Below are 72,089 nucleotides of genomic sequence, written 5' to 3'. Positions count from 1 at the left end.
AAACCATTTGCACTTGTCACCGGCGCTTTTACCTGTGACTTGTCAAATCACGGGATCGGACGTTAGCGCTCACATTTCCCAGAGGCACGCACACAGCTTCTTTCCGTGGCCCTGACGCTGGTGTCTCCTTGGCCTTTCCACCCTGCCCCTGCACTGCAGCTCTCCACCAGGAAGCGTGCGACTGGCCAAGCTCTGTCAGAATGCTCGGGCTTCCCAGGTGGCGCAGCAGGCGAAAAATCTCCCTAACAGTGCGGGAGACGCAAGAGACTCGGATCTGACCCCTGGGTCAGGAAGATCCCCTGGAGAAGGAAATGGCTCCCCACTCCAATATTCTTGCCTGGAGAATCCAATGGAGTCTGGCGGGCTACAGTCCAGGGGATCGCAAAGAGTCAGAAGTGACTTACTGGCTGAACAACAACAAATAGGAATGCTTGTGTTCCTTTTTATTTTTCTCTTGCCTCAGATTAGCTCCTTGTGGTAGCAATGAAAACCACCACAAAATAGTGAAATAATGAATTCCGGGCACTCAATATCTGCTAGGCACTGCTCTGGGGGCTTTCCATGCCTGGTCTAATTTAACTCTCACATCTATTTTCCCCATTTTACCGATAACGAAAGTAAAAATTAGATGCTTAGGAAACGAGTCCAGGATCGCACCAAGGACTCCACCGTAAGTCTCTCTGATGCCAGAATGGAGATTTTTCTCAGCACGCTGGATCTGCTCACGTGGCGTTGGTAGAGCGCAGAGGAGGAAGATATTCTGGCTGGTCGGGACGAACTGAAGTCAGTAGACTCAGCATCGGTAGCTCTAAGTTCAGCAACCATATGGCCAGTGAGGCTCCTGCGTCCTTGGGAAGCTGGGCTGGACAATTCTGACGCTGTGAGCCCAGAGAGACAGCTGTCACGGAGATCTGGAGGGGTTGTGTTCGTCTCCTGCCAGGAATGGAGCTCATTATCACTGGAGCAGTCCTTGAGCTTGCCAGGGTTTCCGCTGCTGCTCCCTCTGGGAGCCTCAGGAACCAGATGGGAGAGGAAGAGTCAGAGGTCGTGGCCCAGAGTGCAGTCAGTTCCGGGAGGCAGGAAGTGGTACCCCAGGGACGCTCTCAGAATCTCTGGGGTGCTAATTAGTCCCCAGGGTTTTCCCAGGGCCTAGCTTCTTACTCAAGCTTCACCCTACTACTCCCAGGCCATTTCAGGAGTTTCAAGAAACAATCCAATCCTGGTGAATACGAGGACCAGCTCAGAGCTTTGCCTAAACAATCCAATCCTGGTGAATACGAGGACCGACTCAGAGCTTCTCCTAAAAGTTATTGTGCCTTTAACTTCAGGAGAAACTTATTTGGTGTGCATTTTACTATTTATAGGCAACATATAAAACAGTTTCCCCCTCTCTTCTCTGCCTTTAAAAAGGCTGGTGATGGTGGTCTGGTCTCCAAGTCGAGTCCGGCTCTTTGTGATCCCATGGACGGCCGCCCACCCGTCTGCTCTGGCCGCGGGATTTCCCAGGAGAGAACAGTGGGGCGGGCTGGCATTTTTCCTCCACGGGGTCTTCCTGACCCAGGGATGGAACCCGCATCTCCTGCATTGCAGGCGGTTTCTTTACCATTGAGCCACCAGGGAAGCGCAAACTCTGCCCCTCTCTAAATCATGGCTCCAAATCAAGGGCTGCTATGAAATCCTTCCTGTTACCAGGATATAGGTCCACCTCAGTTCTCAAATGTCTCCGGCCCGTACTGGCTGCACCACCGTCTAGCACTGCTGACTCCCGCCCTGATCTGTATCCTCTGGCTACAACCCGTCTGAGTCATCACCTCCTAATTGCATTTGTGAGGCTTGGCAGTATCACGCAGCCTTTCTCCTGAGAGTTCAAGGTGGAACGAGCGCAGGCTCTGAGCTGGGGAAGCAGGGGCACATGCGGAGTCCACCTGAAGTTGACTGAGTGCTCTTCAGCACTAAAACACACCACCAAGGTGGCTACTTCTTCAATTCTCCCCAACCAAACTCATCAATTCAGACTGTGCTTGTGTATGCTATGAATTCTCTCAATTTAAAATGATGTCTCCCGATTTATATGAAAAACAAGCTGGTGAAGGCCAAATAAAACATCCACAACAATTCTGACTAAGGGCTTCTGTTGTGTCTAGAAGGCCAGATTATAAAATATAAGCTTTAAAGTTCATCAGTCAATTGGCAAATATTTACTGAGCACTTTGAATGTTCCGGGAACGGTGCTCCTTGCCTTAGCCACCCGGGCAAAATATTCAACATTTTTTCGGCTAGAATTTTCTCGTTTAGAAAGTAGAGATATTCATATAAACAAAGTCACGGAGTAAAAGTGAAGATTAAGCAAGGAAGATGCATATGGGTCTGGGTACCATAGACGGCATATGGGAAAAGCTAAGCAAGTGGCCACAGAAAGACAAATGCAGGCATATTTGTCGTTATTGCCGTGGCCACAGTAGAAATAATGATGGTCAGTCTCCACTGAACACACACTAATCCTTACAATAACTCTGAGGAGGCGATGTGGGTGACTGAGGAGGCAGCAAGGGAGGCACGGACAGAGAAGCCGTGTCTCTGGAGTCGGTGGCAGCAGCGGTGAGAGGAGCCAGCCGGGACCTGTTTGGTGACATTAGGGATGGTAGCAGCAGTTGGAAGTGCAGATGGCTCGTTTCTTGCACTTTTCCTGCCTCTCTCTCACCGCTGCGAGGAGACCATATGGTATTTCTGGGCACGCAGCGCGTGAACACATACCTGCTCGATCGGCGGTTCGCCGCTAGAAGCCCATCGGCGCCTAGCTCTCTCCTTTGCTGTTTGTTCACGTCCGGGGAGGATGTATGGTGTGTGGCCCCCGTCATGTGTGCTCTGAGCCGCCATCCAGCTACACCTTGAACTCCTCCCCGGGAAGCGGTGCTCTCGGCCCGCAAGAGCAGAGAGGTGCGGTCCCTCTTCACTTTACAGCAGGGGATGCTGTCTTGTTGGGAGAATAAGACCGCCAAGAGCCGAGCTGTTTCCTTTGGAAAAAATGCTGAGCAGAGCAAACTGTGTCTTCTGATGCCAGCAGCTGTCAAAGCGAGGCACCAGTGAAATCCTTCACGGGTTCTGTCCATGCAGCAAGATGGTTCTCTTGGCGGTCTCATCCCAGCTACGAGATCCCTCATTCCCATCCTGCTGGGGGCACCGCCAGATGGCAGGGGCAGTGCGCCACCCCTGTGACCTCACTGCCCAGAAAGTCACCAGCCATGTCCTACCCTTCTTGACGCCCCATGGAGGGGCTATTGACCTTGTCTTGATGGTCACAGGATTTGAGGCAAATCAATTTTTTTTTCTGGCCTTGCCACACAGCACATGGAATCTTAGTTGGGACTGAGCCCAGGCCACCCTCCTGCAACGGAAGCACAGAGTCTTAACCTCGAGACTGCCAGGGAAGTCCCAAGCCAAGCGTCTTCGAGCACAGGTATCCTTGGGGAGTCACCTCTTAGGTAGGAGTTGAATGGACGCGCCACCTTACTGGAAGCAGAAACCATGTGAAGAGCAGACCTCCAAACACTTCCCAACCCTGGTGAAGAATGGGTCACGTTTCAGTTTGCAAAGACGTTGGTGTCATCGGCAAATTCAACTTGACGAGTTACCCATGGAGGCCACTCTTGGTAAGGAAACGGCTTAAGAGACGTCTTTATAAACCCGATTGGGAATGTCAACAGTTGCCTCTCGTTCGGACCTTGCTCCATTTCTCCTCCAACTGAATGGTTTCTAAACCAAAACACACATTTTGTCCTTTCACAACTGTCTTCATTCTTTAATCATAACTCTTTTATACCCCCGACTGCCAAACAAGTATTCTGAGAACCATTATCACCCTTCCGTTCACGCTCCACATCCAGTCAATCAAGGAGTCTGTTGAATCCACTGAGCACAATGACTTACAAAAACACGAGTCCTGTAAAGCAGACACACCCTCGTTTCCGTTACACTTGCACACGCAACACACACACACGCACATGCCGGCACTTATTTGATCGCCACACCAATTCCCCAAAGTAGGTGCTGTTACTGTCCCCACAGATGGAGAAGATGGAAACTCGGAGGCACTGAGAACTTTGAAGTGATTTTCCCAACGACGTAAGGTTTAGATTAAATTTTAGAGCTGGAATTTGAAACAAGAGTTACACAAAGATTTCTGAAATCTGCCTTTCTCACCTTACATGACTTAAACCTGGATTTTTCCAAATACAAATTTGCAGATCTATTTCATTAAAAGAACTGCCTGCCAATCATGCTTATACTCTTGCTATTCAGAAAAACAATCCGTTTCCTCCATCTCTCTTGCCATGGCTTGTTTGGAAAAGGAACACCATCATTCCAGCAAGTGGCTGACAAACTTCTACCCAGTCTCAGCACACCATAGAACTATGGTATGGGTTCTAAAGAAAGGCATCTTTGTACCATATCCCATCACCCCACTCATATCTGTCAATTAAAAGCTTCCTGTGAAACTGCAGCGTGAGACACTAACAAGCCAGCCTGCAGTTAAGGTCAAAGCCAAACAGGGAGGAAAAAAAAGGAAACCCTCCCTGTGTTATCTGGCGGATCCACTAATGGCTTATACTATTAACAGTCTTTCCAGATAATTCCCAGTTAACAAAATCACCTGGTATAATGACCCAATAAGCTCTCAGAACTTTGAAAAGGTGCAGAAAAGTCATTAAGAGACCATTATCAACCTTGAAACAAGGTCATTTATGGTCAAACTTCCACAAACAATCTGGAGGAACACTGCTTGCCTGGATAGCCAGTATCAACAATGAATTGCTTAAAGGCTTACAATATTTGCAGAAGTAAAGGGAGCTTCCTTTTGGTGCTGCACAACTGAGTTTTTTTTTTTTTAATTGAAATTCTGCTTTTTTCTTTTTCAGAGAGCCATATTTGATTGATGTATTAACGTGATCTTCAGCTTGTAAGTTACTGAATATTTTTAATCCACTATTTGGAAAAAATAGAAACCTATATCTATGTGACACTTCTCACACTTAAACACTGTAGTGCAAGAACTCTCATACATGATACATGACCCATAGTTAGGTCAGATAATTTGCGAACACTTCAAAATCCCAGCAGGAAATGAGAGCAATGGTGAGTGCCTGACGTGATTCATCCCCCTGCTTCTCCAGCGTCAGGACCCACTGAATGGATCTTGGTCATTCAGTCAATCATCAGACACTTTATTCACTTAACAGATTGGATTAGATCCCTGTTTTCTACTGAGCCCTGTTTTGGTTGATTGGGGATAAGGTAATAAAAAGATGAATCTTTGCCTTCATGGAACTTATTGACTTTGTACTAAGAGAAACGGAAACAAACGACAACACAAAAGGAAAAGTCGACCAATATCCAGACGGGGATCCAAGCAAGCTGTCCCACAGGGGAAAGAGTAAGCGTTGAAGAGAGAGCGATAACGGAGGGCTGGGGGGCAGAGGCGGGCCAGGCAAGGGCTTCAGGCGAGGCAGCCCTGGGACAGAAGCCTGAACAACACAGAGGGGTGTCGGCTGCCCCGGGGGCTCAGCGGTAAAGAGTCTGCCTGCAACGCAGGAGACCTTGGTTCACTCCCTGGGTGGGGAAGACCCCCTAGAGAAGGAAATGGCAGCCCACTCCAGTGTTCTTGGAAATCCTGTGGACAGAGGAGCCTGGGGGCAACAGTCCATGCGTCGCAAGTGGGACAGCTGAGCAATTAAAATCACCGCTAAACACGCAGAGTGATATTGACGTGCATGATAAATAGCATGGAAAGCGAGGTGACTGGAGGAAAGAGATGCGATGGGAAGGGATGTGAGGAAGCAGCCATAATCCCTGCTTTCGATCCTGCCTTCCTCAGTGTGGACAGTAAAATCATTCAGCCGCTAGAATCCTAATTTTGCTATCTGTCGCCCAGCACATTAGTTTAAATTTACTGAGCAACTATCATGTACCGGATATCTTCATATGCTCCCCTGTTGCCAAGCTATTCTTATCCACGTTTCATAGATGAAAAATCTTAGGCTCAAAGAGTTTAGGCGACTTGACCGAGATTATAGACCTGGTAATTGGTCAGACCAGGACTCAAATTCATGGCTCATTGATATCAACGTCAGCGGCACACGAGTAGAGAGAAAGTGTAGAGTACTGTGATGGGTTATGGAGCAGGAACAAAATCTACAAGTCCAGCCTGCAGTTCTCTGCTGCTGCTGCTGCTGCTGCTGCTGAGTCGCTTCAGTCGTGTCCGACTCTGTGTGACCCCATAGACGGAAGCCCACCAGGCTCCCCCGTCCCTGGGGTTCTCCAGGCAAGAACACTGGAGTGGGTTGCCATTTCCTTCTCCAAAGCATGAAAGTGAAAAGTGAAACTGAAGTCGCTCAGTCGTGTCCGACTCTTAGCGACCCCATGGACTGTAGCCTACCAGGCTCCTCCACCCATGGGATTTTCCAGATGAGAGCACTGGAGTGGGTGCCATTGCCTTCTCCACCAGTTCTCTACTAAGCCTTCATAACTCGGTTCAGTTTCGGTTCAGTTGCTCAGTCGTGTCCGACTCTTTGCGACCCCATGAATCACAGCACGCCAGGCCTCCCTGTCCATCACCAACTCCCGGAGTTCACCCAAACCCATGTCCATCGAGTCAGTGATGCCATCCAGCCATCTCATTCTCTGTCGTCCCCTTCTCCTCCTGCCTCCAATCCCTCCCAGCATCAGAGTCTTTTCCAATGAGTCCACTCTTTGCACGAGGTGGCCAAAGTACTGGAGCTTCAGCTTTAGCATCATTCCCTCCAAAGAAATCCCAGGACTGTTCTCCTTTAGGATGGACTGGTTGGATCTCCTTGCAGTCCAAGGGACTCTCAAGAGTCTTCTCCAACACCACAGTTCAAAAGCATTAATTCTTCGGCACTCAGCCTTCTTCACAGTCCAACTCTCACATCCATACATGACCACAGGAAAAACCATAGCCTTGACTAGACGGACCTTAGTCGGCAAAGTAATGTCTCTGCTTTTGAATATGCTATCTAGGTTGGTCATAACTTTTTTTCCAAGGAGTAAGCGTCTTTTATAACTTTAGTTCAAGAGAAAAGAGATGGTGGTCTTGCCCTGTAAGTTTAACCTAACCTGGTTTCTTTAAACAGACCCTAATGGATCTGGTTAGACATGGGAGTACTAAGCAAAATAACTTACTGAAAAAAAAAATCCTATAAAATGGACACTCCCTATTTTCCATTATATATATATACACATATATAACCATTTTATATCCATGTTTATATATCTATATATATTACTGAATATTATATCATATATTAATAATATATTATGAACAGTAGTATATATAAGTTATATAGTAATTTATAAAGATATTTATACAATGGATATACAAATTTATGTATCACTGACTCAGTGGACAGGAATCTGAGCAAACTTAGAGAGACAGTGAAGGATAAGGAAGCTACAGTTCAGTTCAGTAGCTTAGTCATGTCTGACTCTTCGCAACCCCATGGACTGCAGCATGCCAGGCCTTCATGTCCATCACCAACTCCTGGAGTTCACTCAAACTCATGTCCATTGAGTCAGTGATGTCATCCGACCATCTCATCCTCTGTCATACCCTTGCCCTCCCATCTTCAATTTTTCCCAGCATCAGGGTATTTTCAAATGAATCAGTTCTTGGCATCAGGTGGCCAAAGTACTGAAGTTTCAGCTACAGCATCAGTCCTTCCAATGAATATTCAGGACTGATTTCCTTTAGGATGTGCTGGTTGAATCTCCTTGAAGTTCAAGGGACTCTCAAGAGTCTTCTCCAATACCACAGCTCAAAAGCATCAATTCTTTGGCGCTCAGCTTTCTTTATAGTCCAACTCTCACATCTATAAATGACTACTGGAAAAACAATAGCTTTGACTAGATGGACACTTTGTTGGCAAAGTAATGTCTCTGCTTTTTAATATTATGTCTACGTTGGTCATAACTTTACTTCCAAGGAGCAATCGTCTTTTAATTTCATGGCTGTAGTCACCATCTGTAATGATTTGGAGCCCCCAAAATAAAGTCTGTTTATTTTTTTCACTTGCTAAACAGTTTCCATTGTTTTCCCAACTATTTGCCATAAAGTGATGGGACCGGATGCCATGATCTTTGTTTTCTGAATGTTGAGCTTTAAGCCAACCTTTTCACTGTCCTCTTTCACTTTCATCAAGAGGCTTTTTAGTTCCTCTTCACTTTCTGCCATAAGGGCGGTGTCATCTGCATATCTGAGGTTATTCATATTTCTCCCAGCAATCTTGATTCCAGCTTGTGCTTCATCCAGCCCAGCATTTTTCATGATGTACTCTGCATAGAAGTTAAATAAGCAGGGTGACAATATACAGCCTTGACGTACTCCTTTTCCTCTTTGGAACCAGTCTGTTGTTCCATGTCCAGTTCTAAGTGTTGCTTCCTGACCTGCATACAGATTTCTCAAGAGGCAGGTCAGGTGGTCTGGTATTTTCATCTCTTTCAGAATTTTCCATAATTCACTGTGATCCACACAGTCAAAGGCTTTGGTGTAGTCGATAAAGCAGAAATAGATGTTTTTCTGGAACTCTCTTGCTTTTTTGATGTTCCAACAGATATTGGCAATCTGATCTCTGGTTCCTCAACAGAGAGTACAGCAAAATGCCACCAGGACTGCAGCAGAACACTGCTTCTCATGGTGAAACTTCAGGCACCAACAGAGGAGGAGAGCTGAATTAACATCTAGCCATTCCTAAAACGGAGAAGGCAATGGCACCCCACTCCAGTACTCCTGCCTGGAAAATCCAATGGATGGAGGAGCCTGGTGGGCTGCAGTCCATGGGGTCACTAAGAGTCGGACACGACTGAGCAACTTCCCTTTCACTTTTCACTTTCATGCACTGGAGAAGGAAACGGCAACCCACTCCAGTATTCTTGCCTGGAGAATCCCGGGGACGGGGGAGCCTGGTGGGCTTCCATCTATGGGGTCGCACAGAGTTGGACACGACTGAAGCGACTTAGCAGCAGCAGCAGCAGCGTTCCTAAAAATCTCATATTAATACCAACGTGCCTGTTGTGGTGACCATCAAGACTTTGCCCCAAGGGCCCTTTAAGAAAGTGAGGGATAAACAATATAGTGTCATCAGAAGAGGAGCCAGATTTGGACAGTCCAGAAAGATTCCTCTGTCCACAGGGCCTTGCATCTCAAACTCAAGTCACACTGAGACAGTAACCAGAGGTGAGCCAGGAGACTTTCAAAGTTATAAGAGCAACACGACATTTTTTGCTGGAGCTTTCATTTTACTTAAAATTGCATAACGATTTAGAAGAGAAAACATCTCTTTTTTTAATTATAAAAGGAATTCTAGACATCTTTTTATATTAAAGTAGGCAAAGATGCAAAACAATTCCTCTGTGGATTTTTAAACAAATCACATGCATCTAAATACATTTAGAGCTATGCCCTATCATCTCCGAGTTAATTTCTATAATTTAACAACTAACATTTGCTAAATATACGCCAGGCCTAATGTTATGTTAGGTATGACAATGACGATCAGTCTCAGACACTCCCTGGGGGACTGGTTAAGATCCAGATTTCTGGGCCCACCCCCTAGAGTTTCTGATGTATGAAATCTGTACTGGGACTTGGGAACTCGTTTCTCATAAGTTCCCAGGTAATGCTGCTGCCAGTGGTTCAGGGGCCACACTTTGAGAACCATTACTAGGAGGAAAATTTTAAGAAGCACTGGATTCCTAGGTAATTAACACATTTGCGTCACTTTATAGATACAAAAACTAAATCACAGGACTTCCCTCCTGGTGCAGTGGTTAAGAACGCGTCTGCTAAGGCAGGGGACACAGGTTCGCTCCCTGGTCCAGGAAGCGTCCACATGCCGGTGCGGTATAACCGCTGAGCCTGCGCTCTGCAACAAGAGGAGCCACCACAGCCAGAAGCCTACACGACTGCAACAGAGAGGAGCCGCCCACTCGCCGCAACCAGAGATCGCCTGAGCAACGCAGCAAAGCCTGCACGCACTGCAACGGAGAGGAGCCGCCAGCTCGCCGCAACCAGAGATCGCCTGAGCAACGCAGCAAAGATCCAGTGCAGTCTAAAAATAAGCAATTAGATAAATAAAATAAACAAAACCAAATCGCAGAGAGGAAAAATAATTTACCTACAATGCACAGCTCGTTAATGATCAAGAGTTATTATTTTGCTCCTATGCACCTTGCTTTGCTTTAAGATTCTCAGAACACCATACAGATGAGATTATCTAAAGTAATGGAAATTACAGACCACAAATGTTCTTCTCTCCTTGTGGTAGCACTCTAGCTGCTGAACTTTTATTCTTATATAAAACTTTTTAAAGCAGCCTTAAGTTCAATAAAACCAAAGCTGTGTTACACTGAACAACAAGCATTTCTTGACCCTTTATTCAGGCACCTCTCTGTAATAACTGTCAAGGCTAGAAGCAGAACCCAAAGACACACTTGTCAGAAACAAGCAACTTATGCCTCAAATGAGCAATGAAACAGCAACTACTGAAGACAAATGTAAACCCTAAAGTTTCTGTGCTGAACAAGCAGAATGTGAGACTGAATTTCAGAAGACGTGGAAATTTCACAAACAAGCCTCACGTCTCTGTCAGTTCTTATCACCCAAAACTGTTTGAGTGACATTTAAAAGTGGCCCTCCATCTGCAAATCATTAACACTATTATTAAAGAAAAACAGTTTCAAAAAGTGGATGGCTGATAGAAAGTTAAACTAGGCAGTTACACCTAATCATCAGTGTGGAAAAGGAGAACTCACTTATTCAAACATTCTTTAAAAAACTAAATATCAATTCCACTAAAAGAAGAATAAAAAGGACTGAAATATAGTAAAAAATTTTACGCAGGGAAAATGATGACAAAGGCATATTTGACTTAGTTTTCTGTTGTGTAAAAAAAAAATCACCACACATTTTGTGGCTTGAAACAATATCCAGTTATTATCTCATATCGCTACAGGTCAGAAGTCCCGGTGGCCTTGACGGGTCTCACAGGCCAAAATCAAGGTACTGGCAAAATTGTGCTCTTTTCTGCAGACTGTAGGGAAGACTCCGCCTCCAAGACCATCCAGGCTGTTGGCCATTCAGCTCTTTCTGTTTACAGGACTGGGAGCCCTGTTTTCTGCTGTTTATTGGTAGGGACCATTCTCAGAGCTCAGAGGCCACTCTCCAGCCCTGATTCCCTGGCCTCCTCCATCTCCATAGAGAATAACCATGTTGAATCCTCTCATATCCTGAATCTTTCTCTTCTGCTACCAGTTGGAGAAAATACTCCACGTTTACAAGGTTCATGTGATATAACTGAGCATTGATAATCTTCCTATCTCAAATTAAACTGATTAATTGCATTCACAAAAATCCCTTTCATCTATAAGATAATCATGAGAATAACATCAGAGAGCAAAGGTCATTGGCCCACCTCCAGGATTATGCCGACCACAGGTTCCAGTACCTACAAGCCGAAGTGTGAGCACACGTATACTTGTAGCCACATACATTGGTGTGTTTAGATTTCCATTATAAAGAACAAAAAATATAAAACCGGGGAAAAACGTATATTCTCAGTGTGAACCATGGGGAGATCAGTTAAATAAGTGAAAAAATTTGAAGACTTACAGCCATGCCTGGATTGAAAAAAAACCCAACATGACTTTGAAAAGCAAATCATGAGAATGAAGAGGCTTGTAATGTCCCCTCACTCACGGGGTCAACAGGGGTCACGGGTGGTGGTACAATCACATCGTCATGACCACTCTCACGGTCGTCTCCAGATCTCTGGAGTTGTTGGCTAAAGCAGGTGTTATCAGCTCAACTGAGTAGGAGGCGTGTGACAGTGCTGACTCTCAGAGTGGGCTGATGGGGAAATCCAGTGAGACACAGGCGAGGGAGCTCAGCTATAGCTGTGTCCCTCTGAGGTCACTAACCCCAAGCAAACAGCTGTTCCATCAACAAATATTTACACAGTTCTAGGCACTGAGAATGCAATCAAGAATGAGACATATGAGGCCCCTCATTTCATGGAGATTCCATTTCATGGTGGGCACAAGCACGGCCGAGGGGGGCATTTGCGTTGAGAAGTGAAGGCTAGAAGGGGGAGGGCAGAAAATCTGGGGCAGAGAGAGGGCGTTTTGAGAGAGGGCGTTTCTGGAGTACGGAGGTGAAAACAAGCCTGGCAAGAGGGCTGCTCTGTCCCAAGTTAAGGAAGCAGAAGACATCAACAGGTGATACGACGTCCAAGGTCATTTAGGGCCACACAGCAGAGAGCCTCACGAGCAACGAGGAGTTTGGATTTTATGCCAGATATACTGGGAAGCCAACAGGCGATTTAAGCTGGTGAGTAAAATAATCTCATTTATGTTAAGAGATCTCTTTACCTACTATGTGAATAGGGGCAGGGGGGCAAGAAGGAGTCTACTGCAAAGGTCTGATGAGAACTGTACTAGTCTATAGAGTTAGTACAAATTATTGAATGATATATTTAAAAGTCATTAGGCAAATGAAAAGTTACTAGTAATTCAGAAGGAAGTTCAAAGCAAAGTTGCTTGACTAAAAGGCACTTTGTAGACGGGGGCTTCTCCGGTGGCTCAGCAGGTAGAGAGCCCACCGCAGCGCAGGAGGCGCGGGCTTGGCCCCTGGGTCGGGAAGACCCCCTGGAGGAGGAAAGCGCAGCCCACGCGGCTCTTCTTACCGGAAAACTCCTGTGGGCAGGGGAGCCTGGCAGGCCACGGCCCAAAGCACTGACATGACCGAGAGACTGAGCATGGACTCTCACAAACCAGAGAAACTTTACACGGTGAGGAACTCACGTTTGAAACCCGTTTCAGGAGCCCACTGTCCTGATGTAACTGAAGACGAACTGTCGTTTTGTTCTTTAGCCACCCAGTCGTGTCTGACTCTTTGTGACCCCAGACTGTAGCCCGCCAGGTCCTCTGTCCAGGGATTTCCCAGGCAAGAATCCAGGAGTGGGCTGCCATTTCCTTTTCCAAAGGACAACTTACACAATGGAAACAGGAGTCAGAAAACATTCCATTAAAAAGATGAAATTAATGGCAAAAGTCCTTCTCTAGGTGAACAGATAAACACACTGGGATATATCCACATAGTACACTCCTATTCAGTAATAAGACTCTTTGCGACCCTGTGGAAGTAGTCCACCAGGCTTCTCCATCCATGGGAATTCTCCACGCAAGATCAGAAACAAGAGATTAAATGCTTAAAATAACTCAATTCTGTAACAGTAGAAGTTAGCTCAAAGAGATATCCTAAAATATATAGAAAAGAAAAGATTCTGAAATTAGGATAAAGATGATAGCAAAGGTTTCGAAGAAAGACTTTCAAAAAACATATGAATCAAGGTGGAAAAAAATGGAGCACACAAGTAGAAAAGCAATAGTTAACGAAGTTTTAGAAGAAAATTATATAAACTAATAGAGGTCACAGATATGGGTTTTGGGAGCTGCACTTACTTTAGAGGTATAGAAATTTTACACAATACATCTTTTCAATTTTCTTCAAAATCCTGAAGATTTGGAAAACCTGAGTAGATTTGTAATTTCTAGTATGTGCTTATAAGATAGAAGCTAGAGGAGAGGGGAGAAGCAAGGGACAAGAAGGGCTAAGAGCAAAAGGAACCAAAGACAAGGAAGCTGTCAGGAGCACTGCCCTCATTTAGGGGAAACAAACGACTTAGAGTGTTTACCATTCAGTCTTATTGTGATAATTGCAGCAAAATCTCTTATTTCCCTGAGAATCTCGGGATTCCCTGTGCATCTGTGTGTGCGCGTGCATCTGTGTGTGCGTGCATCTGTGTGTGTGTGCATCTGTGTGTGTGCATCTGTGTGTGTGTGCAGATGTGTGTGTGCATCTGCGTGTGTGTGCATCTGTGTGTGTGTGCATCTGCGTGTGTGTGCATCTGTGTGTGTGCATCTGTATGTGTGCATCTCTGTGTGTGCATCTGTGTGTGTGCATCTGTATGTGTGCATCTCTGTGTGTGCATCTGTGTGTGTGCATCTGTATGTGTGCATCTGTGTGTGTGTGCATCTCTGTGTGTGGGCATCTGTGTGTGTGCATCTGTGTGTGTGCAGATGTGTGTGTGCATCTCTCCATGTGTGCGTGTGTGTGCATCTGTGTGTGTGTGTGCATCTGTGTGTGCATCTGTGTGTGTGTGCATCTGTGTGTGTGTGCATCTGTGTGTGTGTGCAGATGTGTGTGTGCATCTGCGTGTGTGTGCATCTGTGTGTGTGCATCTCTGTGTGTGCATCTGTGTGTGTGCATCTGTGTGTGTGCATCTGTGTGTGTGCATCTGTGTGTGTGCAGATGTGTGTGTGCATCTGCGTGTGTGTGCATCTGCGTGTGTGTGCATCTGTGTGTGTGCATCTGTATGTGTGCATCTCTGTGTGTGCATCTGTGTGTGTGCATCTGTGTGTGTGTGCATCTGTGTGTGTGCATCTGTGTGTGTGCAGATGTGTGTGTGCAGATGTGTGTGTGCAGATGTGTGTGTGCATCTCTCCGTGTGTGCGTGTGTGTGCATCTGTGTGTGTCTGTGTGTGTCTGTGTGCATCTGCGTGTGTGTGCATCTGTGTGTGTGCATCTGTATGTGTGCATCTCTGTGTGTGCATCTGTGTGTGTGCATCTGTGTGTGTGCATCTGTATGTGTGCATCTCTGTGTGCATCTGTGTGTGTGCATCTGTGTGTGTGTGCATCTGTGTGTGTGCATCTCTGTGTGTGCATCTGTGTGTGTGCATCTGTGTGTGTGCATCTGTGTGTGTGCATCTGTGTGTGTGCAGATGTGTGTGTGTGCATCTGCGTGTGTGTGCATCTGCGTGTGTGTGCATCTGTGTGTGTGCATCTGTATGTGTGCATCTCTGTGTGTGCATCTGTGTGTGTGCATCTGTGTGTGTGTGCATCTGTGTGTGTGCATCTGTGTGTGTGCATCTGTGTGTGTGTGCATCTGTGTGTGTGCATCTGTGTGTGTGCAGATGTGTGTGTGCATCTCTCCGTGTGTGCGTGTGTGTGCATCTGTGTGTGTCTGTGTGTGTCTGTCTGTGTGCATCTGTGTGTGTGTGCATCTGTGTGTGCGCATCTGTGTGTGTGCATCTGTGTGTGTGCAGATGTGTGTGTGCATCTGTGTGTGTGTGCATCTCTGTGTGTGTGCATCTGTGTGTGTGCATCTGTGTGTGTGCAGATGTGTGTGTGCATCTCTCCATGTGTGCGTGTGTGTGCATCTGTGTGCGTGTGTGCATCTGTGTGTGTGTGTCTGTGTGTGTGCATCTGTGTGTGTGCGCATCTGTGCAATTTGGTGGCAGATGCAATGGATAATGGTAAACTTTGTTTAAAGACAAGCACTAGATGGTTCCTATGTTTAGATTACATACAAAACTGAGTAAAGCACTTTTTAAAGTAGTTAAGTCACAAGTCTGATATAATAATAATAATAATAACAAAGAGGCAATGTAGTTGTCTAGTTGCTAAGTCCCATCTGAGTCTTTGGCAACCCCATGGACTCTAGCCCACCAGGCTCCTCTGTCCAGGGATTTCCCAGGCGAGAATACTGGAGTGGGTTGTCACTTCCTGCTCCAGGGTCCCTTCCCGAACCAGGGATCAAACCTGCACTGGCCGGCAGGTTCTTTCCCGCTGAGCCGCAGGGAAGCCCTTAAATAGAAGGCTATATCTTTCATAGTTAGCTATTTATCAGAGACAGGAATGCAGAGGATGTTTGCTTTCTGTTTTAAATTCGATTCAGGACACAGTTAATCATTTATAGTTAGAAATGCCGATAGAAGCAGCTGACCTCAGAACGTTTCCTCCACGCCAGGACTATCAGAGAATTCCATCGAATTATTTCAAGCAGCAGAGTCTCTAGAAAGAAAACCAGCCTCCAGCAAGGCCGGTGAGAGCCACGATGCCAGCCCCCACGTTCAGAGCAGCAGACGCTGCCTTCAGTCTGGTGACGTGATCTGCGTGGTGGTCGCTTGGTTACTAAGCTGTGTCCACTCTGTGGTCCCAGGGCGTACAGCCTGCCAGGCTCTTCCACCCATGGGATGTCCCAGGCAGGAACACTGGATCGCCATTTCCTTCCCAGGGAATTTTCCTGACCCAGGAATTGAACCTGAGTCTCCTGCACTGCAGGCAGATTATTTCCTCATGGAAAATTAGGGTCTGCTAAACCATTCCTCCACGGGGAGCCACATGCTATGGGAACCCGCTTCCCGTGACTCTGAATGAGCGCTCTGCATTAACAGACATGCAGGAACTCTGCCGGTGCCTCTTGGCCTTCCTTTGTGACTGCCAAACACTTCCCACCACAGCATCTTCTGCCATTTTCGAGGATCTGGAGTCTCTCCCACCACCCTCTCCATCACTCTCCGAGGTCCTGGCACACGTGGCTGTCTCTCTGCTCTTTCTTCTTCAAACAGAGGTTCTTTGAGCCCTTCAAACACTGGTTCTTTCCTTCCTCAAAAAGGATTTCCTCCACCTGAATTGCTCTTAGCTTTGCTGACTTCCTTTCTTCTCTCAGCTCTCAGCTCAGATGTCACTTTCTGAAACATCCTTTCTTCAGGTGCCCAGAAATGTACACCTCACCCAGACATTCTTTATCTTCCACCCATTTTCTTTTTACTCCATCAAAAATGAGGGCAAAAGCCACAAGTTTCTAGTTCTATATTCTTGATACAAGCCTTGTAAAGTGTCAGGCACTTACTAGGACTCCAAAAAAAAAAAAAAAAAAAAAGAGAGAGAGAGAGAGCACTGCTTTCACATGTGGACTAAAACAAACAGGGCCACAGAGACAGCCTGTGCCTCACTTAGAGTGGGCTTTCAGCAAGTCGAGCTTCAAAATTACACCTGAGGAAGGCTGGGCTTGTCAAGCATATATTATCATCTGATAAAAAAGATGACCTGTAAACTTCTGCCAACAAAGGACAGGAACTGTTAACATTAATACATTTCCATCTGGCACCTAGGCAAGATGGTTGCGTGGAGTTATCTTTCTCTCTGTCTACCTACCGGTCCCCGCCCTATCCAGCTATCTGTGTTCACTAGGCAGAGCACACACACACATGTGAATATCTGTATTAACGGTAGCCTACTTTTCATACAGTTTTATAGACTTGTTAAGCCTAAGAATATGCTTTTTTTTAGTGAAGCATATTTTAGTGAAGACGTGTCATGTGTTGTTCCAGATTCTGAAAAGTAATGAGCAGAACAACTTCCCAGCCTCAAAGTGACTACATTCTGATAAGGAGAGAAAGGTTATAAAGCAGAAAGAAGGTGCAGTGAAACAGGAAAATGGGACAGAGGGTGACTGGGGCAGAGTTTCTGGCTTAGGGGATAAGGGACGGTATTTCAGAAGAGGTCACATTTGAGTTGAAAGTTGAATAATAATAAGGAGCCAGTCATTGAAAGAATGGAGGGAAAATAATGCCAGCTAGCAAGGGCGCAGGATGGTATCAGCCTTTCAACAACATGTCAATCAATATTCATCTATAAACAATCTATCAGTTCAGTTCAGTTCAGTCGCTCAGTCATCTCCGACTCTCTGCGACCCCATGAACCACAGCACACCAGGCCTCCCTGTCCACCACCGACTCCCGGAGTCCACCCAAACCCATGTCCATCGAGTAGATGATTCCATCCAACCATCTCATCCTCTGTCGTCCCCTTCTCCTCCTGCCCTCAATCTTTCCCAGCATCAGGGTCTTTTCAAATGAGTCAGCTCTTCGCATCAGGTGGCCAAAATATTGGAGTTTCAGCTTCAACATCAGTTCTTCCAATGAACACCCAGGATTTATCTCCTTTAGGATGGACTGGTTGGATCTCCTTGCAGTCCAAGGGACTCTCAAGAGTCTACATACTATTCAATGATATGGATGTCATAACCAGTTCAGTTCAGTCACTCAGTCGTATCTGACTCTTTGCGACCCCATGAGTCGCAGCACGCCAGGCCTCCCTGTCCATCAACAACTCCCGGAGTTCACTCAGACTCATGTCCGTCGAGTCTGTGATGCCATCCAGCCATTTCATCCTCTGTCGTCCCCTTTTCCTCCTGCCCCCTGTCCCTCCCAGCATCAGAGTCTTTTCCAATGAGTCAACTCTTCGCATCAGGTGGCCAAAGTACTGGAGTTTCAGCTTCAGCATCAGTCCTTCCAAAGAAATCGCAGGGCTGATCTCCTTCAGAATGGACTGGTTGGATCTCCTTGCAGTCCAAGGGACTCTCAAGAGGCTTATCCAACACCACAGTTCAAAAGCATCAATTCTTCAGCGTTCAGCCTTCTTCACAGTCCAGCTCTCACATCCATACATGACCACTGGAAAAACCATAGCCTTGACTAGACGGACATTTGTTGGCAAAGTAATGTCTCTATATTTAGGTTGCTCTAATTTTTTATAATTACTGATGTAAAAGGTGTTCACGCTTTATGTGCTAAAGAACATTTAAATCCTTATTCAAGCATTAAAATGACATAAAAGCTTTATTGATACAGAAAAATGCTTGTAATGGAATGTTAAATGAAAAAAATTACCAAGTAGCATGTAAATCTGACTGCAGATTTGTGGAAAGATATATAAAAATACATTCATTTATAATAAAAAGGTAACTTACGTATGGGATAAACAACAAAATAATAAACACTTCAGTATTGCTTATCTGTGGCCAGTGGCAATGCAATGCATTTTATCTTCTTTTATATTCTGAATTTTCTAGAATGAAAATGCATAACTTGTAACAGCATGTGACTGTTGTTAAGATAAAAAGCAGATTATAAATACTACCTGAGTTGTTCCTCTATTTTCAGACAGTATGTGTACTTGTTTTCTCCTTTCTAGGCACTAATGTGCATTTGTGCACAGATTGAAATTGTTGTCTCTAAAATGTGAACTGTAAATAATTTCCTTTTTCTTATTTTATAATACCATTTGTATTTTTCACATTGAATGATGTATAATATTATGATAGAAAACATTTGTCTAATTATTTTCTCGGTAGAAAAAGAAAATATCATATTTGCAGAACTGTTTTAAAATTTGGAATCTATAAGGATTCTATTAAAATTGTCTCTATCTCTAATAATGGTCAAAGCTAATATTAAAATATGGTAGCTCAGAAGGTAAGAAATCTGCCTGCAATGGAGGAGATGCCGGTTCGGTATATGGGGTTCTGAAGATACTCAGGAGAAAGGAATGGCTACTCACTCCACTATTCTTGTCTGGAAAATTCCATGGACAGAGGAGCCTGGTAGGGTTAGGCTACAGTCGATGAGTTTGCCAAGAGTCAGACACCACTGAGCCACTAACACTTTGTTTTCTTTCTTATTCTAATAGTGATTAAAAACTAATATTCAGTTCAGTCACTCAGCTGTGTCCAACCCTTTGTAATCCCTTGGACTCCTGGCAGCACACTGGGCTTCCCTGTCCATCACCAACTGCCAGAGCTTACTCAAACTCATGTCCATTGAGTCGGTGACACCATCCAACCATCTCATCCTCTGTCACCCCCTTCGCCTCACACCTTCAATCTTTCCCAGCATCAGGATCTGTTCAAATGAGTCAGTTCTTCGCATTAGGTGGCCAAAGTATTGGAGTTTCAGCTTAAGCATCAGTCCTTCCAATGAATATTCAGGACTGATTTCCTTTAGGATGGACTGGGTGGATCTCCTTGCAGTCCAAGGGACTCTCGAGAGTCTTCTCCAACACCACAGTTCAAAAGCATCAATTCTTCAGTGCTCAGCTTTCTTCACGGTCCAACTCTCACGTCCATACATGACCACTGGAAAAACCACAGCTTTTACTAGATGCTCTTTGTTGGCAAAGTCTCTGCTTTTGAATATGCTTTCTAGGTTGGTCATAACTTTTCTTCCAAGCAGCAAGCGTCTTTTAATTTCAATGCTGCAGTCACAATCTGGAGTGATTTCAGAGCCCCCCAAAATAAAGTCTGTCACTGTTTCCATTGGTTTTCCATCTATTTGCCATGAAGTGATGGAACCAGATGCCATGATCTTAGTTTTCTGAATGTTGAGTTTTAAGCCAACTTTTTCACTCTCCTCTTTCACTTTCATTAATAGGCTCTTTAGTTCTTCTTCACTTTCTGCCATAAGGTGGTATCATCTGCATATCTGAGGTGATTGATATCTTTCCCAGAAATCTTGATTCCAGTTTGTGTTGCATCCAGTCCAACATTTCTCATGATATACACCATGAACAGTATGAAAAGGCAAAATGATATGATACTGAAAGAAGAACTCTCCAGGTCAGTAGGTGCCCAATATGCCACTGGAGATCAGTGGAGAAATAACTACAGAAAGAATGAAGGGATGGAACCAAAGCAAACACAAGACTCTGATGCTGGGAGGGATTGGGGGCAGGAGGAAGAGGGGATGACAGAGGATGAGATGGCTGGATGGCATCACCGACTCAATGGACATGAGTTTGAGTGAAATCCGGGAGATGGTGATGGACAGGGAGGCCTGGCATGCTGTGATTCACGGGGTCAAAAAGAGTCAGACACGACTGAGCAACTGAACTGAACTGAACACCACATATAAGTTAAATAAGCTGGGCAACAATATATAGCCTTGCTGTACTCCTTTCCCAATTTGGAACCAGTCTGTTGCTCCAGGTCCAGTTCTAGCTATTGCTTCTTGACCTGCATACAGATTTCTTAGGAGTCAGAAAAGGTGGTCTTGTATTCCTGTTTCTTGAAGAATTTTCAACAGTTTGTTTTGATAACACAATCAAAGTCTTTGATGTAGTCAATGAACAGAAGTAGATGTTTTTCTGGAACTCTCTTGCTTTTCCAATGATCCAATGGACGTTGGCAATTTGATCTCTGCTTCCTCTGCCTTTTCTAAATCCAGCTTCAATATCTGGAAGTTCACAGTTCATGTCCTGTTGAAGCCTGGCTTGGAGAATTTTGAGCATTATGTTACTAGAATGTGAGATGAGTGCAACTGTGCGGTAGTCTGAGCATTCTTTGGCATTGTCTTTCTTTGGGATTGGAATGAAAACTGACCTTTTCCAGTCCTGTGACCACTGCTGAGTTTTCCTAATTTGCTGGCATACTGACTGCAGCACTTTCACAGCATCATCTTTTAGGATTTGAAATAGCTCAACTGGAATTCCATCACCTCCACTAGCTTTGTTCATAGTGATGCTGCCTAAGGCCCACTTGACTTTGCATTCCAGGATGTCTGGTTCTAGGTGAGTGATCACACCATTGTGATTATCTGAGTCATGAAGATCTTTTTTGTACAGTTCTTCTGTGTATTCTTGCCACCTCTTCTTAATATCGTCTGCTTCTGTTAGGTCCATACCATTTCTATCCTTTACTGTGCCCATCTTTGCATGAAACGTTCCCTTGGTATCTCTAATTTTCTTGAAGAGATCTCTGGTCTTTCCCATTCTATTTCTTTCCTCTATTTCTTTGCACTGAGCACTGAGGAGGGCTTTCCTATCTCTCTTTGCTATTCTCTGGAACTCTGCATTCAATATCTTTCCTTTTCTCCTTTGCCTTTCACATCTCTTCTTTTCACAGCTATTTGTAAGGCCTCTTCAGACAACCATTTTGCCTTTTTGTGTTTCTTTTTCTTGGGGATGGTCTTGATCACTGCCTCCTGTACAATGTCAGAAACCTCCACCCATAGTTCTTCAGGCACTCTGTCTATCAGATCTAATCCCTTGAATCTACTGATCATTTCAACTGTATAATCATAAGGGATTTCATTTAGGTCATACCTGAATGGTCTAGTGTTCCCTACTTTCTTCAATTTAAGTCTGAATTTGGCAATATGGAGTTCATGACCTGAGCCACAGACAACTCCCAGTCTTGCTTTTGCTGACTGTATAGAGCTTCTCCATCTTTTACTGCAAAGAATGTAACCAATCTGATTTCTACACTGACCATCTTGTAACGTCCATGTGTAGAGTCTTCTCCTGTGTTGTTGGAAGAGGGTGTTTGCTATGACCAGCGCCTTCTCCTTGTGCACACCAGGACCCAGAGACCCCACAGCGACTGAGACAGAGCTGTGAGCGTCTCCTGTGGAGGAGCAGGTCAGCAGTAGTCTGCCGCATGGTCAGGGGCTCTGGGCGCAGCAGACCTGGGTGTGGCATAGCCCTCTTGGAGGAGGTCGCCATTAACCCCACCACAGAGCCACCAGAACTTACACAGGACAGGGAAACAGCCTCTTGGATGGCACAAACGAAAGCCTGTGAGCACCAGGACCCAGGAGAAAGGAGCAGTGATCCCACAGGAGACTGACCCAGACTTGCCTGTGAGTGTGCAGGAGTCTGTGGCGGAGGCGTGGGTCGGAGGTGGCCTGCTGCAGAGCTGGGGGCACTGAGTGTAGCACGCATGGGACCTTTTGAAGGCAGTCACCCTTATCTTCACTGTCTCCACCATAGTTTGACCTCAGGTCAAATAACAGGGAGGGAACACAGTCACATCAACAGAAAATTGGATTAAAGATTTACTGAGCATGGCCCCACCCATCAGAACAAGACCCATTTCCCCCTCAGTCAGTCTCTCCCATCAGGAAGCTTCCATAAGCCTATTACCCTTCTCCATCAGAGGGCAGAGACTGAAAACCAATCACAGAAAACTAAGCAATCTGATCACATGGACCACAGCCTTGTCTAACTCAGTGAAACTGAGCCATGCTATGTAGGGCCACCCAAGAAGGACGGGTCAGGGTGGAGAGTTCTGACAAAACGTGGTCCACTGGAGAAAGGAATGGCAAACCACTTCAGTATTCTTGCCTTGAGAACCCCATGAACAGTATGAAAAGGCAAAAAGATAGGACACTGAAAGATGAACTCCCCACGTCGGTAGGTGCCCAATATGCTACTGGAGATCAGTGGAGAAATAACTCCAGAAAGAATGAAGAGACGGAGCCAAAGCAAAAACAAACAAACAAACAAACAAAGAAACACCCAGCTGTGGATGGGACTGGTGATGGAAGTAAAGCCTGATGCTATAAAGAGCAACACTGCATAGGAACCTGGAATGTCAGGTCCATGAATCAAGGCAAATTGGAAGTGGTCAAACAGGAGATGGCAAGAGTGAACATTGGCATTTTAGGAATCAGCAAACTAAAATGGACTGGAATGGGTGAATTTAACTCAGATGACCATTATATCTACTACTGTGGGCAGGAATCCCTTAAAAGAAATGGAGTAGCCATCATGGTCAACAAGAGTCCAAAATGCAGTACTTGGATGCAATCTCAAAAACGACAGAATGATCTCTGTTCATTTCCAAGGCAAACCATTCAATATCATGGTAATCCAAGTCTATGCCCCGACCAGTAACACTGAAGAAGCTGAATGGTTCTATGAAGACCTACACGACCTTCTAGAACTAACATCCAAAAAAGATGTCCTTTTCATTACAGGGGACTGGAATGCAAAAGTAGGAAGTCAAGAAATACCTGGAGTAACAGGCAAATTTGACCGTAACCAATATTAAAATATACATAAACATGCACAGCTATTTACACATGAAATTTCAACTAGTTTCAAAAATATTTACAATGTGTTATACAAAGACGCTTAGATGATGGAAACAGCATAAATATCAAATTTGTAACTATACCAGGAGTATATTTTCTGTTAAGGGTCAGACGGTGAACAGTTCACGACTGTGGATGATATGGTATCTCTTTCAATTGCTCAGCTCTGTTATAACACAAAAGTACCCAAAGACTCTTACGCTATGGTATGTCTTTAGTTATGGACACTGAAATTTAAATATAACATAATTTTACAGCATTAATATTATTTTAAATTCAATCTTTGTAAGTGAAAAAAAAACCACAAAACTGTTCTTAGCTTATGAACTGTACAAAGCCAGACAGTACGCTGGATTTGGGCCCCAGCTCGTAGAGTGGGAGTCCGTCTATTTGCTTTTTCCAGCTTCTTTCAAACATGCCGTGACTCATGCATGAAGATTCAGACCTTGTCAGCTTCAGGTGGTGACACCATGTTACTTTTCTGATCTGAAAACAGACCGCAGATTCTGTTAGAAACTTCCCCACTTAAATTTTCCACAGGCATTGAACTGAAATGTCCTTTTTACTATCAAACCAGGTTTCGATTTCGCCCTAAAGAAATATTGCTCTGGCAGGGAACAGACTCCCTAAATTTTCCCAGAAGTACCTAAGGGGCAGTTTTTAAACTACCATTAATGTCAATGAGAACTGCCTAGCACAGTCTGTGTTCTCAGGTGAAAAACCGTTGGCAGCAGGTTGACTGAAACAACTCAAGGCATTAAAAGAGACAAACTGCATGGAAGACGTCCACCAGATCGGAAGATCGTCGTGAAAAAAGCCGCTAACGGCTCAAACTTTCCTCTTTGGAAACTACTTTTGATGAGATAATTCAAATGAATGGTATGTGAGGATAACGTAGCAATGCACAAAAAGTTCATCTGACATTTTAGACTGCTTTTAAGTGTTCAGTTTCATATAGATCTGTAGACTTAATATAGTGCCAGCAATGACCAATAATTGAAGTTCAGCAGCTGCCATATAAATAGTCATGACCCCGATTTACAAAAATGCACATTCAAATTTACAAGGTAAAATATGGCAGAGAGATAGCCACAGATCTCAGGGAAAATACTTTTACAGCCAGTGAACAGTTATAATTCAGGACATTTAATTAAGTTCCAAGACTCTAACAGATAGTTATTCATTGCAATGAAAATGCTTTATACACCATGAACATTTGAATAGTCAGTACTAATTCTTTTCCAAAGAAGTTTTGTCCAAAAGAAATTAGTAATTGATGAGATTACAGTAGGTTGCCCCTTCCCATTTAAAAAAAGGCATGGGCCTCTCTTTTGAAATAAAAAATTTCAATATACATTCCCATTCTTGTTTTCAGAATTTTTTCTGAAGTTATTTGGTAGGTGAAATACTGAGTTCTAGAGTGATTTAAAAATTGAATTATTTTTCTAAATCTATTCAGTAAGCATTTGGTAGCAGAGAATAGTGTTTTCTGTTTCAGTCATCCACAACTGATCTGAATGAGAATGCCCCAGAGCCATGGACATTTTGCCAAGATACAAAGTTGTGTGTGCTGAGGATGCACCCAGCGGGAAGGGCCATCCACTTTGTCTCCCAGGGTCAGTTCTGAGTCAGGGTCACATTTGAGTCTTTGTTTTTTTTCTTTCTGCATTATACGCATATCAACTTTTAAAGCAGTCATTATATTAATCTTAAATTTTCTTTGATCATTTGAAAAAGGATCTTTGAGTGAGATACACAATCATAATTTTAAAAAATTTAAATGATTACCTTTAGATAGCCAACAAAATAATTTTTTTTTAAATTTTGCCTGTTTTATGTGTGGATGAAAATAAGGATTTTAGCAAACTAGTCACAACTTTTTTAAACAATGATTGCCTGTATAATGATGACATATTATGAAAAAACATGATGGTTGATGAACAGAAAACTTCAGAGCAAAGGCAAGAAACTCGACGATCACTTCAGTATTGCAGACTTGAAGTGTGAGAGAGGACTATGGAGGGTATTGCTGGTAAATGTGAGTGATCTGAAGCTTAACAGAGAATGTGATGACGGGGGGATGTTTGGACTGAGTCTCATATATAGCACAGCTTAATGATGACGGTGATGATGATAATAGTAATAATGATGATGGTGATTCTGTGAACACATCAAAAATGCTGCACACTGTCGGGGTAGTCAGAGCTACACTGACCAGAACATAGTCCTTTTAGAGGGGAGGGCAGGGAAACAAGGCTTTAAAGCTATCCATCCCCAACTCCAAAGTCATAGTTATTTGGTGTCAATAAAAGTCAGATGTCCATACATTATATTTTAAGGTTATATATACACACACACACACGTATATACAGGAAGAGCCTGGTGGGCTACAGTCCACAGGGTCACAGAGAGTTGGACATGACTTAGTGACTAAACAATACATATATATATCGGTCTATATAAAACATATACCAAACTATGACAACAGTTTGAAGATGCAAGTGGTTTAATATTAAAAAATTAATCAATGTAATTTCATTGTTAATATATGCAACAACCTTGATGAATCTTGAGGGAATTATGCTGAATATTTTTTAAAAGTCTTAAAATGTTACCTACCACACAGCTTTATTTCTGTAACATTTTTGAAATAACCCAACTGCAGAAATGGAGAGCACTAGTTGCTGGCTGCCAGAGGCTATGGATGCGGGTGTGAAACAGGTCTATGTGATGTCAGAGCAGCACGCCCCAGGAGTGATGGAGACATTTTGATTTTCGATTGTATTTGTAATGCCAACGTCCTGATCATGCTGCTGTTTTACAGGTTTTTGCAAGATCTTACTTTCAAGGGGAAAACTCAATATCACTTCTTACAACTGCCTGGTAATATCTGCTTATCTTAAAAATCAAAGTTTAACTGACAATAAATGAATAAGCGAGAGTCTACCGCTTAACGGCTCACAGAGCATTTTCACATCTATTATTTTTTAGATTCTTTCCCTGGTCTGCAAGTTAGTTTCACAATAATCATCTCATTTAGTAAGTTGAGAAACAGAGACTCACAGACCTCTTGGGTCTGCTGGGGGGAGAGGGCAGAGGGTTGGGCTGGGAGTGTGGGGCTGGCAGATGCAAACTGTCAGAATGGATAAACAGCAAGGTCCTACTGTGCAGCACACGGAACTATCTTCAGTCTCCTTTGATAAACCATAATGGAAAAGTGCATGAAAAACAATACATATTATGAATATTATAACATGTATAATGTTATAAGAGTATGAATATATATAATATATAAAATGTATAAAGTAACATGCATGTGCACGGAACATCATATATAATATGCAATATATTTGTACAACTGAATCACTTTGCTGTATCCCAGAAACTAACACAGCATTGTAAGTCAGCTCTGCTGCTGCTGCTGCTAAGTCACTTCAGTCATGTCCAACTCTGTGCAACCCCACAGACGGCAGCCCACCAGGCTTCCCTGTCCCTGGGATTCTCCAGGCAAGATCACTGGAGTGGGTTGCCATTTCCTCCTCCAATGCATGAAAGTGAAAAGTGAAAGTGAAGTCACTCAGTCATGTCTGACTCTTAGTGACCCCATGGACTGCAGCCCACCAGGCTCTGTCGCAGCAAACACTCTCCATTCCGCTTCCCCAGTGCTTGCACACATGAAACAAAGCTCACAAACCCCCACAGCACGCCAGCCGGCGCATTCCAGTCACATCGTGACGGGTTCTCACGTGGCCAAGAGAAAGAGGAATGCTCAAACAAAATCTGATAAAATGAATTGGATACACATTGAGGAATTAACAAAACTGAGAGAAATAAATGTAACTTTGTTTCTAATTTACTGAATTTTTGCTTTTTTCTCACTTATATTAATAAATAGCTCAAGTCAACTATGTATTTTCATTAGAAATAGTTGTTAAATTTACATTGGGGATGATCCAGAGGGATGGTATGGGGAGGGAGGTGGGAGGGGGGTTCAGGATGGGGAACACATGTACACCCGTGGTGGATTCATGTTGATATATGGCAAAACCAATACAATATTGTAAAGTAATTAACCTCTAATTAAAATAAATTTATATTAAAAAACAAAAAAATAAATAGATTTTTCTTTAATGGTTTAAGGAGTAAGGTTATTGGTTTACTTAAGATAATACAAATTGGGTTCAAGAAGAAGGGCACATATGTAAACTTATGCTAATTCATGTTGACATATGACAGAAATCAATCCAGCATTGTGAAGCCATCATCAATCAGTTAAAAATAAATATAATTTTTAAAAGACAATATAATTGAAAAAATACTATCATTACATTTGTTGGAATGCTTTCCTAATAGCAAAACACTGAAAATGATAAACAATTCTAACAAACATTGACTCAGCTGTCAACCCAATACTACAAAACCATTATTGACAAGGGGAATGTATAAAACGCTCATGGAAAATGTGATTTCTGATACAGTTTATAAATGAGTATGCACAGCATAATCAGTGGTATGCAAATTTGAGGAAATAATTATATACATTTTCATAAATACACAAAGAGAAAAATGCTAGGCAAATCTACATTAAACATCGCAGCAGCTGACTGAAAGGCACATGGCCATGCCGTGTGATTGCTTCCGTCGCGTCCGACTCTTTGCCACTCCGCAGGCTGCAGCCCACTAGGTCCCCCGTCCGCGGGATCCTCCAGGAAGGAACACTGGAGTGTGTTGCCGTGCCCTCCTCCAGGGGAGCTCCCGACCCAGGAGCATCGAGCCTCCTGCACTGACAGGCGGGTTCTTACCCCTAGTGCCACCTGGGAAGCCCAGAGAAGGTATCATGCGTTGCTTTGTACTTCTCTAATCTTCCATTTTATTTTCCAAATCAACAAACATAGACTACTATCATACGGCAGGGAAAAGTTACTTTAAAATATTAATAAGGCACGGAATACACGAAAACCAGCGCAACCAAAACCAATGTGAGCTCTGTTTCCTATTAATCAAGTACACACTGATATTTCATGATGAATTATAATCATATCTTTTAGGCGTGAGGGAAAACAGAAATAAATTCCTCTTGCACTTGACACAACCTGGTTGAACAGATGAAACGGAAAGGGCTGAAGATGACAGCCAGTGAGAGTGGGGCACACCACCAGGGTTCCACCACATTGCTCTGCTGAAGCTTTCTCGTCAAAGGAGTGGGCCTCCCTGGTTCAGAGGAAGATATCCGTTTTTGACAGGCAAGTCCATTTCAACAGTATCATTAGCACAACAATGCTTCTGATGAGCAGTTTTCAGCTGATGAATGTTCTAAGTTTTTACATCCATATTGCTTTCATTTTCTCCCAAAACGGCTAACCAGGAAAGTGGTAAGTGCACCAATGAACCCTACTACGGATAAGCAGGATATATTTTGACACGATTGAAGGATCTTGGAATTGTAGACCAGCAATTTGTTTCCTGTGGAAGTCTCCAAAATGAACTGTCTGTGCCCCTAATTGTACTAAACTCACTTTCTCTTTTGACTGTAGGGCATCAGAGTTTCTTCTGATCCTTTTGGTTCACCCTCCCCTGTTCCATTAGCAAATATGAGTATATCTCTCTCCCAAACTCAAAATTTCAGAAAAAATGATGTACTCAATTGATGTCTCCAAAGCGATACTACCATGGTAGGGAAAATGCCACCACAGGACTGGGGTATAAATCAAAGACTGCTTCATAACTGGAGAAACAGAGACAGAGTTTGCTCCGCACTTCACTTCAGGGGACGCCCAAGGAAGAGACGGGTGCAGGACCCCGGGCCGCCCCGCCTGCTGTGCTGAGAGTGGGCTCGTCTTCCCAGGGCTGGGTTGTCGCTGTCCTCGCTGCTAGCATCTTACCCACTGGGACATGATTCTCCATCCTTGCTACCCAACCCACGGAGACGGCGGAGTCGGAAGCCAAGTGGGAGGAGCCGGCACCAGGCAGACACATGGAGGAAGTACCTGCAGCCAGAGGAGACGCCTGCCGCGGACGCCAGGCCACACTGATGAGACAGCTTTCAGCTAGACCTGCCACGCGACTGTCAACGGCAGCTTCTTTAAAAGAAAGAAAGAACTTCTCTTAAAATCGTCATCTTAAACAAACACCTAGAAGCTTCCTGACAGAAGTCGATTCCACACTGATATCATGCCCTTCCAGGTTTCAAGCTTCCTGCTGGTCCTCCAAGGTCAACTCCTGTCTCCCTCAATCTCCGTTCCCTGGATGAAGGGAAATCTGTCTTCTACATGTGTTTTAAATAAAGTTTTATTATAACGCAAGCCATGCCCATTTGCTTACACACTGCCCCTAGTCACTTTCCAGCTACAACAGCATAGCCGAGTAGCAGAGACAACCTGGCCTACAACGCCAGGAATGTTTACAAAGTTGGCCAATTTCTTCCCTAAGCACTAACCAAATTTTTGTTTCTTGAAACTCTAGGTTCAGTCCTTCTGAGAATCTTTTCCCCTGAAATACTCTCCCTCCTGGCTTTAGGGCTAGTTTCTTTTCATGTTTCAGGCTAAGATTTCATATCTCTATTTTTCCTTATACTAGATCTTACCTGTTATTTGCCCCCAAAAAAAAGCACTCATCATAACTAATTATTTTATTAACTGTCCTTCTCCCCCTCTAGAATATGCTATCTGTAATTTTATTTCCACTGCTTGGTACTATAGTTGGAATATAAATTGTTTATCAAATACATGTTGAATCAAGGCTAAGCACAGAACAAATTCTCAATAAAGAGCTGGAAGAAGATGGCTTGGATTATAGTATTAATAGTTTCCAATGAATACGTATTGAAGGAAGTGAGAACAGAAAGACAGAGAAGGGGAAAAGATGCACTCCAAAGTAAGACATAACAGCGATGACTCTATCTGCAAATGCAGTCATTATCTCCAGATAATATGCTAAAAACATGAAGTCCTGGGTTTCTTTCTTGGCCCCATAATTCACTGTGAAATTCTGAATAAGCCTCTGAAGTCCTGTTTTAGAATTCATATCTCTGAAAAGGCAAACTTGATATAGAAAATCAAAGTCCCTATGATTCTTACTATTTGATGGCAATAAAAACTGAGGATGATTTTTGCAAGCTAATTTTTAAGCACAGTGCTATAGCGTTCTTGTTTTGGGCTTACCTGTTTGTGTTGAAGTTGAACTTCGATTTTTCCTGTGAGGTACTATGCTATTCCTACAGGCGAACATTACCCCCTAGCTCTGGTTGTGGATACCTGAAGCACATCTGGTTATCCAGACAGCTCTATCTCACACACGTTAGCTGGGTCTTTCATGGGTCTAATACCCGAGACAAGGTAACAAAACTTAATTCTAAGACTCCAGAGAAAACCCCCCTCCAGTCAGAAAGAAAACCCCCCTTTCACTAGGACTGTGAGCTACAAGGGAATTCATGTCTATAGTGGCTAGGGAGCCCTAAGTAGAGAGAGAGAGATGGCTTACAGAGGGGCCAACAGATAAAGAGGTGAACCCAAGAGACAGGAAGGAAGATACACTCTCGAAATCCTTCGATCCCTTAGAATCAACCAGGCCTAAAGCTTGGGCAACATTAGATGTTCAGGTCATGTGAATTCATGCTGATAAATTCTTTCTTTGCTCAAGTCATTACGAATTCAATTTCTTTGACTTTCAACCAAAAGTCTCAGACAATACAAAAATATTATCTCTGCTTTTCTGTACAAATTTCCTTTTTAAAGGATTTTTTTTTCTGCTTGATCTTTAAGTCTCAATTCCCTGTTTGTCTATTCCTCTTCTCACTTTTCCTTGACATTTCTCAGTCTCTGATAGCTAATCATTGCCAAAAGCTTCAATCAATACCAAACATAAAACTAGACTTGGAAATGAATATTTCCTTGCTCTCAGGATCTGGACATCTGTCAACAGTAATTACCTTGTGTAAATCATTAAAAATAATTGAGTTGCTAGGAAAAAAACTTATTATCACTGTGCCACCAATCTCATACAAAAAAAAAAAAAATGAGCTGGCACTGGACTCATTAGGTTTAAACTGAGACAAAAAGGTAACCCAGAATGCTTGCCTTTCAAACTTTAAAGAGGCCCAGGGGGAAGAAATCAAGTCATACAGTGACTATCGAACATTTTAGGCTGCAAACCACGGGCTTGCTGGGCTCTGAATGTTTTGAATTGGAGACTTATCAGCATTTAACTAGCAGAAGTAGAGACTCACATCTAATTAAGGCTAGATGGCTTGGTCATGATATAGAAAAGCAGAAATACCATGAGATCTGTTCTGTGTGTGGTTTAAATTTTTACACTTTTTTTTTTCATATTTCCACTCCAATTCCCTAGGTTAAAGAACAATAATCCCATCATAAATATATGGAAACTGAAACACGTAAAATTCAATAGCTTCTGAAAGATCCCACTGTCACTTATGAGCAGAGACTGCAGCATGGTCCTTGACCTGTCTTGTTTGCCTAGCATCAAGAAAATCACTTCAAGCTTAAAAGTTAAATAAGGGCTGCTGAAAAAGTGATAAAATCTATGGGCCTTCTTCCCAGACAACACAAGTACTGTACATCCACCTAAAACCTGAATAAAATCAGATGAAACGGACCCTAAAGCTGACTTGTTAACCTCCTCTGAGATCCTGGATGGAGACTCAGAACAACTGACCACAAAGAGACCAGAGCTACTGGCTCCTCTTCCTGCCGTATCTTCACCATACAATGATGGTCACTGTTTATTAGCCTGAACACATTTTCTCACTGAAACAAAAAGCTACACATTAATATCAGCCAAACGCAAAGTTTATCATCATCTGTAAAAGATACAGCTCATATTTCATTATTGCTCTTTTTAAAATGAAAATCGCTATAGCTCAGGGAGCTCAGTTCGGTGCTCCCTGAAGACTTAGAGGGACGGGACGGTGCGGGTGGGAGGGAGACTCGAGGGGGAGGGGATATGTGTTACACATACAGCTGATTCATGTTCTGCAGGAAAAACAAACACTGTTGAGCAATTATATTCCAAAAATAGTTAAAAAAAACTTTGGACAATTCTTCTCCACTTAAAAAATAGAATGCAAACTGCAATTGTTCATTAGCCCAGTGATTAGTCATGAGTTTTCTTTGTGCCTCTCAAACGTTTTAACTTTTCAATACCTAGATGTTTAAGAAAGGAAGAAAGTGAGGAAAGAAGAGATGAGAGAGGTAGGGAGAGAAAGGAAGGAGGGAGGGAGGAGGGAGGGAGGAGGGAGGAGGGATGGGGGAGGGAGAAAGGAGGGGGGAGGGAGGGAGGGAGGATGGAGGGAGGGGGGAGGGAGGAGGGAGGGGGGAGGAGGAGGGAGAGACTCTTTAGTTCCTACCAATCGAATTACTGCTATCTACCTTCCTTATAACATCAACTTTTTATTTTCACTTCTGATATATTTTCATAAAATTATCCCTGGGGTTCCACTGAGGCTATCTCACACACTTAGAGAAATGTCCTGTGAGCCAGGATCGTGCACCTTCCCTCTAATCACTCTTGCATCCCCCTTCCTCTGCTCTCAGAGTCCGCAGATGGGCCACAGGCCCCCTAAACCACTGCCTGCAGATGCTGCCTCCTTCGCTCAATGGCGTCACCACGCAGAGACTCGAGTCCTGCACAGGTGTCCCCCGCTGGCCTCAGCATCGGCGCCTCCTGATGCCCCATCTGCTGACATGGGTCTATTTGTTCTGCCCCCTTTCTGTTAGGCTTTCTCGCATCGGTGTAAAATATTCCTCACTCCTTGCTGTTCAATCGCCAAGTCATGTCCAACTCTTAGTGACCCCATGGACTGTAACCCGCCAGGCTCCTCTGTCCATGGGATTCTCCAGGCTAGAATGCTGGAGTAGGTACCATTCCTTTCTCCAGGGGATCTTCTCAACCCAGGGATGGAATCCTGGTCTCCTACATTGCCGGCAGATTCTTTAAAATCTCAGCTACCAAGAGAGTCCCAGGGATGGAATCCTGGTCTCCTACATTGCCGGCAGATTCTTTAAAATCTCAGCTACCAAGAGAGCCCAGTAGAGCCTTCTGGAAATACGAGGACACGTGGAACAAAGAACGGGTCTGCTGAAGATGCTACTCAGTGCTCTAGTCCGTGGGAGACCCCCATCAACCCGCACCTGAGCTGAGAAAACAGAGTGGAGGCACGGTAGACGGCTCTGCGCCACTAAACCAGGAAATGAGGGCCGAAGCCTCGTGGGTTCCGGTCACGGAGCTGGGGACGCTCTGTGACTCTGATGTATCTTCCTTGAGGGGCTCCCCAGGTGGCGCTAGTGGTAAAGAACCCGCCTCCCATTCAAGAGACACGCTGCGATCGCTGGGGCAGGGAGCTCCCCTTTGTTGTTGTTGCTTAGCTGCCCAGTCGTGTCCGACTGCTTCGACCCCGCGGCCTGCAGCACGCCAGGCTTCCCTGTCATTCACCATCTCCCGGAGTTTGCTCAAACTCACGTCCACTGAGCCACTGATGCCATCCAACCATCTCATCCTCTGTCATGCCCTTCTCATCCTGCCTTCTTCCATCTATCCCAGCATCAGGCTCTTCACACCAGCTGGCCAAACTATTGGAGCTTCAGCATCAGTCCTTCCAATGAACATTCAGGGTTGATTTCCTTCACTATTGACTGGTTTGATCTCCTTGATGTTCAAGGGATTCTCAGTCCTCTCCAGCATCACAGTTTGAAGGCATCAATTCTTTGGCACTCAACCTTTTTTTATTGTCTAGCTCACATAAGTACATGACTACTGGAGAAACCATAGCTTTGAGTAAACAGATCTTTGTCGGCAAAGCAATGTCTCTGCTTTTTAATACACTGTCTAGAATTGCCATTGCTTTTCTTCCAAGGACCAAGTGTCTTTTAATTTCATGGCTGCAGTCACCATCTGCAGTGATTGTGGAGCCAAAAAAAAAAAAAAATGTCTCTCAATGTTTCCAGTTTCAACATCTATTTGCCATGAAGTGATGGGACCAGATGCCTTGATGTTAGTTTTCTGAATGTTGAGCTTTAAGCCATCTTTTTCACTCTCCTCTTTCACCTTCAAGAAGCTCTTTAATTCCTCTTCACTTTCCGCCATAAGCGTGGTGTCATCTGCATATCTGAGGTTATTGATATTTCTTCCTGCAATCTTGACTCCAGCTTGTGCTTCATCCCGACTGGTATTTCACATGCTGCACTCCGCATGTGAATTAAATCAGCGAGGTGGCAACATCCCGCCTTGGCGACTCCATTCCCAGTTCTGAGCCAGAGTTCCAGGTCCAGTGTCAACTGTCTCTTCACCTGTACACAGATTTCTCCAGAGGCAGGTCAGGTGGTCTGGTATTCCCATCTCTTGAAGAATTTCCCACAGTTTGTTGTGATCTACACAGTCAAAGGCTTTAGTGTAGTCAATGAAGCAGAAACAGACATCTTTCTGGAACTCTCTTGCTTTTTCAATGATCCAGCAGATGTTGGCAATTTGATCTCTGGTTTCTCTGTCTTTGCTAAATACAACCTGTATATCTGGAAGTTCTCAGTTCACATACTGCTGAAGCCTAGCTTGAAGGATTTTGAGTATTATTTCTAGCATGTGAAATGAGTGCAACTGTGTGGTAGTTGGAACATTCTTTGGAATTGTCCTTCTTTAGGACTGGAATGAAAACTGACCTTTCCAGTCCTGTGGCCACTGCTGAGTGTTCCAGATTTGCTGGCATATTGACTGCAGCACTTAAACAGCATCATCTTTTAGGATTTTAAATAGCTCAGCTGGAATCCCATCACTTACACTAGCTCTGTTCGTAGTGATGCTTCCTAAGACCCACTTGACTTCTCACTACGGGGTCTCTAGCTCTAGGTGAGTGATCACACCATCGTGATTATCTGGGTCGTGAAGATCCTTTTTGTATTCTTGCCACCTCTTCTTAATATCTTCTGCTTCTGTTAGGTCCATACCATTTCCGTCCTTTATTGAGCCCATCTTTGCATGAAATGTTCCCTTGGCATCTCTAATTTCCTTGAAGAGATCTCTAGTCTTTCCCATTCTATTGTTTTCCTCTATTTATTTGCATTGTTCACTTAAAAAGCTTTCTCATCTCTCCGTGCCTATCTTTGGAACTCTGCATTCAGATGGGCATATCTTTCCTTTTCTCCTTTGCCTTTGCCAGCTACTTTTCTCAGCCACTTGTAAAGCCTCCTCAGAGCACCATTTTGCCCTTTTGCATTTCTTTTCCTTGTAGATGGTTTTGATCACTGCTTCCTGTACAATGTTACAAACCTCTGTCCATAGTTCTTTAGGCATTGTGTCTATCAGATCTAATTTCTTGAATCTATTTGTCTCTTCCACTATATAATCATAAGGAATTTGATTTAGGTCATACTCGAATGGCCTAGTGGTTTTCCCTAAGTTCTTCAATTTAAGTCTGAATTTGGCAATAAGAAGTTCATGATCTGAGCCACAGTCAGCTCCCAGTCTGGTTTTCGCTGTGTAGAGTTTCTCCATCCTTGGATACAGAGAATATAATCAATCTGATTTTGGTATTGACCCTCTGGTGAAGTCTATGTGTAGAGTCTTCTCTTGTGTGGTTGAAAGAGGGTGTTTGCTATGACCAGTGCGTTCTCTTGGCAAAACTCCGTCACCCTTTGCCCTGCTTCCTTCTGCATGCTAAGGCCAAATTTGCCTGTTACTCCAGGTATCTCCTGACTTCCTGCTTTTGCATTCCAGTCCCCTATGATGAAAAGGACATCTTTTTTGATGTTAGTTCTAGAAGGTCTTGTAGGTCTTCATAGAACCTTTCAACTTTGCTTCTTTCGCATTCGTGGTTGGGCCACAGAAATGGCAACCCACTGTCCTGAAAATTCCACGGACAGAGGAGCTTGGCGGGTTACAGTCCTTGGGGCCACAAAGAGTCAGACACACTGAGCATGTATCTTTCTTTATTCAAATTATTTCTTCTTAAGAGGTTTAGATTGCTGAATCAAATACTATTGAGAGAGACTAATCCATTAATTTGGCAAGCAAGCCGAGAATTCTCTGAATGTCAATGAGTTGGTTCACATTGTGACAATCTCGTTATACTTGAATTCTAAATTGATGCTTTTTTCTTTTAACTGGGGAATATCCAAGTTTCTAGTAATTGACTTACCCAAATAATGCTTTATACTTATTTGTAAAATAGTATATGCTGAATGATTTTGCTAATTATTCACATTTATCTTTTTCCACAGTTTTTTTAGATTATCACATAGATGATTCTTTTCCTTACTTAAAAATATTTTCTTTTATATTGTATAAGCCCCAACCATCTGTCTAAGGTTGTTACATCAATTAGTTTATTTTTCAAGTATTACTATTCTTAAAAGAATAAAACACCTGTGATACCTTTGGCAGAAATTGATTCAATAAAGAAAGAATTAACAAATGTAACCATCTTTGTCTTTCCAAGTGTTGGTACTTAACAGCTAACATTTACTAATCTCTTCCCATGCAGCAGACATTATGCTATGAATTTTAGGTGCTGGGTATTCTCATTTAATCTTCATGGCAACTGAATGAAGCAGGTATTAATATTCCCCACATGGGAGGGTTTAACAAACAAGGACAGGATTACAAAGTAAATGGCATATTTTGTTGTTTTTTTTTTTCATTGTTTAATTTTTTTTTTATTTTTTTATTTTTTTAATTTTAAAATCTTTAATTCTTACATGCGTTCCCAAACATGAACCCCCCTCCCACCTCCCTCCCCATAACATCTCTCTGGGTCATCCCCATGCACCAGCCCCAAGCATGCTGTATCCTGTGTCAGACATAGACTGGCGATTCAATTCTTACATGATAGTATACATGTTAGAATGCCATTCTCCCAAATCATCCCACCCTCTCCCTCTCCCTCTGAGTCCAAAAGTCCGTTATACACATCTGTGTCGTTTTTCCTGTCTTGCATACAGGGTCGTCATTGCCATCTTTCTAAATTCCATATATATGTGTTAGTATACTGTATTGGTGTTTTTCTTTCTGGCTTACTTCACTCTGTATAATCGGCTCCAGTTTCATCCATCTCAACAGAACTGATTCAAATGAATTCTTTTTAACGGCTGAGTAATACTCCATTGTGTATATGTACCACAGCTTTCTTATCCATTCATCTGCTGATGGACATCTAGGTTGTTTCCATGTCCTGGCTATTATAAACAGTGCTGCGATGAACATTGGGGTACATGTGTCTCTTTCAATTCTGGTTTCCTCAGTGTGTATGCCCAGCAGTGGGATTGCTGGGTCATAAGGTAGTTCTATTTGCAATTTTTTAAGGAATCTCCACACTGTTCTCCATAGTGGCTGTACTAGTTTGCATTCCCACCAACAGTGTAGGAGGGTTCCCTTTTCTCCACACCCTCTGCAGCATTTACTGCTTGCAGATTTTTGGATCGCAGACATTCTGACTGGTGTGAAGTGGTACCTCATTGTGGTTTTGATTTGCATTTCTCTAATAATGAGTGATGTTGAGCATCTTTTCATGTGTTTGTTAGCCATCCGTATGTCTTCTTTGGAGAAATGTCTATTTAGTTCTTTGGCCCATTTTTTGATTGGGTCGTTTATTTTTCTGGAATTGAGCTGCAGAAGTTGCTTGTATATTTTTGAGATTAGTTGTTTGTCAGTTGCTTCATTTGCTATTATTTTCTCTCATTCAGAAGGCTGTCTTTTCACCTTGCTTATATTTTCCTTTGTTGTGCAGAAGCTTTTAATTTTAATTAGATCCCATTTGTTTATTTTTGCTTTTATTTCCAGAATTCTGGGAGGTGGATCATAGAGGATCCTGCTGTGATTTATGTCTGAGAGTGTTTTGCCTATGTTCTCCTCTAGGAGTTTTATAGTTTCTGATCTTACAATTAGATCTTTAATCCATTTTGAGTTTTTGTGTGTGGTGTTAGAAAGTGATCTAGTTTCATTCTTTTACAAGTGGTTGACCAGTTTTCCCAGCACCACTTGTTAAAGAGATTGTCTTTACTCCATTGTATATTCTTGCCTCCTTTGTCAAAGATAAGGTGTCCATATGTGTGTGGATTTATCTCTGGGCTATTTTGTTCCATTGATCTATATGTCTGTCTTTGTGCCAGTACCATACTGTTTTGATGACTGTGGCTTTGTAGTAGAGCCTGAAGTCAGGCAAGTTGATTCCTCTAGTTCCATTCTTCTTTCTCAAGATTGCTTTGGCTATTCGAGGTTTTTTGTATTTCCATACAAATCTTGAAATTATTTGTTCTAGTTCTGTGAAAAATGTGGCTGGTAGCTTGATAGGGATTGCATTGAATTTTGATTCAAGTTAATATCTAACAAAAGAGTTACAGGAGACGTCTCCCTGATATGTGCCTTCCAACGCTGACCTCTCCAGAATCAGACCGGACTTTTTAGCCACCAGTTGACATGAGTCATCCCTGGGGACAATTTTTGTTTATGGCAAGACCTCTGGACACCTTTCAGAAATGAATAGGGTAACAGGGTTTGTTGCCTGCAAAACACGTGGCTTTTTAGATCATGGAGATTATTAGTAGGAGTGGAAGTATAAATTTGTTCTTTCTATAATACTGTTATTCTGCAAACAACCTCAAAAGCTCAGTGGTTTACAAAAGCAAGTGTATCTTCTCACTTACAGATCTGCAGGCCAGCAGGGGCCCTCTTATTTGCCTGGTCTGACCTGGGCTCCAGGCTGTGGGTTGGGTTCAGGAATTCTCTGTGTCTTTTCAAGGTCCAGCATGGACTCAGGGCATGGTTTTACTCTTATTTTTGTTTTTTAATTTTTTAAATTAATTTATTTTTTATTGAAGAATAAATGCTTTACAGAATTTTGCTGTTTTCCGTCAAACCTCAACATGAATCACACACATTCCCTCCCTCCTGAAACTCCCCACCATCTCCCTCCATTTTTAAAGCTTAATTTATTTAAAAATGTTTATTTTATTTTCAAATTATATTTTATTTTATGTTGCTGCATTTCAGTCGCTAAGTCGTGTCTGACTCTTTGCGACCCCATGGGCTACAGCACACAGGCCTCGTCTGTCCTCCGCTATCTCCCAGCATTTGCTCAGTTTCATCTCTATTGAGTCAGTGATGCTATCTAACCATCTCCTCCTCTGGCACCCTCTTTTCCTTTTGCCTTCCATCTCTCCCAACATCAGGGTTTCTTCCAATGAGTCCACTCTTCACATCAGGTGGCCAAAGTATTGGAGCTTCAGCAATAGTCCTTCCAATGAATATTCAGGGTTGATTTCCTTTAGGATTGACTGGTTTGATCAGTTAGTTCACAGCAAGATAGAAAGGAAGGTAAGGCACAGAGATTCCACATCTACCCCCTTCCCCCCCCACATGCATATATCCCCCCATCACCCACCTTCCCCCCACATGCATATACCCCCCCATCACCCACCTTCCCCACCAGATGGTACATTTGTTACAACGTCCCTACACTGACACATCAGCTTGCATTTAGCCCAGTGAGGTCTATGTTGGTCTTCAGACCTACAGACTGTGAGATAATAATGGATGTTGTTTCAAGCCACTAAATCTGTGCTAATTATTTTGTGGCAGCAACAGACAACAGATACTCCACCTCATACTGCTGTGGTGAGGATTCAATGATGTAGAGCTCTAATCTTCAACCCCTGTTAGCTGTATTATTTATGTGTATAACTTCTGGCAATTCCTACTGTTTTAAAACATCCAAACTGAAGTGCAATTTCTCAAACTCTCCTGGCATAAAAATATCATTAGTGCAAGTTTTTTGGGTTCTAGCTAATTAGATATGGTACCTAACAAGCAGCGCACTTTCTGTGTTTGTGTATACAAAGCCTTCTGCTGTCTGGCTACCACAGAAAACATGTTGTTACGAGTCCAACCACTGTAACTTCTCATTAAGTTTCCCTGGTTACTGGACATCAGTAAAAGCCTTTGTCTACCTTGAAATGCAAATGTTCCATTTCTCACCAACCAACCATGCAAGATGAAAAGATCATAAAACATGGTTACAGAATTTAGGAGAAAAGAGACTATTTTCAACACATTCCTTCTGCCCTCAAAGCTCTCTTCCTCTTCCCATATGATTCCTCTCTCTCTGCTTTCTTCTCCAAGAACAGCTTTCCTACTAGAAGCTGATTCAAAGAATGACATATGAGAGGTGAAAAGAAGGATTTGAAAAGACTACAGTCAGAGCAACATGATTATGAAAAAGAAAAACCCATTATATTGAGTCAGGAAAGGCAAACTAGGTTATTCTTGCCTTTCTACAAACAGGTGCCTTTCTTCTAAATGTCACAGGAAGCATCGCCTCCCTCTCAAACAGATGGGTAATTACATGGGAGAAAGGGTGCGGACAGCCACACAGAGGAAGAAAACTGCGGTGTGTTGCTTCTTCCCATCCAGCATTTTGCAACCTTGATCAAAAAAAAAAAAAAAAAAGAAATCCCACTGCTTTGCACTTTTACTGACAGAAGATGGCCTGCTCTTCCGGGGAGCGGGTGTCGGAACAGTTGTGCCAGGCATGGCACTTCACCCTGCAGTGTCTGATGTGTTTCCCGAACGCCGAGGAGGCCAGACACCCCCGGGTGCTCTGTGAGGGCCGCAGACCACCCCCTCTCAGCAGACTGCGCTGGGGCTCCCACAGGGCGAGGGAGGGTGCTGTCTCACTGCTCCAGCAGCAGCAGCGGCGACAAAACCAAAGTGGGGGAGGTCTGCAACGGCTTTTATTCTCAATCACTCTTGCCTGAGTTACCACAGGTTGAGTTCTGGACAAACAATTGCCATGGCAACCATTATCTCCAGCAATTTGCATTCTTTGCTCATTTTTGTCCCACTTTTGCAAAGCATCAGTGTTCGTGTTCAATTTTCTTTTACCAGTCAGTTCTACGTGCGCGTGCATCCATGCTTAGCGTCCCCTATTGCACTGAGACGACACTTTTTAATGGGCTGGCGTTTGACCATCCGCAGTGAAGATGGTTTCTTTTGTTAACTGTGAATTAAAATGCACCCACTCAGAGATCTTCTTTCATCAATGAAGTATCCTTCAAAATGATTGAAAAAGATGGGCTGTCTTGAGGCACCATCACCCAACTCTTTGTAGTTGAGGACTGGTGAACGGGGCTGGCCTATCTGTACGACTTTTAAGGATAAAATTGAAAGTGGAAAGGATGGGTGCCTACCTGGATTCCAGTAGCCCTTCCTCTAATCAAAGTACCAGCCTCATGGATTCTCGTCTCTTCTAGCTCTATACCTGTCTCTCCATCACTTGCATGCATAAAAGCACAACGTGCTGAGATTTATCCTTCAAAGGTCTTTAATGTCAGCTTTCTTGTACTTTTATGAGAAATTATTACGCTCTCTTCTAATCCTTTACCTTACCAAAGAGCCACTTTGGTCTCTCTCTGGTGCTATGATCAGAGCACACAAGAACAAACGTGCGGTTCTTCTCCTGCTGGATAAATTATGCTTCCGCTCCATATTTCTTTTCCTGATAGCACAATGGATTCAGCTCTGTGTTACCACAGGCTGTGGCAGAGATGCATGCTTTGGCGAGAGGAGGGTGTGTTGCTTACACTTTCCCCAAAACAAGCACCATTATGTGCGGGCGGCAATGCTACGCACTTTATCTAATCTAACCCTTGTTCTTCATCTTAAATAGGAGGGAAAAAATGTTGGAAAGATTAAATAGGCACTAGTCCAGTTGTTTTCAAACTGTAGCCTCTTCCAGAGTCACCTGGATGGCTTGTTAACACTCAGACTCAACAGGTCTCAGTGCGACCTGAGAATACGTATTTCTAGTGAGTTCCCAGGAGACACTGAGGCAGCTGGTCAAGGTGCCACATATTTGGCAACCCTATGCCACAGCATGCTGGATGAAAGTATTTGATTTCATTCAAGCGTAATAAGGGTCATAGATTCTATGACTCAAGCATGTTTGGGATTAGGGAGCCTGCACTCTGGTGTTATGTCTCAGCTGGTAGAGAATCTGCCTGCAATGCGGGAGACCTGGATTCAGTCACTGGGTTGGGAAGACCCCCTGGAGGAGGGAAAGGCTACCCACTCCACTGTTCTGGTCTGGAGAATTCCATGGACTGTGCAGTCCATGAGGTCACAAAGAGTTGGACAAGACTGAACTATTCATTTCATTTCACTTCAGAGCCTGCAGACCCTCCCAGGAGAAACCCGTCCGGCAGGAATAAAAGGCGTGATCAATGACCAGGCTTCAGAATGAACAGTTTCCAAGGGAATAACCTCGAGAAGGGAGTGATGACAGCTCTCAGGTTTGTCTCCCGGTCCAGCCCCCAGTGGGCCGAGAGCTGCATCCTACAGAAAGTAGGCAGCACCAAGGGAAACCTGCAAGACAGTTCACTGGCCCCCAAGAATCCCTTTTTTGGAGTCCTTCTAAACTAGAGTTGAGGAAAAAGGAAGAAAGGTTACTTGCTGTTCACTCAAAGCCTGATACCAGTCTGCTGGACTTCCCTCTATCTCGTGATGACACCTTAGGAGCATACCTCTTCCAGGGTCACTGAGAAGTTACCAGAGAGCCTGCAGGGATGTGTTTTTAAGAGTCGGGCCTGGCAGTGGTTTTGCTAATTTCTCCCCCATTAGCTAGAACCCAGTTACAAGATCCTAGGCTGGCTGCAAGGGAGCCTGAGAAAATACAAACTAAATGAGGGCTAACAGTCTCAGAAAGCCTATGCTAGCTACCCCTCCTCAACAGGTCACCGTGAATTTAAACCCACAGAAAGTAAACATCACTCAGCCGAGCTGGATTCCTTATGACCCCATAGACAGTAAGTAGCTTGCCAGGCCCCTCTGTCCATGGAATTCTCCAGGCAAGAATACTGGAGTGGGTTGTCCTTCCCACCTCCAGGGAATCTTCCTAATTGAGGGAACTCAGGTCTCCTGCATTGCAGGTAGATTCTCTACCGTTTGAGCCAGCCGGGATGCCCACATATCTCACTGCCAAATGGGCACCATTTTCTCAGAAACCAGCCCTTCTCTCTACATTCCGTTTCTGAGTTAGGTTACCACCTGCTCTCCACTTGGAGCCCTTGACTCCCCCTTCCTCCTCCCCAAGCTCATCTACTCTTAAAATCTGAGTCAGCCTCCTCCTTCCCATCTTCGCCCCTGTGCCGCCGGGACACCACCACACTCATCTTTGAACTCGGCTGAGTGTTACGCGGCAGCCTGGATGGGATGAGAGTTTGCAGGAGAATGGATACATGTGTATGTCTGAGTCCCTTCAGAGTTCACACAAAACTGTCATAACATTGTTAACTGGCTATACTACAATACAAAATAAAAAGTTTAGAATAAGAAAAAGAGAGACCAAGGTGCTAACTTTGAGGATGTGATTCGATCTGCTGCTTGCCAGTTCGTTCACTAAGCGTTTTCTCCCCTAAGCCCGAGCACTTCAAACCACCTGTGTGCCGAGTGGCTTCAGTCGTGTCCAGCTCTTTGTGACCCCACGGACTGTAGCCTGCCAGGCTCCTCTGTCCATGGGATTCTCTAGGCAAGAACACTGGGCTGGGCTGCCATGTCCTTCTCCAATCACCTGGGACACTGAATTCCTGCTACCCTTCTCTGCAACACACACACGCTGACTAATAGAGTAAGACTCCCCAGGGTTAGGTTGGGGACTTTGTTCAGAACATTTTAAAATTCAGAATTATCTGAGATTCTGGTGTGTCCAATTCACAGACTGAAATTTGAGGAAGTACTATCTAAACTACCAGCACCCCTGGACCAGTTCCTACCGTGAGGCACACTCTCTCTGGCACTGATTGTGCTGAAAAAGAGGAGCCGTCCAGAAGAAAGAAGGGGAACAGGGGTGCCATTAACTCACTGTTCATTCTGGCATCCAAGATGGTTCCATTTCACTAAAAAGGTAAAAACATCAAAACCCTTGTAAACAATTAAAGGTATTTATCAAGAATCTCTTTTCTTTATTTTGTTCTCACCAGAGTAGCAATTACTAGGCTAAAATGTGGAAGTGACAGACAGCTGGATAATCCCAAAGGTTTGCTCTTTTTAGAACAAAATCGATCATTATGTAAATTAGCTAGAACTTTCTATTGTAGCTGTTTGTATATTCATCTTATCTCTTTCAATGAACTGCAAGCTTCTAGAATCCTAGGGCCATATATTTATTCAGCAAAATCCCACTACTTCACTGCAAAATCTTGCTTATAATAGATTAAATAAATGGATAATGAAGAAAACACTCTAATCACTGCCCCTTTCATATTGAATTCGATGCAAATTGTATCACAAATAGCAACAGAACCCCACAGGGGCCTGCCTATCTCTCAGGCCTCTCTTCTTCCCTCCATCTCTCCTTAGTCAGTGCGATGAGTCGACTGACTTTATTGTGCTTAGACATCCCGAATTCTTCCCCCGGCTCTTTGCGTGACTGGAGTCTTCGCATAGTTCAAGGCTCAGCTCAGCTGGTACCTGCTCAGAGAGTTATACACAAACCGTGGAAAGCAAACCACGCGTACGATCGCTTCTTATTCCATCGCAACGTCAGGTTTTCTTCCTGTCACTGTACGAAGGGACCGTCTTCGCTCACATGTGCATTTCCTCCTCTTTCCGCTAGAATTTCCTTCTCTTTCCTGCTAGTCCACAGCGGCAAGAACCTCACCTGCCATGAGGCATGGACACAGGCACGCAGGGCCGGCGTGTCTCACAGCTTCACAGTCTACGACCGCACGAGCCCACATACCACCAGAAAGCACAGGCTCTCCCTGGAGAGTTTAACCAACGATTTCTTTACTAAGTTGTGGGCAGTGAATGGGCTTCCCCAGGTGGTGCGAGAGGTAAAGAATCCACCTGCCAATGCAGGTTAGACGTAAGAGACTTGGGTTCGATCCATGGGTCTAGAAGGTCCCCTGGAGGTGTGCACAGCAACCCTCTCCAGCATTCTTGCCTAGAGTCCATAGGGTCACACAGAGTTGAACACAACTGAAGCCACTTAGCACACACGCATGGGCAGTGGGCAAGAAAGCCACACTCACTATCCCAGGGCAAGTTAGAACAGGTGTTATCCAAGGTCAGAACAAATTGGAGGGAGGCAATGGGTACAAAACCCAGACAGAGAATCATGGAATGAAGACTCCCTTGACAGGAACACAAGACAACAGGGCCACGCAGGGGACTGAGGAAAAGCAGTGCCTGGGCCTCCCACTTCCCCTTCCCTGGTAACACCTTCTTAGCTTCCCCATTGTGGGAGCTAAAAAGAAGGGGTGTGTGTGTGTGTGTGTGTGTGTGTGTGTGTGCACATTACGTGTGCACATGTGTGTGCGTGTCTGCATGCATGTGTCTCTCTCTGTGTGCATGCATGTGTGTGAGCGCGCACGCACGGGCTCAGTCATGTCCAGCTCTTTGTGGCTTCATGGATTGTAGCCTGCCAGGCTCCTCTGTCACGGAATTTTCCAGGCAAGAATGCTGGAATGGGTTGCCATTTCCTGCTCCAGGAGATCTTCCTGACCCAGGGACTGAACCCAAGTCCCCTGGGCCTGCCACATGGGCAGGCAGATTCTTCACCACTGAGCCAGTAAAGACTGGTACTCCTTTCGGGAAGCCCCAAAAGAAGGTACAAGACAAGAAATATGTATCTTATAACTTCTCATTTTGAGACCATTCTAGATTCACACACAGTTTTAAAAATATAATACAAAGATACCATGTACACTTGACCCAGTTTTCCCAATGGCAAAATTTTGCAAAACTCTAGTATTGATACAACATCAAAAACAGTGTATCATATTGATATAGTCAAGATCCAGAACACTTTCACCACTACAAAGATGCTAATGTTGCTTCTTTATATTCACGTCTTTTCCCTCCCACTCAAGCCATTCACCCTTGCATGCATGCTGTCACTCAGTCGCGTCCAGCTCTGTGTGACCCCATAGTCTGCAGCCTGTCAGACTCCTCTGCCCACGGGGTTCTCCAGGCAAGAATACTGGAGTGGGCTGCCGTTTCTTTCTCCAGGGGATCTCCTGGACCCAGGGACTGAACCGTGTCTCCTGCATTGGCAGGGATCCTTTACTGCTGAGCCACCTGGGAAGCCCGTGTTAAGCCCTGGAAACTAGTCGTTTGTTCCCTATTTATGTATGACTGCTGTTTCAAGAATGATATAGAGATAGAATCACATTGCACTGATACCTAACCATTTGGGATTGGCTTTTTCACTCAGCATAATTCTCTGGAGATTCATCCCAGCTACTGTGTGTGACTACAGTCGACTTCTTTTTATCACTGCATATCCCATGCTACGGGAGTTTCCAGTCTGTCTAACCGTTCATCCACTGAAGGAGTTTCCAGTCTGTCTAACCGTTCATCCATTGAAGGACATCTGCGCTGCTTCTGGTTTTAGGCTACTATGAATACAACCGGTACGAACGCGTGTCTATAAATTTTTGTGTGAACACACGTGGTCATTTTTCTGGGATGAGTAAAGAGTGCAGTTGTTGGGCTGTATGATGGTTTGTACTTCGTAGTTTTTAAGCAGATGCTGGCCTCTGTTCTTGTTATGTCCATACCAAGTACGGCCATTCAGTCCACCAGCAATGAGTGAATAACATAGTATCGCCACATCCTCACCAGCATTTCCTTAGAGCTTTGTTTTATCCTGCTGCTGCTGAGTCGCTCCAGTCGTGTCCGACTCCGTGCGACCCCATAGACGGCAGCCCACCAGGCTCCCCCGTCCCTGGGATCCTCCAGGCAAGAACACTGGAGTGGGTTGCCATTTCCTTCTCCAGTGCAGGAAAGTGAAGAGTGAAAGGGAAGCCGCTCGGTCGTGTCCGACTCTTAGCGACCCCGTGGACTGCAGCCCACCAGGCTCGTCCGTCCATGGGATTGTCCAGGCGAGAGCACTGGAGTGGGGCGCCATCGCCTTCTCCAAGTTTTATTCTGATATATGAGAGAGAGAGAGAGAGAGAGAGAGAGAGAGAGAGAGAGAGATTTCACTAGGATAATAGTCTGTATTACCCTAATGGCTAGTAAAGTTGAACATGCTTTCATGTGTTTATCTGTCTATTCTCTTCAGAGAAAAGTCTCCATGTCTCCTGTCCACTTTCTCATTGGTTTATTTTTTAATGCTGAAGTTTTAAGCATTCTTTATGTACTTCAGATACTAGTGTTTTGTCAGTATGTAATTTATCAGAGTCAGTAAACACTTTCTTATACATTGCTTTTTATCCTTTTAACAGGAGACTTCACAAGATTTTTATTTACAAAGTTCAATTTATCATTTTTTTTCCTTTTAGGAAGTGTACTTTTGGTGTCTACTAAAAAAAAAAATTGCCTAGTCTTATTCACAAAGATTTTCTATTTTTTTCCTAAAATACGTTCATTGTAAGTCTGGTCTATGAAGCAAAAGGAAACCCATGGAACTTACTATCCTGTTGCTTTTCCTAGCTAATTTCATTAGTCAATGTGTTTTTTAATCCACTTTTCAGATTCTTCTCTCATTTCTTTTACATAAAATGTTCAGAGTTTTCAGAGTGGTTAGCCTGAGAAATAAGAAAAAGTATGTCTATTCCATCTCCTTAGGAACAGAAATCCAAGGAAGACTTATGTAACCAAATGTCATTTCTTTAAGGACAGAGCACAGTAGAGAATTACTATGGAAAGAAAATAAAGGCTTAAAACTAAGACAGAACATGTATCCATTTAGGCTCCTTGAAGTTTCACTTACTCGTTTTTCTAGAAAAACAAACACACATACATTAAATACAGTTTTCTAATTAAAAACATTTTAGTCATAGTCACACAAACTATAAGCATACAAGCTTTGTGCTCTGTTTCCTACTTTATGGTGCTCTTTGTTTACAAAAATGTTTTTGTGGTTTCTCCATCATTCGGAGATGCTTAAACAGTTTTTCAAAGAAAAGAAACAACTAATTATGGCTAAAAAATCTCAAATCCTATGAAAAACTGTCAGGAAATAACCAACATCCTTGTATTAATAAGACTTCTCTGTTTCTCTTGCCCTTACATGCTTGCATATGGTAGAATATCTGACTTAATTGCTTACAGACATTTTGGACCCAAGACAGATAGAGACACGATTATTTGAAGCAGATGAAGTGCTGGATTCTATCCAAAAATCTATTTCCCATTGATTTTTTTACCTGAAAGCTTTACTTCTTATTACAATGTCTATTTTAACTTTGTCCCATAAATATGTGTTGTGCACAAGTAATAATATCCAAAGTCACAGATGAGGGGAAACTGGAAGTCAGGTCTTGCCACACAAACTGGAAAGCACCCTGCAATATCCTTCCCAAAGGAGAGAAGAGACAGAGGTGCCCTTTGGATGATTTTTTTGACTATACTCTTGACCATGTAACAATAGAGGGAGACTTCACAAATGGTAACTAATTCATTGCACTCCATTTCACACACTGTGTGTATATATACCTATACATATATATAGTGTGTGTGTGTATATATATATCTTTACAGAAACTATGCATTTTCTATTATCAACAGATGTGAGAAAACATCAATTTTTTAATGATGTGAGAAAACATCTCTTTTTTTAAACAATGGTTTGTATTCTTGATGACAATTCAAACCCAATGACATTTTCTACTCATAAATTTCACTGGGCTAACAAAGAAGTAGTGGAAAAAGTCAGTGGTAATAAGTTATTATTATCCTACCTAGTCCCTATCAGAGATTGCACTGATCTGGGCTAGAAAAAATTCAATAATGAGGTAACATGTAAGCTTCTAACTCCCTCTAATCATTATAAAATGACCTTTTAAAGAAAACAATGGATATTTTGTATTAGCTAAAATATATTTCCAACCATTATTACTGACTTAATTCTATTCATAAAACAATGAGATAATTCATTTAAAAGTCATCTTTAAGCTGACAAATTCTAGGGAAGCTAGTGATTCTTTTTTTCTAATATAAAACATGATAAAGTTGAACTGCATCGATTACTTATTTTTCCTTTTTAAACACACTGAGGTGTAACCGACAGACAGTAAGACACACTTGTGTAATTTGGCTGGTTCTGACACGTGTGCACAACTATAAGAACAGACGAGTGTCTTGTCATGTCTGAAAGCCGTGCCTCTTGGTAACCCTGCTCTCTACGCCCCTAACCGCTCTACCTACCACTAATCCACCTCTGTCACTGCAGATTAGTCCATCTTTCGTAATATTTGCTATACATAGAATCACTCTATATGTATCTTTTGTCTGACTTATTTAGCTTGGAATTATTTGAGATGCATCCCTGTTGTAGCAATGCCAGTAGCCCATTCCTTTTTACTGATGAGTAATATTCCATTTCGTAGACATACCACAGCTTGTTTAGCTGTTTGCCTGTTGGTGGACATTTGGTTTGTCTCCAGTTTTTCACAATTAAATATAAAGCTGCTGCAAGCATTTATGTACAAGCATTTGCACCTTCACATGATTTAATTCCTCTTGGTTCACGTGTGGGAGCAGACAGACGTTTTTCAAAGCTGGTGCACTGTTTTACATGCTTGTGAACAGCGTATGAGAGTTCCATTTCCTTGTGATGTTAGCTGATTTATTTATTCAGCAACTATTTAATGAATACCTGCCCTATCCCTGAAATTACAGCAGTTTGGAGACAGCAGTTTAAAAAGTTCTAGATAAAATGTCAGTAATTAAATAATATATGAAAAGCATATGACAAGGCTGTTTATTGTCAGTCTGATTATTTAACTTACATGCAGAGCACATCACCAGAAATGCTGGACTGGATGAGTTACAAGCTAGAATCAAGACTGCCAGGAGAAATATCAACAGCCTCACGTATGTGAACGATACCACTGTAATGGCAGAGAGCAAAGAGGAAGTCAAGAGCTTCTTGATGATGGTGAAGGAGAAGAGTGAAAACCCAGCTTAATACTGAATATTAAAAGAGCTGAGACCATGGCAACTGGCCCCAGCACTTCATGGCAGACAGAAGGGTTACGGTGGAAGCAGCGGCGGCTGTCCTCTTCTGGGGCCTAAAATCACCGGGAATGGGGACTGCAGCCAGGAAGCTGGACGACAAGCGCGTCTCGGCAGGAAAGCTCTGACAGACCCAGACGGCGTGTAAACCAGCAGAGCCGCCCCTTTGCCAGCACAGGTCCACACAGTCAAGGCTACAGGCTTTCCCGCAGTCCTGGATGGATCTGAGAGCTGAGCAATAAAGAAGGCAGAGCGCCAGAGAAGTGGTGCTTTCAAACTGCAGTTCTGGAGAAGACTCTTGAGAGTCCCTTGGACTGCAAGGGGATTAAACCAGTCAATCTTAAAGAAAATCGACCCTGACTACTCACTGGAAGGACTGATGCTGAAGCTCCAATACTTCGGCACCTGATGTGAACAGCCAACTCACTGGAAAAGATTCTGATGCTGGGAAAGGTTGAGGCAGAAGGAGAAGAGGTGATGGAGGATGAGACAGTGGGCAGCATCACCAAAGCAACGGACGTGAACTTGGCCAAACTCTGGGAGATGCCGAGGGACAGGGAGGCCTGGTGTGCTACAGTCCACGGTGTTGTGAAGAGTCAGACATGGCCTGGTAACTGAACAACAGCAGCAAGTCCAGTCCAACAAGACAGAAAAGCATGATCCATCATGTCCAAACTGAGTTCACCCCAGAAATGCAAGTTTGGTTTAGCAATGGAAATCCATCAACATAATTCACCTTGCTAATTTATTCATTCAGCAACTATTTAATGAACACCTGCCCTATCCCTGAAATTACAGTAGATTCTGGAGACAGCAGTTTAAAACATCATTCAAAAATGCAGGCTTTGCAGAGGTCAAAACACAGCATAGTCAAGCACACACTGCCAAGAGAAGCAGAGCGCACGTCAGATGAGAATCCCTGTGGACACGAGCGTGACGAGGCTGGGAGACGGAGGGCGTGGCCACGCCCCTGGACGGGGTGGTCACTGCTACCCAACGGCTGGGCCGCTTCCATCAGCAGCTTCAGTCTGGATGAATTCCGGTTGACGGTGCTAGGACCTACCTCGTTCTGAAGGGTTTAGCCCACTCTCTAAAATCCTTAAACACAATCCCCTGCCTCCTAACCAATCAGTTAACTAAGTAAAAGTCCTTAAACAAAGTGGAAAAGTGCAGAGAATACTGGCTCTGTGGTCAGACACAACTGTTCATCAGTCACTTACTGAGTGACTAGAAGGGGTAAGTCATTTAATCAACCCAGGCATTAATGTCCATATCCATAAAATGAAGCTAAGTTCTTCATGGTTACTATAAAGCCTAAGTACAAAATAGTGAAGAAAGGATTACAAGATTAACTGATAGTAACTGACTAGCAAAATTGTGGTTTAATTGACTGTCTTTTCCTTTTAGAATTAAACACACTGGATTTTTTTTTTTAAGATTCACAACTTTTACTGGATAAAAATGTAGCTTATTGTTTCAAGATATTGACTTGTTTTCATAGTATCCATTAAATTCTGAAGAAAAAAGAATTTATTCTGAGCAAAGCTAAAAATCATTAGAAACTTGGGAAAGATATTATTTGCATATAAAACCAAGAACCATCCCATCAGCAGGATTCACTTCATACTTAGTTCACAACAACATCAATGGGTTTAACAGATGAACTTCAAGGGCAGAAACACACTTAAAATATTCTCAAGCAAGCTTTGATCCAAAAGGAAAAAAAAAGTGTACTGAAATGTTTTTTGGATAATTGATACAAATTAAACTAAGCTTTCAGTCAATATTGTAATTACCAGGATAATGAACAGTGAAAAAAAGAATATCACTTGGTGCATATAAATTCAAGTTAAGTTTCATAGTGAGGCTCAGAACTACATCTATTCACCTGTCAGAGAAAATGTAGATAGAACATCTTGCCTAATCAGTCCTTTATATCTTAATTTCTATGATCCGAAGTCCCAATTCTACTTTACATAATTTTTATCATTCTTCCACTTTCAGTGAAAAGGACTCAGTTAACTGTTAAAAATGTACTCTTGTGTTATATGTTAATAGTTTTGAAATTTAAAAAATTGCACATGGTTTGTATTATTCTTTATAATAATGGTCAATTTAACTTTTAAAAATATACTGTAAATCCCATTTGTTTTTATGATTTTTCCCTGTGGTTTGTGAACCTTTAAAATTCCCTTTACTAATTATCATGTCCATCATGTCATTGCCATCTCCAGTTTTCCTTTAAAATGTTTAGATTTTTTCTGGTCAATATTTAATAGTGTACATATATATGTGTGTGTACATATATAAAGGATTATATATGTGTGTACATATATATAAAGGATGAAACAGTATATATACAAACACACACACACACACACACACATATATATGCAAGAATACTGGTGTGGGTTGGCATTCCCTCCTCCAGGGGATCTTCCCGACCCAGGGATCAAATCCAAGTCTCTTACATTGCAGGTATACTCTCCACCATCTGAGCCCCCAGGGCAGCCCAATGTAATACAAATACCCACCACGGGTTTGTGTCTCTCTCACAAATCCATGAGAAGGAAAACTACTTGAGCGAACCATTTTTTATTCACTTAACCTATGTTATTTCTAGCACACAGAAAAATTCCTAGCCAGTAATTGTTTTCTAAGATGTAAAGATCCTTTTAAGGGAGGGACACGGCACACTAACACCAGATGGATGAAATCAGGACTTGGCTACCTTCAGCTAAAACAGATAAGCCTTCCAGCTGGGAGCTAGAGAGCTGGAGCTGCAGCGGACGGCTTCCTTCTAACAAGCAGGGTGAGGCCAGCCAGGCTCTGTGACTGCCCTGTGGACTGGCTTCTCTGGATAATTTTAAAGGCTCTGAGGCAGAGGGCCTGTCCCCAGTTGTTCAGCTGGGGAGATTAGGGCTGGGGCATAGTACCTGGGGAGGGTGGGAGCTCGATAAGACAAGAGGGTGTTATGTCTCCTTAATCAGCTGCTCAAGGAAGAGAACTGAACAGCGTCTAGCCACAGCCTCCAAACTGGATCACAATTTAACTTTTTTAACATAATTATATTACAGTAGTAAATGTTCAATACATATTTGCTGAATGAGTTGTTTAAAGTTGAAAATTATGGTACACTTCTGAAATCGAAAAGTTTGTCATGTTTTATGTTTCAGGACATAAAGCCTTGTACATATGATTGAAAGGAACCTCAGCACAACTTCATGCACTATAATTATACATTCTTACTTTTCACATATAAATATCCTCCTATGTCCACTGTCTCAGATGGAGTTTGGAAAAATTTCCTTGAGTGTCAAATGTCCCTTTGAAAAGTTGTTTTGAACTGAAATTGATTTGTTAATTGGTTAAAGAGACTTATTAGTCATGATACTGAGACTTCTCAACTTCTAAAACGGCATGTGTACCAGTAGCTACAGCTGTGTAACAGGTCGATCCAAAACTAGTGACTTTAAGCAAAAACAGTGCATTACTTCCCGTAACAATGTTTCGGATGGGCGCGGCTGGGTGATTATTCTATTCCACGCGGCATCTTTGGGGCTTCTCACAGCTTGTGTTCAGCAGGAAGCTTCACATCACTGCTCCGTCTGACACTTAATGATGGCTCTCAGCTAGAAACTCAGGTCATTCTCCAGAAGGTTCTTCAGTCCCCAGCACCTCTTCTCCGCATGTCCTCACCAAAACATAGCACAGACTTTGTTAGACAACAGCTGGCTTGCAAGAGGACCAGCCCTAATGCATAAAACATCGCATCAGTGCCAAACGTCCTGCTAGCTCACTGGCCAGATCATGTCACATGACCAAACTCCAAGTCAAGGTGATGGGCAGAAAGACGCCTCGAGAAGGAAGAGCAGTAAGGTCACGTTGCATCTGAGCATAGAGATTCAGGAGGGACTTACGGGCATTAGACAATCTGACATGGTGGTTTCTGTGACTAAAAATTACTCACATACCTTCCAAAACCAAACTATACCAATAACCCAGAACTTTCAACACTCTCATCTCTGTTACCGAATCAGTCCCAGGCTCAATCTTGAAGTCCAGGTTGTCATCTAAATTAAGTACAGGCAGAAATGAATTTCCAGAGGTGCAGATTCTCTTGATCCAGAGATCTGTTAACTAAAAAAAGACTGTGTGTCTCACACACTTAAAATACAATGATGCAACAAGATAACAGTATATATTCTCATTGAAAATGGGGCAAATGGTGAACGAACAGTAGTTACTAATCCATAACAATTCCGAAATCCACTAGTCACATGCCACTGATTTCCCATACTCCAGGATCAGCTTTCACTCAGATTTCCTGTTTTGATTGGGAATACATTTCTTAAAGGGAAACAACAAGCACCAACCATCAAGGGAAAATTAAGAATGTACATTCATGAAAAGGCACATCATTTAAAAATCAGTCTATAGAGAGGGCAGAGTTATTGGCGATTTATAGAACTGGAAAAGGGTTCATATCCAGGTTACATGAAAAATACCTCCTACAAACCGATAAGAAGATAACCCAGTAGACACTTGGAAGACAGAAATAGTTCAAAACCAGAGGAACTCCAAATGGCCAAAAACAAACAAACAAACAAAGAAAAGTAACATACAGACATACAGTTAATAATCAACAAGTGAACTTTTAAAATTAATTTAATTGGAGGATGAGTTCTTTACAATATTGTGGTGGTTTGGCCGTACACTGACATGAATGACCCACAGGTGCACAGACACAGTGAACTATCACCATGAAATCCCTGCAAAGGCCATGCAGAGCACACTGACGAGGGCAGCCTGCTTCGGCCAGGCCAGGTGAGAGTCTGCTGCACACCACAGCGCCCATGGTTAGTAACACTGCATCGTGTTCTTCCAAATTCTATAAGAGTGTTGATCTCACCTGAGTATTCTTATCACAAAAGAGCAAATAAAGAAACAGGGAAGAAGGAAACTTTGACAGGAAAAGGAGGCGGGCATGTCACTGACAGCTGTCTTCATGGCTGTGCGTGTGAAAGTCGCCCGACTCTCACGCATGCGCCGTGTCCGGCTCTTTGTGACCCCCTGGTCTGTACAGCCCATGCAATTCCCCAGGCCAGAGTCCTGAGTGGGGAGCCGTTCCCTTCTCCAGGGGATCTCCCCAGCCCAGGGGTCGGGCCCAGGTCTCCCACACTGCAGGCGGAGTCTTCACCAGCTGAGCCTTCAGGAAGCCCCCGTGGATGCATACTTCCCTCCAAACGTGTCAAGGTGTAGACCTTAAATGTGTGGATATGCAGACTGCCTCTGCATCGTCCACTGAAGTGGAACTACCCGTACTCCCGCTGCCGCCGTCACTCCCGCTGCCGCCGTCACTCCCGCTGCCGCCGTCACTCCCGCTGCCGCCGTCACTCCCGCTGCCGCCGTCACTCCCGCTGCCGCCGTCACTCCCGCTGCTGCTCTTTAGTTGCTAAGTCATGTGTGACTCTTTTGAGACCCCGTGGACGGTAGCTTGCTGGTTTCCTCTGTCCACGGGACTCTCCAGGCAGGAATACTGGAGTGGGTTGACATTCCCTTCTCCAGGGGATCTTCTCAACTCAGGGATCAAAACTGGGTCTCCTGCGACTCCCGCACTGCAGGCGGATTCTTTACCCTTGAGCCGCAGGGCTTTGGGGTCGGGTAAAATCTCAGTCCAGACCCTGCATCCTCATCCTACTAGCTTTCATGGTCCTTCAGGCAAATACGACAAGCCCTCCTCACCCACTGCCAGGCGGCTGCGGCACAGGTGCCTTTGAACAGCAGCTCTACCTCTCTCTCCTAGTCTCTGAAGAGCCCACGTCCAGGCGTCCACTCACTACTTTAACTTCATGCTTATTTACTGAAGAAACTGAAAGTGGGAAAAAAACAAACTGTCTCCTTATACAACTAAAAGAATATAGAATAAGTAACCATTGGGATATTTTGCCATCAAGCTGGCAAAAAAAAAAAAAAAGATAAATGCTCAGCGTTAGCAAAGCGTGTACCTGGCTATTCCAATACAAAAGAGCCGCTACAAACAGTAAAGGCGTTTCGGAAGGCAATGTGAAGTAGGTAACAGGCTTCCCAGAAGGCCTAGTGGTGAAGAAGCCACCTGTCGATGCAGGAGACATAGGAGGCTTGGGGTCGATCCCTGTATCAGGAAGATCTGCTGGAGGGGGGCACAGCACCCCACTCCAGTGTTCTTGTCTGGGAAATCCCATGGACACAGGAGCCTGGTGGCTACAGTCCACGGGGTCACAAAGAGTCGCACACAACTCAGCAACTCAGCAACACACGCAGAGTAGCTGACAACATCCGAATGCAAACTCTTTCCACAATGAAACTATTTCTGAAAAGCACTTCTAAGGCACACAGTACAGGTGTGCAAAGAGGGATCACCACCATCAGCTTCATGGGAATAAAAAACATTTCTGAGCACGCACTGCAGATGTTATTATGAGTGAGGCGGGCGCTGCCCCACCCGCATGGCACAGGTGAGGAACGTGGGCACAGAGGTACGAAGTGGCTTGTCTTAGGGTTCACAGGTACTATCACAGCACCACTCCAAACACTGAAGCAGTGCCCTCCTGGTGGCACAGTGGGTAAGAGTCTGTCTACCAATGCTGGGGACACGAGTTTGATTCCTGGTCCAGGAAGACTCCACATGCCGCTGAGAAGCTAGGTCCGTGTGCCACAACTACTGAGCCCAAGTACCCTAGGGCCCACGTGCTGCAACTACTGACACCTGTGGGTCGAGAGCCCACGCTCTGCAACAAGCGGAACAAGGGGGGAAAGGAGATTCAAAGATGAAATAAAATGCTGAAATGCTGCAAAGAAGCTAACAGTCCATTCACAGAGATGTGGTTAAACAGTATCTCCTCCAGAATACCACAAAGCTTTTACAACTGGTGAGCCTGACCTAGCGGAACTAACTGGAACAGATTTTCAACACAAGATAGGCCACAGAGACTTCTTTATAATACCGTCTCATGTCTGACCTGTGTGTATGTGGTATCTCCATCTCCTCCCTCAGCGTGCACACACAAGAGGTGTGGCAGGCACTTCAGAGACACTAACAGTGGTTATTTGGGGTGGAGGGGAGAATTTGGAAGAATGACCTTTGGATGGGAGATCACCTGTTTGACTATGTCCATATACAGCAATGTTGCAATCTTAATTGCATTCATTTACAGCTTTTACATTGAGGTAAAAATGAAGCAAAACAAATCCAAGTTGGATTGTGGAATCTTTTTCATGCATCTCATCCTCTAAGCTTAAATCCACTGTTTGCAGAGGTTCTGAATAGACTGTACTTTGAAGCTGCAATCTGTTCTTCCACACGTCAATCTGGAATCCCCCGTGTTTGCGTCTTCAGTCTTTGAAGTAAACTCTGACATTCTGGGCAACCAAGGGATGGATAAACAAGACAGAACACAGACCCTCTTTTCACCTCTTTCCTTCCATTTGTGAATCAGGAAAAGGGCAGGGGGCACCTCAGCTTGGGGATCACGTGACCCAGATACCCCAGCAGCAGAGCTCCTCTCTGCCTCTGGACCATCTGTCAGTCTGCTCCTACAACAGCTGCTGGGGCACAAGTCTCGTTTACTCTCAGAAATAATCATTCCTGTTTACAAATGACATATTTTACCACTCACCTGTGGAACCCTGATTATGCACTGATCCAACTCACAAACTATGAATCTGAAAGGGAACTTTCCATAAATGTAAAATAGTTACCCTTCCCCTAGTTCCCTCTCTGTGGCGAAGAGTATTTCTACCTTGTATTTAACAACAAACATGGCAAGTCAAAGCAGCAGGTTATCATGGAAATAGTCTTGGGAAGTTTCTAAGACTGGTTCCCCAGAGCAGGACATTTTGAACAAAGTGAAGCAAAAAACCTTAGAACAGAGGTTAAACAGGTTTCATCACCATGGTAGTCATACAGTTGTGAAGTGAATAGGAAAAAGCTGAAACTGTGTAGAGAAGTGAGGAAATAAACATAAAGAGTTCCCAGATCCTTCTTTATGCTGTGTCTACCATCAGTCAAGGAAACGAGAGGGAACTGGAGTTAAAAGGCAGGCACTTTGGGAACGCACGTAAGAATTAAAGATTTAAAAAAATAATAATAAAATTAAAAAAAATAAAAAAAAAATAAAAGACAGGCACTGTATTTTAAGGAATATTATTTTACATGTTTATAAGCTCGTAAATGCCACATTAACCGACACAAGCAGGCATGCTTTGTGGGCCCTTATTTGAGCAGAGCTTTTCTTTCATGAAGATACCCTAGAACTCCTAATGGATAGGGAGTGAGAGCTGGAGAAGAGCATGCTCCTAAAATAAACACCAAGGGAGAAGGGACACAAAGTCCACAGAGGACTTCTCAGAAGTAACCATGAAATTAAAAGATGCTCACTCCTTGGAAGAAAAGCTATCACAAACCAGACAGCATATTAAAAAGCAGAGACATCGTTTTGCGGACAAAGGTCTGTATAGTTGAAACCATGGGTTTTCCAGTAGTCAAATACACATGTGAGAATTGGACCATGCAGAAGGTCCTTGGACTTCAAGAAGATCAAACCAGTCCATCCTAAGGAATCAACCATGAATATTCACTGGGAGGGCTGATGCTGAGGTTGAAGCTCCTAAACTTTGACTATCGGATGCAAAGAGCCAACGCATTGGAGAAGACCCTGATGCAGGGAAAGAGAAGGCGGGAGGAGAAGGATGCGATGGGTGGATGACATCATCGACTCCATGGAAATGAGTTTGAGCAAACTCTGGGAGATGGTGAAGGACAGGGAGGCCTGGCGTGCTGCAGTCCACGGGTTGCTCCAAAAGAGCTGAATAGGACTCGGTAACTGAACAGCAACAGCAGCCCTTCATTTCACCGGAACTGGATCTGAAATTCTAAGATACAGCTTGAAGATCTGGATGTCTGTATGGACAAGAGGAAACAAACTACACTTGGAAATGATGATTCAGGAGAAAATTCAGACCTTCCTGCCTTACTTACCCTTCCATCTATGTAAATGGACATCACACACATGTGCACACACACATGGATGTGTGTTATATGTCTGCTGTGTGGCTAGATAGGCAGAGAGATAGATAGGATCTGAAATAGGGAAAAAGAAAAACAGAAAAATATATACCAAATTATGAAGCCAAGAAAGGACATACTTTAATTCTTTAAAAAATATACACCTTCAGGCTCCCCTGGTGGTGACAACACAGCAGACACAGGTTTGACCCCTGGTCTGGGAGGGTGCCACATGCCGCCGGGCAACTAAGCCCGGGAACCCCAGCTGCTGAGCCCACATCTGCTCGAGCCTGAATTCAACAGGAGAAGCAAGTGCGGTAAGCAGTCGTCACATGAGAGCTAGAGCGCAGCGGCCACCGGGTGCAGCTAGAGGAAAGCCCACACCGCAGCAAAGGCCCAGCGCAGGCAGAATGGAGAATCCTGTATAAAGAGCAGGCTTCCCCGGTGGCTCAGAGGGTAAGTTTCTCAGTTCTCATACGCTGAAGCCTGGCTGGGAGAATTTGGAGCACTGCTGTGCAAGGTGTGAGATGAGTGCAATTGTGCAGTAGTTTGAGAAGGAAATGGCAGCCCACTCCAGTGCCCTTGCCTGGAAAATTCCACAGATGGAGAAGCCTGGTAGGCAATTTTCCACAGTTTATTGTGATCCACACAGTCAAAGGCTTTGGCATAGTCAATAAAGCAGAAATAGATGTTTTTCTGGAACTCTCTTGCTTTTTCCATGATCCAGCAGATGTTGGCAATTTGATCTCTGGTTCCTCTGACTTTTTGAAAACCAGCTTGAACATCAGGGAGTTCACGGTTCACGTATTGCTGAAGCCTGGCCTGGAGAATTTTGAGCATTACTTTACAAGCATGTGAGATGAGTGCAACTGTGCAGTAGTTTGAGCATTCTTTGGCATTGCCTTTCTTTGGGATTGGAATGAAAACTGACCTTTTCCAGTTCCCTTGCTATCTCTAATTTTCTTGAAGAGATCTCTACTCTTTCCCATTCTATTGTTTTCCTTTATTTCTTTGCACTGATCACTGAGGAAGGCTTTCTTATCTCTCCTTGCTATTCTTTGGAACTCTGCATTAAGATTGGTATATCTTTCCTTTTCTCCTTTGCCTTTCACTTCTCTTCTTTTCTCAGCTATTTGTAAGGCCTCCTCAGACAGCCATTTTGCCTTTTTTATTTCTTTTTCTTGTGCCTGGGGATGGTTTTGATCACCGCCTCCTGTACAATGTTATGAACCTCTGTCTATAGTTCTTCAGGCACTGTCTATCAGATCTAATCCCTTAAATCTATTGGTTTCTTCCACTGTATGATCGTAAGGGATTTGATTTAGGTCATACCTGAATGGTCTCGTGGTGTTTCCTACTTCCTTCATTTAAGTCTGAATTAGGAAATAGGAGTCCATGATCTGAGCCACAGTCGGTTCCTGGTCTTGTTTTCGGTGACTGTATAGAGCTTCTCATCTTCGGCTGCAAAGAATATAATCAATCTGCTTTCGGTGTTGACCATCTGGTGATGTCCACGTGTAGAGTTGTCTCTTGTGTTGTTGGCAGAGGGTGCTTGCTGTGACCAGTGCATTCTCTTGGGAAAAACCTGTTAGCCTTTTCCCTGCTTCATTTTGTACGCCAAGACCAAACTTGGCTGTTACTCCAGGTATCTCTTGACTCCCTACTTTTGCATTCCTGTCCCCTATGATGAAAAGGACATCTTTTTTTGGTGTCAGCTCTAGAAGGTCTGGTAGGTCTTCATAGAACTGTTCAGCTTCAGTTTCTTCAGCATTAGTGGTTAAAGCATAGACTTGGATCACCATGATATTGAATGGTTTGCTGTGGAAACAAACAGAGATCATTCTGGCATTTTTGAGACTGAATCGAAGTACTGCATTTCAGACTCTTTTGCTGACCATGAGGGCTACTCCATTTCTTCTGAGGGATTCTTGGCCACAGCAGTAGATATGATGGTCATCTCCACTATAATGGTCTCCAAGCTAGGCTTCAATCGTACATGAACTGAAAACTTCCAGATGTTCAAGCTGGATTTAGAAACGGCAGAGGAACCAGAGATCAAGCTGGTCAAGCCGCCAACACCCGCTGGATCACAGGAAAAGCAAGAGAATTTCAGAAAGACATCTACTTCTGCTTCATCAACTATGTGGCATGTTTGACTGTGTGGCTCACGACAAACTGGAAAATTCTTTAAAAGATGGGAATCCAGACCGCCTGACCTGCCTCCTGAGAAAACTGTATGCAGGTCAAGAAGCAATAGTTAGAACCAGATGTGGAGCAGAGACTGGTTCCAGATGGGGAAAGGAGCACATCAAGGCCGTGTATCGTCACCCTGCTTATTTAACTAATATGCAGAGTACATCATGAGAAGTGCTGGGCTGGAAGAAGCACAAGCTGGAATCAAGATTCCCAGGAGAAATATCAATAACCTCAGATATGCAAATGACACCACCCTCATGGCAGAAAGCAAAGAGGAACTAAAGCGCCTCTTGGTGAAAGTCAAAGAGGAAAGTGAAAAAGCTGGCTTGAAATTCAAACATTCAAAAAACTAAGATCATGGCATCTGGTCCCATCACTTCATGGGAAATAGATGTGAGAGACTTTATTTTCTTGGCCTCCAAAATCACTGCAAATGGTGATTGCAGCCATAAAATTAAAAGATACTTGCTCCTTGGAAGAAAAGCTATGACCAACCTAGTCAGCATATTAAAAAGCAGAGACATTCCTTTGCCAACAAAGGTCTATACAGTCAAAGCTATGGTTTTTTCAATAGTCATGTATGGATTTGAGAGTTGGACTATAAAGAAAACTGAGTGCTGAGGAACTGATGCTTTTGAACTGTGGTGTTGGAGAAGACTCTTGAGAGTCCCTTGGACTGCAAGGAGATCCAACCTGTCCATTCTGAAGGAGATCAGTCCTTGGAAGGACTGATGCTGAAGCTGAAGCTCCAATACTTCAGCCACCTGATGTGAAGAGCTGACTCACTGGAAAAACCCTGATGCTGGAAAAGATTGGGAGGAGAAGTGGGGGGAGGAGGAGGGGGTGACAGAGGACGAGATGGTCAGGTGGCATCACCGACTCGATGGACATGAGTTTGAGTAAGCCCCGGGAGATGGTGACGGACAGGGAAGCCTGGCGTGCTGCAGTTCACAGGGCTGCAAAGAGTCGGACACATCTGAGCAACTGCATGATGACAACAGCAACAGATGGTAAAGAATCTGCCTGCAATGCAGGAGACCCGGGTTTGATCCCTGGGTTGGGAAAAACCCCTGGAGAAGTGAATGGCTACCCAGTCCAGTATTCTTGCCTGGAGAATTCCATGGACAGAGGAGCTTGGCAGGGTACAGTCCAGGGGGTTGCAAAGAGTCAGACATGACTGAGAGACTAACACTTTCACTTTAATATAAAAAGTATATGGTAAAAAATATATACCCTCTCAAAAGATAGAATTATGAATGTTTCTCAGTTTTGCTGTGCTTTTTAAAATATTTTCTGTATTTAATAATGTCTTAGAGTGATATCCATTATCAGAAATAATGCTTTAAATACTTTTAAAAATGATCTTTTCTTCAATTAGCTATTTTTCTAGCTGAAAGTCTAATTATACTTGTATTTACAGTTAACCTCATAAAAATCCTGCTGCTGCTGCTAAGTCACTTCAGTCATGTCCGACTCTGTGCAACCCCACAGACAGCAGCCCACCAGGCTCCCCTGTCTCTGGGATTCTCCCGGCAAGAACACTGAAATGGGTTGCTGCCAGGGTCCAGCCCCGGTGGATCCAGGGAATTTGAAGCGGGGACAGAGTCAGCATCTGGGAAAGGACTATTTAATTAGAAATATAAAGAGATTAGGAAAGAATAGTGTAGTAGGAAAATTGGTGGAGAAAAGAGGCTGAATAACCTGGTTTACGCGGAAAGCTAATAAAACCTCGAGACAAGAGGTTTGCACCATCTACATAGGCCACGTGCGCCCGCTTGAATAGCGGAGGGTGCCCCGCCTTGGGCTCCCTCTTGCGTGGTTCTTAGAAGCCAGGGCAAGTAAGTAGACTCGGTGAGCCTCCGTGCTCCAAGGGATCAGCCTGAAAAGGAGAGGGAAGAGAGAGAGAGAGAGTCGAAACAGGGGGAGCCAGATTTCCAAGAAACCAGTTCGAGAAGCTGGTCTGAGAAGCTGGCCCATCCTTTATTGTTCAGGAAAGCTTTTTATACTTTTGGTTGAACGTAGAGGTCAATGGATAACACAAAATTACGCAGTGTCAGCAGCCCTGACTCTTACCGAGACCAGGCTTTCTCTGCATACCTAGCTGTATACACAAGTCTTAGGTGATTTACATCACCTTCTAGCCAGAAGGTCAATTAACATTTTACAGCCCTTTTCTGATAAGGGTAATAGTGTTGTTCTTCCCAAAGTCTGGTGCCACTCTCAGAAAGCACTAAATAAAGTTACATTCTTACATAGCAAGGACACAACAATTTATAACAAAGAAAGAGGAGTACAGTGATTTATAACAAAGAGAAAGTTCACTAACTCAAAAGTCTAGTGTTGCTAACATCAAAACTACTATATTCCTTTTTCTATATCCCAATTACATTGATTAATATCCTCCAGCTGCCTAAAAGATGAAGAATATGGAGGTCTGGCAGCAGTCATTGACTCAACAGTGAAACCCATCACCAATATAATTCTTAGCTCTTTAAAAAAGGGACTCTCTATCTTTAAGATGCTTTAAGCTTCGTGCCTCTCGCGGTTGGGGGGCTGTAAACAATCACAAGTGTAGTTAAACCTGTCAGGCAAGTTAGACAGCCATCAAAGGGGTTTGAGCTGAAACATTCTTTTCATATGCAGGAGACTGTTAGCTGGAGCTCTAAGTTAATTCTTTTTCCAGAGAAAGGTGGTCGGGGACAGCCCCCCGTAACGTCAGAAGAGTGGAAAGCACAGCACAATAGGGCGGGCAGACTCCGGTTTTGGGGGTAGATGTTCAGGAAAATTCAGCGAGGCTCCCTTAAGGCCCGACTCGCCTTTGCCGGTCAGACCCCTTAACCTCATGACCTTTGCCACGGGCGGGACTCCTCGTGCTGGCTCCCGGCAGGTTGCCATCTCCTTCTCCAGCGCATGAAAGTGAAAAGTGAAAGGGAAGTCGCTCAGTCACGTCTGACCCTCAGCGATGCCAAGGCCTGAAGCCTTCCAGGCTCCTCCATCCATGGGATTTTCCAGGCAAGAGTACTGGAGTAGGGTGCCATTGCCTTCTCCCATAAGAATCCTATAATCCTGAAAAACTAAAAAAATCAATTTCTGAATTTTTTTTTTCTTTCAAGTACTCAAAAGTGACTTTTGAAACTGTTGTGAATATCCTTCTAAAAGTTTGCAATACCAGTTTGAACATTGTTTGAACAATGAATCCCAAGAAATTATTAACAGTGGTTTTCTTTATGGAGAAGAATGGCAAGGAGAAAAATTAGAAAGAAAAATGTAAGTATTTGTTTTCTTTTAATTTGCCTTTCACGTTTCACTTATGTCTTTTTTTGTATGAGCCTTTTATTGAATATCTAACAATTATAAATATTTAAGCACTTAAAAGTAAAGGTGGGTAAAACTGACATAGCATATGCAGCAGCTTCCATGAATCTATACAAATATATGTTCACTTATCTACATAAATATATGAATAATGCATATGTGTGGCTATATGTATATATATAACATACAGGAAATTTCATATGTATAAGGGAATGTTCACATGCATATATATGAAATACAGAGTTGATAGCTATCTCATTGAATTAATTATTTTACCAGCCCATATGTAATTTTTAAAATTTTCCTATTAATAACTTGTTTTCATGTGATTCCCTTTCAAGAAAAAATGGAGTCTAGGTCCACTCCAGGTGAATGTATTTGGATGAAGGTTAAAATATAACAAAAGTAATTATTATTTCTCCTACATTTTATTAACCTGGACATTTTTCTTGCTTGAGAACACACAGTGTGCTGAATTTATGGCACACAATCCTATTTCAGAGAAATAAAGCATCTTATATTATTTTTAATTCATTGAAGTATAATGGGTAATAAATTATTTAGTTTAATTAAAACCTCTTTATCAGATGGGCATTTATCCATGACATTGTTATGCACAACTGGTGTTCTGCAGAAAGCATCATTTTCCATTCCCTTCTCATTTCATTCACGGGTTCTTTTAATTGCATTTCAAATTACATCCATTTCCACAAAGTCACACTGTAGACTCATATTTGTGCCTACTCCTTCACCTTAGGCACTAAAAACCTCTCTTCTGTTTGCTTTTTATTTATCCTTCTTGCTTTATGTTTGAAGGGAGAAACCAAGGAACTCTAAAATACGGTATTTAAAGGTTGGAAACGACTGGCCTGGCTTGAATCCCAGCTCTGCATTTGCGAAAATTACTTATTTTCTCTAAGACCCAGTTTCTTTTCTCATCTACAGTATGAGGGTAACAATGGTTTTTAAATACAGTGCAGAAACACATGCAAGAAATAATGTCTGAAAACGTCTTGAAATACATTTTCGTTTGGGGCACGGGAGGACAGAGGCGTGAGAGGAGGTGGACACGGCCTTTTAACACTGAAATGTTAGGCTGCGAGTCTGGAGGTTCTGCTTGAGCGTCATCCATGTTCCAGCAGCAGAGTCTCCTTTCCTCTGAGCGTGAGAATCCCGATTCTATAGGCTCCACCTCCCCTTCCGTGCCCTCCACTTGAATGCTCATTATCTACTTTCCTCTGAGAGTGAGGATCCCCTGATTCTATAGGCTCCACCTCCCCCTTCCGTGTCCTCCCCCTGAATGCTCATTAAAGCCGCATTCTCAATATTATTTTAAATTGCCTTAATTTTAAAGCTTTGCCAGATTCTTATATTCTTCATTGAAATATAATAGTAGGGACTGGGAAATTAAAGGGATCAAGGTGTATGAGAACCTATAAGGTGCCAGAAAGGAGTGTTTTAATAAAATTCTATGAGGAGGCAGGGAAAAGAATTACAATTCATACAACAAGGCAAAAATATATTATTGAACTCCTCATAGAAATGTATCTTTTTCCCCAAAGATTTTCTCCTCTTCAGCTGCTTCAACTCTCTCGTCTCTCTTCCTAACCTGACCTGGGGAAAAATATCTATCTCTTAATCTCAGCTCTTTGGCTCCCTATTCAGTGAAACACAACCTGACAATTGGCTAAAAGCATGGCATCCGCCTTTCCTCAAGCATAACGACTTGGTGCTTCGACCGCAGTAAGAGTATCTGGCCCTGCTGTCCTCCTCACTGTTCCAGGTGCAGAACTGACATGTCTTTATCCTTTGCTCTCAGGGAAAATCCATCCCAGGTGTCTTTTCCTTTGTTCACAAAAGTTTGAATACTTACCAAAAAAAAAAAAAAAGATTCTCACTCACAAACACTATCATAATCAAATACCTGACTATTTATATAGAAAGGGAAAACAGCTATTATTAATAACGATAGAAAATATGGTATTAGCAACAATGGTGAAGACGGTGGTGATGCTGGTGATAAATAAAGAAGAAAGACAGGAATACCATTGCTTGACATAGGAACCATCTTTCTTTAACTTCACAAGCATGTGAGTAGGTACCATTGCCATAACTCCTGAGGGAGAAACAAAGGCTTAGAGAGATGAAATCACTTGTACTAACTCACACAGCAATGTTTTATCTAAGATGTATCCCCATCCAAAGCCCAGGCAGGCAATCAACAAAACTGCATGTTAAACTGACTCCTTAAAAAGCAAAAACCATTTAAAAATAAAATAGAAGATGTTCACTGTAAACACTTTCCACTGGCTTCACTTCTAACTCTACTCACTGAATAAAGTCCGTGTGCCTAAAGATGCCAGATACTAAGCTAGGTGTTGGGAACTGGAAAAGAAAAAGCAAAAATCTGGATCTTGTTTATACATTTCCTTCTCTCCAGCTTTCCTGTCTTGCTTAAGTAACATATTATTCCATCTTGTTTCCTATGTGGAATTAATTCTTTTATTTTGTTGTTCTTGCTCCTGGTTTGTTTGCAGAAGGAAAGGAGATGGGAATCAGATATCGAGAATTGTTTCTTCATCTTAGATTATCTGAACTTTGTCGGAGGTAAAGAATCCACCTGTAATGAAGGAGGTACGGGTTAGACCCCTGAGTCAGGAAGTCCTCTGGAGGAGGAAACGGCACCTGCTCCGGTGTTCTTGTTTGGGAAATCCCATGGATAGAGGAACCTCATGGGAAACCGTCCACAAGTTGCTCTCAAAGAGTTGGATGTGGCTGGAGAGACTGAGCACGGCACACAGTGCTCTCTTTATTCAAGTTTAAAGTTCAAGTGGATCAGATGGTTCTGATCAGGAGAGAAGATTCTTGAATCTCCCTGACTGTTGCAATGAGAGCATAAGATATTCTTGCCAGGGTTCGCCACAGATGGTGGAGGGGGCTTAAACCCAAATATGCAGGTATGCTAAGTCACTTTAGTTGTGTCCGACTCTTTACGACCCCATGGACTGCAGCCCACAAGGCTCCTCTGTCCAAGGGATTCGCCAAGCAGGAATACTGGAGTGGGCCGCCACGCCCTCCTCCAAGGGATCTTCCTGACCAGGGGTTAAAACTGCACCTCCTGTCATGTAAGAATTGAATCGCCAGTCCATGTCTGACGTAGGGTGCAGCTTGCTTGGGGCAGGTGCATGGGGATGACCCAGAGAGATGTTGTGGGGAGGGAGGTGGGAGGGGGGTTCATGTTTGGGAACGCATGTAAGAATTAAAGATTTAAAAAAAAAAAAAAAAAAACTAATGTTTGAAGATGTCTTCACCCATTTTGATAACATTTTGATATTTTACTCTGGAAGACAGAACTGATCTTTATAATATAGAAGTTTTATTATGAAGCATTATATGTTTATCATATTAATTAAACCATCATATTTCCTTGCAAAAAAAAAAAAAAAAACTGCACCTCCTGCGGCTGCCTTCACTGCAGGCAGATTCTCCACAGCTGGGCCACCGGGGAAGCCCCAGATGCAACCACTTGCACGAAAATCCTCGTGCACGTGAACAGCTTGAGACAAAATAAGGGGATGTCACAGACCTTTGCTTGCTACCACAGTATACCACATTATTTGTTTAATTATATTTCTTGCAACAGCCTTGTAAAATAGATATGTTTATCTTCATTGTTTACATATGGAAAGAAAATGAGAGGTTAAGAAAGATCTCAGCACTAGGAAGTGGTAGGTGAGGGCTCGGTGTTCTAATCCCATGCCGCTACTTATGGTCTCTCTTCAAATTAATGTTACAGGACCTTGTCTCTGTTCCATAACTTTCTGCACTAATGGTGGAGATTACTACTTACATGCATAGTAAGGATTCTTGATGAAAGGAAGTTACAAATTAGAGCTTCCCGTTTTCTGAAGGAGCACTCTCGGCACTCAGGGCTGCGGCTCATCTTTCTGCGCATGGGCCACACCTGTTTCCTTTGCCACTGCGTACCCTGCGCCCACCAAGGAGAGACTCAGCCAGTATTTACTAAGAGCCCTGATGTACGAATGATGGTTGGCTAGCAAATGTTTGAATTACTAACCATATTCACTTTCATATAAATTAATTTCAATTTTTTCCTTGACTCTTATTCCATTTTCAGGTATTGATATCAAAAGCAGAGAGAGAAAAGTCAAACAAAATGAGTTGCTAGAGTCGTGACTGGAAAGATCACAGAGGTTCCTGGATTTTTCTTAAGAAAAAATGTAAATCCTCTATGGAAAAATATATCCTCCCTTTAAGTCCGAAGTTTCCCACAGTTTAAGATCAAATATGCATGAGTTCACAATCAAAGACAACAAACATGAAAAGAAACAAACCTCAAGAACGTCGTTAGAAGCAACAGACAGCAGATTCAGGCTCCAATAATTTCACATAATGGGATTATGAAACGTACCATATCAATAGTTTTATAAAAAGCAAAAAATTAAAGTTATAGAATAACAGAAAGACAAGGGGCATTTAGTAAGAGAATCAAACATAGCTAAGTAGATACTGAAAAGAAAGGAAGAAAATCATGTTTTTAAAAATTGGAAGAAAAAAAGATTAAAATTGTAAATAAAGGGACTCATTGGAAAAGACTCTGATGCTGGGAGGGACTGGGGGCAGGAGGAGAAGGGGACGACAGAGGATGAGATGGCTGGATGGCATCACAGACTCGATGGACGTGAGTCTGAGTGAACTCCGGGAGATGGTGATGGACAGGGAGGCCTGGTGTGCTGCGATTCATGGGGTCGCAAAGAGTTGGACATGACTGAGCAACTGAACTGAACTGAACACAGAAAATTAGGCATATAAGAAAAAGGGATTATTGAACAGGAATATCTGAAATAATTACTCAAAATGCAGGCCACAGGTGAACATTATGAAATAGAGGTTAAGAGATGTGGAGAGGAGAATGAGAATGTAACGTAAATTTAATTAGAGTTCACATCAATGTACAGCAAGAAACATTACAATATTGTAAAGTAATTATCCTCCAACAAAAATAAACTAATTAAAAAAAATTAGAGTCCCAAAAAGACAGAAGAATGTTATGTAAAAGTATTTTGAAAAAATATAGACTATATTCCAGAACCAATGAAAGATATGAGAGAAAAATAAATGGAAAGAAATCTCACACAGACACAATGCAGTGAAGCCGAGAAAGCAAAATAGACGGAAAGTCTTTACAGCAGTCAGAGAAGAAGGCACATCCAAATCAAGGAGAGAATTATCCTGACAGCTCCTCTGCAGCAACAGGAACCTCAGGAGAAACAGAGAAACCAGCTCTCCACTGGATAGCTCATACCATTGAAATTACATTTCAAGAACAGAAGTTGAAATAAAACCATCTTTATGTAAACAAAAACAAGGGACTTTTACCATAAACAGGCTTCTAACGGAAATGTTCAAGAGCATACTTTAAAATACCAAACTATGTTCTAAACTATCTCCCAGAAGGAAGACCTGAGGTGCATGAAGAATTAATGGAACCACTAACAAAGATAGATACAGCTAAACAAACAGAGTGTGCTCTCAGCGACGGGACACAGAAGGCCTTGCAAGGCTAAACGGGCGGCAGACACTCTGTGGCTGCAAGGAAGAGAGAGAAGCAGAGCAACGATGGACCTTACTGAGTCCTCACTGCGTACTGAGCTTCCTGTGTGGCTCAGCTGGTCAATACGAAGCAACATTAATGTCTAATCTATTGGATTAAATGATGAAAATAACATACTGAACAAAGGCCATGTATTTGTGAAGTTGTAATCAGTTTAAATATTATAAATTCCTTTAGTTATTTGCAAACGGCTGTACTATTAAATTTAGCACAGGAACAAAATCTATAACTTTCAGTAGGGAAGAAACAAAAAGCATTGGAATAATAAAGGAATAATGAAACGTTTTGGCACAGGTAGAAGGGAAAAGTAGAAGTTTATAAAACTTGGGAGCAGAGTGAGGCACAAACAGCATTATGACAGAAACAAGTCCAAATGTACTAGTATCAGGATGTTCAGGAAACAGGTGTAAGTGCCAAAAATCCTTGACAATTATTAAAACTCAATTCTGCCAAAGGCTCATGGTATCTAAGGAGAAATTCTTAAGAAGTGCTTATTGATGGCACAAAATGAAAACTGTGGTTCAAGTTCCATACAACAGACAGTAACATCGACTGGACCGTCATATGAATAATAAAGAACTATGGAATCCCATGAAGAGCATCATTTTCTCTGCTTGACTGAAATGTGAATCTCACAGCTCTGGGGCTAGCGTGCACACATCACAGATAAGACCACAACGGGGAAACGTACCCCGGCTCACGCCCGGGGGCTGGGGAGCCCGCTCTAACCACAGTCTGGCTCCCAAGGCTGTGCGCAGACCGCCTCTGCTCTCCTGCCTTCACTTTTATTTTATGCCGTTGCTGAGAGTTCAAAGCCAGCTGCCCCACACAGGGATCGGTGAGTGGGATGGAATCAGTAATTGCCGTTCTTGATTCAGTTCAGAAGCTCCACATCCACAGAGAGACTCAAAGAAACAAGTTACTTAGGCACAGCAATAAACTGCAAGCCTGCCTGCACCCACCACAGTGCCCAGAGTTGTGTGATGAACAAGAAACGTACAAGTCGCTTACAGACTCTCTTAAGAGTCTCTACACTAACCCACATTTTTCTGCATTTAAGGTGATTCCCTAGTGTGGTTGACAGAAATCCACTTTGTCTCTCTCTTTCCTCCTGAGCTCCATTTTCAGTAGCTCAGCCCCTGCTGGGTATAAGGGGACAGTAAATCTGGGTAATAAAAAGGTGACCCCATCCTGATCGCCAAGCCTGAGTGAAGACAGACGAGGCTAGGAATCACCATCCTTAAAATTCTGGACCACGCCCTGGCTTCTAGGTGATCATTACAGGAGGTGGGTGGAACCAGGGCAGCTTAGCTGAGTCCATTCTCCGAGCAGCCCCAGGTCTCATCCTGGTCTTGGGCGAGCCTGACAGGG

This window comes from Capra hircus, chromosome 13, assembly GCF_001704415.2.
Source record: "Capra hircus breed San Clemente chromosome 13, ASM170441v1, whole genome shotgun sequence".
Taxonomy (NCBI): Eukaryota; Metazoa; Chordata; class Mammalia; order Artiodactyla; family Bovidae; genus Capra; species Capra hircus.
This window is presented reverse-complemented; position numbering follows the sequence as displayed.